This window comes from Triticum urartu, chromosome 6 (genome assembly GCF_003073215.2).
Source record: "Triticum urartu cultivar G1812 chromosome 6, Tu2.1, whole genome shotgun sequence".
NCBI lineage: Eukaryota > Viridiplantae > Streptophyta > Magnoliopsida > Poales > Poaceae > Triticum > Triticum urartu.
The window spans coordinates 152,225,205-152,297,293 of record NC_053027.1 but is presented as its reverse complement, the minus strand read 5'-3'; positions in this window follow the sequence as shown (position 1 = coordinate 152,297,293).

Genomic DNA, 72,089 nt, shown 5'->3' with positions numbered 1-72,089 from the left:
AGTAGTGTTGATTACTCCTTGTAGTTGATGCTAGTTGGTTTATTTGGTGGAAGGTCATATGTTCAGATCCTATATGCATATTAATACTCCTCTGATTAGGAACATGAATATGCCTTGTGAGTAGTTACGTTTGTTCCTGAGGACATGGGAGAAGTCTTGCTATTAATAGTCATGTGAATTTGGTATTCGCTTGATATTTTGATGAGATGTATGTTGTCTCTCCTCTAGAGGTGTTATGTGAACGTCGACTACATGACACTTCACCATTATTTGGGCCTAGAGCAAGGCATTGGGAAGTAATAAGTAGATGATGGGTTGCTAGAGTGACAGAAGCTTAAACCCAAGTTTATGCGTTGCTTCGTAAGGGGCTGATTTGGATCCATATGTTTCATGCTATGGTTAGGTTTACCTTAATACTTTTGTTGTAGTTGCGGATGCTTGCAATAGAGGTTAATCTTAAGTGGTATGCTTGTCCAAGTAAGGGCAGTACCCAAGCACCGGTCCACCCGCATACCAAATTATCAAAGTACCGAACGCGAATCATATGAACGTGATGAAAACTAGCTTGACGATAATTCCCATGTGTCCTCAGGAGCGCTTTTCTCTGTATAATAATTTGTCCAGGCTTGTCCTTTGCTAAGAAAGGGATTGGGCCACCTTGCTGCACTTTATTTACTTTATTTACTTGTTGCTCATTACCAATTATGTTATCACAAAAATATCTGTTACCTATAATTTCAGTGCTTGCAGAGAATACCTTGCTAAAAACCGCTTACCATTTCCTTCTGCTCCTCGGTGGGTTCGACACTCTTACTTATCAGAAGGACTATGATAGATCCCCTATACTTGTGGGTCATCAGTCATATACCAAATTAACGGGAATTTCTTTTCCATCTAACCCTAGAGGTCCGACCCGAGCCATATGATTCGGATCAAGCTTGGTATACCGTCGCTTGGATAGGCAGATAGTAGATCATAGATAGATATCCGAGACGACCTACATGGCCAGATCCACGGACCCTGGCCGCCCTAGAAATAGAGTAGTGTCGGAGTAGAGTGAGCCACGTAAAACGATCAGGTTGATCAGGTCGGGGTCGCTGTCGCTCCGAGTTTGTTCCACCAGCTGCATTGTTCCTCAAGAGTGGCGATCTGCTGGCTGGATCGATGCAATTGCGCGCGCGTGGCTGATAGTGAGGCGAAAGATACGGAGCACAGCAGTAGTAGAGATTTCGGGGCGATGGCGCATGCGGCGCGCCGCTAAATCGCCGGCGAGGGAAAGTGCCGCGTCACGTCGGCAGCGCGTCTCCCTCTGTTCGCACCAATGGACGGGCGGGCGGACGGACGGCTGGTGGTGCCCCGCGCGCGTTTGCGGCGCTGGCAGCGCCTCCGGGCGTACATGCCACATCCACGTGCGTGAAATGTGACGGGAAGAAGATCGACCGTGCCTACCTGCTCACTCACTCGCGGCTGTGGGAGAGCGACACGGCTGCCCCATTGCGGCGGGGATACGGCGTGGCGGCGACGATGCCCCCTGCCGACAGTTGGAGACTGCGTGTCTCGTCGTGTTGTGCCTGCCTGCCTACGTGGTGGCAGTACCCCCAATCATGCAACGGGACCTTCATTAACTGAAGAAATAGCAACACTGTGTTTGTGGAGGGGGCCCAGGCTTCTCGTGCACCTTCCCGGCAGGCCAATATCTTCCATAAGCGGAAACACCGTCACGCTCCCCTGAATAGCTGTATAAGCTCCTCCATTCTTCCTAGAGGAGAGGTGTATGGCCCTAAATCCTTGGCAACACTTCGCATCGCCTGCCGATCTTGCTCGTGCATTTGCGATAGCTCTTCTAGCAGATCACCCGAGAATCCGGACACGTCCTCTTTGGGACGGCCAATCAGCATACCTACAGAAATAACTCTGTCAGTCCCTTTCATCTTCGAATTACACGGAAGTAAGTTTGACCACATACTAAATATTCCGCCTCGAAGCCTCTTATTTTCCATCATGGAGTCAGCCAGCTGGGCCCGCACATCTTTCAGTTCTTCTCCCAGCTGGGTGTTGGAATCCTGGAGCTTTTTTTCTCCTCCCTGACTCATGTCAGCACACGTTCGCCCACGGCCAGTAGACTTTTGGCTTCTTGTTCTCCCACTTGAGTGGCTTTCTGTTGCTCCTTCAGTTGATCTGATGATCCTTCCATGAGATGAGCAATAGTGTTAGCATTGCTGGTATATAATTATGTTTTCTCGATGGAGGAGAACATTACCAGGGGACGCCTTCTTGGATTTCTCCAGTTCGGCAGTAGCAGCAGCTAGCTGGGTCCGATACATTTCTAGTTCTTGAGACAACAGGTTGTTCTTCTCCGTAAGCACCTGGTTATACGATGATCCTTAAATCAGTTGTATCAACTGCTTCAAGTCTCGGGGGCTACTGGTATATAATTATCAGATTGTTATAATATAAACTTACCCGCATATCTTTCAAATGCTGATCTGCGGATCTGGTAAGCCCGTCTCGAGCAGCGGGATGTATGCATCCGCCGAGCCAAAGGCATTGAATGCCTCTTTTGTAAAACCGGGGTCATGAAGAACGGCCCTCCGGCGCCGATGACCCATGGTGCTCTCCACTTATGAGTTTGTGACGGATACATCATCCGAATCCTCGGCCAAAGGACAATCCGGCGTCACTCTCGTATCTCCCCTTGTCTTCACGGCAGGGTCTGGAACCTGGCTGTTGGGAGTATGACCGGAGGCACCCCCGGACATAGTCCGGCGAACGCCTTTCCTGGCAAAACACAAACGGAAAATGGCACAGTTGGATGTGACTGCCAAGGGGCATACTTACGAAGCCATACCTCTTTGAGGAAGGCTCGGACGGGCCTTCAGTCGCCTTCCTCTTTAAAGGCTTGCCCAGCATGCGTGTCGCTCTCTTTGGAGTAGCCTCTGGTGTAACGTGGCGCGCCGAATGCCTCCCCTTTGGAGTACGAGACAGTGCGGTGGGTGAGGTAGAATGAGGAGGCTCTTTTGGAGGAGTTGTCTCCTAATTACTTACGTGTGAGGCAGGGAGAAGATCGGGATAGTCGGCGGTGATGGCCACTTCTGTGCCGTCATAGCTTGCCTAGTACCCATCCTCGAGCACCACGAATATGTCCGGATCTTCTTCGAATTCGGGATCAAGGTCCCGGTTGTGATCCTCTGGCTATGGGGCGGGGCAGTATAGCCCCTCGGTGATCTTTCACCACTTCTGTTACAAATGGACAGGTTAATGTTCATTAAAATTGACTCGGGGAGTAGAATGAGTAGAGCAGCGGGGTCAGAACTCACCCAGCTAGGGGGATTGTACATGGAAAATCCATCTCTGCGCTTGATACGAATGAACTCCTCTTCCTCCCCTTTGAAAAGCTCGGCCAATATTTTTGCCAAAGCGGCGGGGGTGTCCGGACCCTTCCGACCGCAACGAGAGGCGTCATCTTCCCCATTATAGTGCCACATGGGAAGCCCTCTATATTGGAGTGGCTACACCCCTCGCACTATGGAAATCGCCATCACCTCGACTATTGATAATCCGGACTGGGCAAGAGTCTTTATCTTGCTCATCAGTTGACGGACTTCCGCACTATCTTCCTCCTCGAAGCTCCAAGGACGCCAGCTGTGGCGTTTCTTCAACAGAACACTTGTAAATTCGGGAAGACCCATTTGAACTGGGTCAGGAAGGGCGACGTCCTCGATATAGAACCATTCGGAGGGCCACCCTTTGGATGCCTTGTTCGGTGTGCCGGACATGTATCCGGTCTCGGCGGTACGCCATATCTTGGCTCCGCACACTTCGAATATTGATCCATCTTGGTTGCGAGGGACAAGGCAGAATAGTTTCCTCCATAATTCAAAATGGGCCTTGCACCCCAGAAATAGCTCGCAAAGAGCGACGTAACCCGTGATGTGCAGGATGGAGGCAGGAGTGAAGCTGTGCAGTTGAAGGCCATAATACTCCAGAAGCCCTCGGAGGAACGGATCAATTGGAAATCCGACACCTCTTAGCAAGTAGAGGACAAGGCACATTCGCTCCCCTAGATGGATTGGGGAAATTCTCGGCCTAATCCCCACCGTTGAAGGAAGTGATCCTGCTCGAACGGGGAATAGATCCGCGGAGGGGAGAAATCCCTGTGTTTGCAGCTTCACCAGCTGACCGTGGGATACGGAACATCTCTCCCAATTGCCTTTTTCTGAGCCGTGGGGACGGGATGAAGAGCTGGGAGCGCTAGCCATGTTGGAGTGGATTTTCCTAGCAAGCTCTGAGGCTTTTTCGCGTGATGTGGAACGGATCTGAGATCCAATCCCTTTAAATAGACGCTTTCTTACATGGCCGAGGTGTTATATGCAAAAAACACCCTGACCTCTCGTATCCGCCCGACACGTGGAAGCTGAAGCTATGGATGCATAGAAGCCGATGGGAACGACATTAAATGGGAGGTCGAATACATCCCTTTGAAGTCATCGGAGGAGGAACCCGCCTTGCAATGCCCAAGACAATCTACGCGCCGGACACATCGTCATTGAAAGCCCAAATCGGGGGCTACTAAGGGAGTCCTGGATTAAGGGGTCCTCGGGTGTCCGGCCTGTTGGACGTGGGCCAGACTGATGGGCTGTGAAGATACAAGATCGAAGACTCTCTCCCGTGTCTGGACAGGACTCTCCTTGGCATGGAAAGCAAGCTTGGCGTCCTGATATGAAGATTCCTTTCTCTGTAACCGACTTTGTACAACCCTAGTCCCCTCCGGTGTCTATATAAACCGGAGGGCTTAGTCCATAGATACAAGAATCATAATCATAGTCATATAGGCTAGACTTCTATGGTTTTAGCCATTACGATCTCGAGGTAGATCAACTCTTGCAATACTCATATTCATCAAATCAATCAAGCAGGATGTAGGTTATTACCTTCATAGAGAGGGCTCAAACCTGGGTAAACATCGTGTCCCCTGTCTGTTGTCACCATCGACCTTAGACACACAGTTCGGGACCCCCTACCCAAGATCCACCGGTTTTTACACCGACACCTATCCTCTTAGATCTCGTCACCGGACACTCCTCACCGGAGAAAGCGCCGTCGCCGCGCCGCCCGCCTCTGCTTCTCTTCCCCTCCCCCTCCGACCTGACCGTCGGGGCCCGCTGTCAGCCACTCAGGCCGTGGCCGAAGCGGTATGAGTGGTGGCGCCTAGGCGGTTTATGCCCTCGATGTCACCCCCTCTGTTTTTTCTTTTAATTCAGATTTAGTTCAAATTTGACTAGAACTTTCATTAGCTGTAACTTTTATTCTACAAGTCCAAATGAGTTGATTCTTTTTGCATTCTGTTCTTACTGGAAAATCCTAGAAGCACGCCCAAGATGGGATTTTTCTTTTCTACCTAGAATTTCTGGTAATTTTCAGAAGTGTTCATGATATTTTCTTTTTGTCATTTGATTTATTTTCAGAAGGTGAAGCTTGTCTTGAAGGCATTCAGGAGGAGTGTGAAGCTCCTCTGCACTAAGGCAAGCCACACAACATTGTCATGGTGTCTTTGCAATATCAATGATTTTCTACTTGAATTTATATGATATTCCTTGCATGCTGTAACATCCCAAAATTCTAAATTTTGGAATGTTATAATAAATAGATAGATAGATTGTTTGTTTGATTGTTGTGTGATTGATTGAGTGAAATTCGAATCTTTCTGGAAGTTAAATGAGAGGGAATAAAAGGACTTTCCCAAACATTCATTTTTTGCATTTTTGATCTCCATGAATTCAAATTCTTTTCATCACAAAACCCTGGAGTGAAGATAAAATGACTTCTTCCATTTATTTAAATGAAACGGGGTGTTTGAAAATATTTGAATTTCATTTGGGAAAATATTTCCAATTCTGAAACTTTATGCAACTCAATGATTTTCATGAGCGAAGAAAAAATGACTTCTTCAAAACATATGAAATATGAGTAGGGAGTTTCAAAGAATTAAATTCAAAGCCCCTTTGAATTTATTTCCAATTTGGAGTTATTTGAGTTTTATTCAAATTATTTTTTCTCCAAAATAAAAATACATGGAAAATAGGGTAACATGATTTCCTACATCAGAAAATTGGAGATAGATAAATTTGAAATCATTTTGGTATTTTTAAAATGATTTTTATTAGATTTTATTAGAGCAGTAGCACTCTTTGCTCTATTTAGGTTTTTGTGAATTTTATTTGGCATTATAAAAATGTTCATGTCGTAGAAAATATTTTTCTTCAAATTTTGGTATATTATATGCCTATATAATATTTTTTATTTTGTTTATTTTAGTTTGTCTAGATAAATGTTTTTTTTCAAAACAACAAAAAGTTCCGACTGGGCCGGGCCAGCGCAGCCAACCGGGCCAGGCCGCGGCCCAGCAGCCAGCGCATCGTTCCCGAGCTCAGGGCGGTTTCCCGAGCGAGCACACAACACCGCCGCCGTGCCCAACCTCGCCACCTCACGCCTTGAGCCTCCCCCACGCAACCGCCTCCTCCTCCGCCTTTAAAAGGCGAGGGCGCAGCCCCTGGATCCCGTTCCCGCCACCAGCTCACCTCGCATCACCGCCGCCGACGCCCGCATCTCGCCACCGCCACGCCGCTGCTCACTGCCGCACGCCACCGCTCGCGCCTCTACTCGTCCACGCTCGCCCGCTAGCCACCGCCGTAGTCCGCCGTCCCGCCACAGTCCGCCGTCATCCCGCCTCGCCGTGCCATCGCTGGAGCCGCCGCTGTCATCAATCGTCGCCATCGGTTTTATGTTGCAAGAGTTATTTGCTTGGTTTTGATGTTTTCCAAACTATCTTCTTCATTCTTCCTGATCTTTTGAGTGATTGCTTATGTGTGGTTACTATTGCTTGCTTACGATAGATAGACCGGAGTGTGATGAGTAGAATTATCAAGAGTTTTGAGTGCGAATCATCTTCATCAACATTGCAAGCAAGTTAACACTTTGATCATATCCCTTATCACCCAGTTTTTATGCATTAGTACCATTCCTCAAACATTGCATGGTTAGGATGTCATTAACTTGTGGGTTGGGAAGTAGTTGATGTGGTAGAACCTATTGCCCTGTTATATTCAAACCTTGGGAGTTAGTTATACGAATTTCTTATATTGCTATGCTATGCTCGTAGACGTGGTTTGGGTGAGTGAAACCGATGACAGATGTGAGATTGTTAATTAATGGTTCAACTTAAGGTGACAAGTTGAATACACATCTGGGTGGACTGAGGCACCCGGAGTACCTAGTGTTGCATGTATTTTTGGAGATCCCGGGGTTCCGTGTGATTTTCCTATGGACCGCCACCCAGGCTCAAAGGGATCATAAGATTATTCATGCTAGAAACTTCTGTGTGCAGCCACAAGCTATTATGGGATCTAGCATAGTTGAGTAAGTTGCGTGAAGCTCTTGAAGAGGTGGATCAACATGTAGTGGGTTGTAGGTTTGGTATGGTCTTCCCGGAGTAGAGAGTTAATGTTTCTGAAAGACTGTGTCTCGGTCATCCGTTTCTCAAACATCATGTAGTGCAAGAAATTCAACGGAGGCGATCGAGTCTTGTGGGTAAAAGTGCGTAAACCTCTGCAGAGTGTACAAAATAATCATGATTAGCCATGTCCCCGATTATGGACAAATCTTGAGTATCTGGTACTTGGATTATCATATTAATCTCATCACGTTACTTAAATAATTTGTTGGGTTATTAATGTTAATTTGGGATTGAGTTGGAGGAACCTTCTCAATATTTTTCAACCAACTTTGTAGTTAAATAAAATATATTCCTTTGAAGTAGGGAAAAATTGGCTTTTTGCAAAAACATTATAAACATAGAGCTTTTCCACCATCCAAATATGCATGTAGTGATAGCCTTTATTCATCATTATCCTTTGGTGTGAATTTGCCAGTACATTCAATGTACTGACCCTTTGTGGCTGCAACGTCTCATGTTGTAGGATTCTTACGACGAGTAAGTGATACGTTAGGGTTACGATTTCTACACTCAACTTTGCCATTGGTGTTGATGGGAATCCACAACCTTTTTGTTACTTCCGCTATATGGATTGAGGTAATAGTATTTATGATACTTTATACATGTGATTTACCTCTGTTATAAATCCTCGAGTACTGTGTGTGTCAGCATACCGATCCAGGGATGACACTTAAGCACAGAGACTTGACCGTCTGAGGTCGGGTCGCTACACAAATAGTATTAAAATAAATAATGCTTGTGTTATTTAGTTTGTCATGATCAAAATGGTTAGTTAACAGAAATGAATGCTTGAACTAGTGAGATATAGCTTGAGTAGTTGAACTAAGTGAGTTTGTCATGACTATGGTAATATGAGCATCGGTATTATTTTCCTTATATGCATGATGAGTATCGTATGATAAATGCCAACTAAAAAGTGATTAATCTAGATGACCAGTAAGTAAGGACCAGAAATGTTGAAAGATGAGTTTGCGCAAGTAGAACTTTGAATGAGGTTGATCTATTATTCCTAAGTGATATGTGATGCATGATATATGGTTGCATAAGCATGGCATATAGTGACTCGAGCATTTTATTTCAAGTTAAACCTGATGATAATTGAACTTGAGCATAAAGTTGGTCAGGTGATGGTGCCACTGAATTGGGCTGACAAGTGCAACCACATTTGCCTTGGTATGAGAAGGCCGTTAGTCATCCTATTGTTTGATAACCCATAAGTATAGGGGATCGCAACAGCTTTCGAGGGTAGAGTATTCAACCCAAATTTATTGATTCGGCACAAGGGGAGCCAAAGAATATTCTCAAGTATTAGTAGCTGAGTTGTCAATTCAACCACACCTGGAAACTTAGTATCTATAGCAAAGTGTTTAGTAGAAAAGTAATATGATAGTGGTGGTAGCGGAAACAAAAGTAAAGACAGCAAAAGTAATGTTTTTGGTATTTTGTAGTGATTGTAATAGTAGCAGCGGAAAAGTAAATAAGCGTAAACCAGTATATGGAAAACTCGTAGGCACCGAATCAGTGATGGATAATTATGCCGGATGCGGTTCATCATGTAACAGTCATAACATAGGGTGACACAGAACTAGCTCCAATCCATCAATGTAATGTAGGCATGTATTCCGTATATAGTCATACGTGCTTATGGAAAAGAACTTGCATGACATCTTTTGTCCTATCCTCCCGTGACAGTGGGGTCCTATTGGTAACTTAGGGATATTAAGGCCTCCTTTTAATAGAGAACCAGAACAAAGCATTAGCACATAGTGAATACATGAACTCCTCAAACTATGGTCATCACCGGGAGTGGTCCCGATTATTGTCACTTCGGGGTTACCAGATTATAACACATAGTAGGTGACTATAGACTTGCAAGATAGGATCACGAACTCACATATATTCATGAATACATAATAGGTTCAGATCTGAAATCATGGCACTCGGGCCCTAGTGACAAGCATTAAGCATAGCAAAGTCATAGCAACATCAATCTCAGAACATAATGGATACTAGGGATCAAACCCTAACAAAACTAACTCGATTACATGATAAATATCATCCAACCCATCGCCCTCCAGCAAGCCTACGATGGAACTACTCACGCACGGCGTTGAGCATCATGAAATTGGTGATGGAGGATGGTTGATGATGATGACGGCGACGAATCCCCCTCTCCGGAGCCCCGAACGGACTCCAGATCAGCCCTCCCGAGAGGTTTTAGGGCTTGGCGGCTGCTCCGTATCGTAAAATGTGATGATTTCTTCCCTCTGATTTTTTTCTCTTCGAAAGCAAATATATAGAGTTGGAGTTGGCATCGGAGGGTTTCCAGGGGGCCCGTGAGGTAGGGGGCGCGCCCTAGGGGGGCGTCCCCCACCCTCGTGAGAAGGGTGTGGGCCCTCTGGTCTTCATATTTGGCGAGGATTTTTTATTATTTTTTCTAAGACCTCCTGTGGAGTTTCAGGTCATTCCGAGAATATTTGTTTTCTGCACATAAAACAACACCATGGTAATTCTGCTGAAAACAGCGTCAGTCCGGGTTAGTTCCATTCAAATCATACAAGATAGAGTCCACAACAAGGGCAAAAGTGTTTGGAAAAGTAGATATGACAGAGACGAATCTACTCCCCCAAGCTCAAACCCTTGCTTGTCCTCAAGCAATTCAGTTGACAAACTGAAAGAAAGAAAGAAAAACTTTTATAAACTCTGTTTGCTCTTGTTGGTGTAACTATGTCAAGCCAGCATTCAAGTTTTCAGCAAAGATCATAACTAACCACATTTGTAATAATTCTCAGGTCTCACAATTACTCATATAAATAGCATAATCAACTAGCAAGTCATAATAATAAATCTCGGATGTCAACACTTTCTCAAAACAATCATAATATGATATAACAAGATGGTATCTCGCTAGCCCTTTCTGAGACCGCAAAACATAAATGCAGAGCACCTTTAAAGATCAAGGACTGACTAGACATTGTAATTCATGGTAAAAGAGATCCAATCATAGTCACACCCAATATAAATTAATAGTGATGAATGCAAATGACGACTGTGCTCTCCAGCTATTGCTTTTTAAGAAGACGGTGATGACTCAACATAAAAGTGAATGGATAGGCCCTTCGTAGAGGGAAGCAGGGATTTGTAGAGGTGCCAGAGCTCAGTTTTAAAATAGAGATAAATTGTATTTTGAGCGGTATACATTCATTGTCAATGTGACAACTAAGTGATGGCGATATCTTCCATGCTAAACACATTATAGGCGGTTCCCAAACAGAATGGTAAAGTTTATACTCCCCCTCCACCAACAAACATCAATCCATGGCTTGCTCGAAATAACGAGTGCCTCCAACATACATCAGGTCCCAGGGGGAGTTTTGTTTGCAATTAATTTTGATTTAGTTTGCATAAAGCATGGGACTAGGCATCCCGGTGACCAGCCATTTTCTCGTGAGTGAGGGGCGGAGTCCACTCCTCTTGAGAATAACCCGCCTAACACGGAAGATAAGGACAGCCTTGGTTGATACATGAGCTATTCAAGCATACAAAACGGAATGTTTATTTGAAGGTTTAGAGTTGACACATACAAATTTACTTGGAACGGCAGGGAGATACCGCATATAGGAAGGGATAGTGGACTCATCTGGGATAACTTTGGGGTTTAGGGATTGGATGCACAAGCAGTATTCCCGCTTAGTACAAGTGAAGGCTAGCAAAAGACTGGGAAGCGAGCAACTAGAGAGCGACAACAGCCATGTACATGCATTAAAATTAATAAACATTGGATGCAAGCATGAGTAGGATATAATCCACCATGAACATAAATATCGTGAAGGCTATGTTGATTTTGTTTCAACTACATGCGTGAACATGTGCCAAGTCAAGTGACTTAAATCATTCAAAGGAGGATACCACCCCATCATACCACATCATAATCATCTCAATAGCATGTTGTCACACAAGGTAACCTATTATAACTCATAGCTAATCAAGCATGGCACAAGAAACTACGATCTCTAATTGTCATTGCAAACATGTTTATTCATAATAAGCTGAATCAAGAACGAGGGACTCATCATATTTACAAAAACAAAATAGGTCGATTTCATACTAGCTTTTCTCATCTCAGTCAGCCCATCATATATCATCATAATTGCCTTTCACTTGCATGACCGAACGGTGTGAATAATAATAAGAGTGTACGTGCATTCGACTAAGCTGGAATCTACGAGAATTTAATAAACAGGAGAAGACAAGGCAATATGGGCTCTAGGTTAAATCAACAATAATGCATATAAGAGCCACTTCAACAATTTAATTATGGTCTTCTCCTACTGACCCCCAAAAGAAAAGAAAAGAAATAAAACTATTTACACGGGAAAGCTCCCAACAAGCAAAAGAAGAACGAGAAATATTTTTGGGTTTTCTTTTTAATTATTACTACTAAAGCAGAAAAATAAACTACTACTAATTTTTTTGTTTTTTCTTAAGGTTTAACAAACACACAAGAAGAAAGCAGGAAAAAGAAAATAAACTAGCATGGATATTACAGTGAAAAAGTATGAGCACCGACATCTAGCAATGAGTGTGTGTGAGCATAAATGTAATGTCGGTGAGAAATATGTACTCCCCCAAGCTTAGGCTTTTGGCCTAAGTTGGTCTATGGCCACGGATGGCCTGGCGGATATCCATAATAATAGTTGTTGGGGTCGTACTGTGATGAGGAGGAATAATTGGGATCATACTGTGATGAAGAAGAAGACTCTGACTGCCACTGGCTGACAGTCATCTCTGGATCCCAAGAATAAACATATTGTCGTGGAGGCTCATCTTGTGGTTCCTATTCCGGGGCTGGTGCAGGATTCTAGTAAGCTTGGACGGCAGCCTACGTAATGAGGCAGGGTCCTACAAAATTAAACAAAGAAGGAGCAGGCATGATAATAGTCTTAGGGTGATGTTTGTTAAAGAACAATTGATACTTAAGCTCTCCTACCCTATTCTTAACAATAAAATCTTGTGCCACCATACTTTTATGATCTAGATAAACATGAGGCAGCACCTTTTCTTCCTTCTCAGCATGCCTAATAGGTATGTTAAAATGTGCAGCTAGGCGTGTGGCATAGACACCTCCAAAGATGGGACCCTTAGTATGGTTCATACTTAACCGTCTAGTAATAATACCGCCCATACTAAAAGTGTCATCACTGTATAAACCATGGTGCAGAATAATTATATCAGGGATGCTAAGGTTTCCACAGTTTCCGCGTCCAATTAAACAACGACTAGCAAATAATGCAAAGTAATGTAAAACAGGAAAATGTATGCTAGTGATTCGTGCATCGGAAACCTTCCTAGTTTCTCCTACAGTGATAGTATCAATAAACCTAGCCACATCATCATGATGTGGTTCTTCTGTCTTGCCCTCGAAAGGGACTAAACAAATCTAACAGAAATCATAAAGTGACATCTCCTTATGCTCATCATATAAATGAAACTCCACCGTAGGTGGTGAGTACCTAGAATGAAAATGAAAGTTTTGCACAAAAGTATTTGTGAGTAAGAGATACTAATCGCATTGGTCGTGGAGGAAAGCGGTGAGGCCTGCATTGTGAGCCAATTCATGAAAATCTTCATAGATACCGGCGGCTCTCAAGAAACTTCAGAAGGCCATTCACACACCCGAATCTTCGCGGTGCGTGGCAAATTATACTTAGGCTTCAGTGCCTTTTCCATCGAGCTTTGGCTCGATGAGCCCCTCAAAAATCTCCTCATTATTTTTTGAAATAATCTGAAATTCTTAGTAACTTCAAAATAAAAGTAATCAAACTCAATAAAACTGATAGCAACTACTCCTACAAGTGCCTAGAGCCTATATCAAGCATTAGAACTACTTGGAACCATATAAATTTGACATGCAAGCTCAAGAACATGGTCACCTATGCAACACAAATTTGCAAAGAATAAAGCACTAGAACAAAAACTAACTAGACCAATGGAGGAGTCACATACCAAGGAACAATCTCCCCAAGCAGTTTTGCGAGAGGTGCTTTGAGCAAGGAGATCGAAAATCACAGCAAAAGTGGTTGGAACTCGTGCTTGAGTTGGTTTTTCGGGTTTGTGTGAGACAGAGGAAGAAGATGGGTGCTGGGATAAGTGGAGGAGGGCCACCGTGGGCCCACGAGGCAGGGGGCGCGCCCTACAGGGGGGGTGCCTACCACCCTCGTGGCCAGGTGGCAGCTCCTCCCGCGGTAATTTTTGCACAGTAATTCCTCAAATATTCCTGAAAAAATCATATTAAATTGGCATGGAATTATGAGGACTTTTATTTTCGGTATATTTTTATATTGCACGGATAAGCCAGGAAACAGACTGAAAATAATATTTTTACTTTATTTAATATAAATAATAGAAAGTATAGAGAGGGTATAGAAGTTTGTGCTTCTAGTTTCATCCATCTCATGCTCATCAAAAAGAATCCACTAACAAGGTTGATCAAGTCTTGTTAACAAACTCATCCCGATAATCATGAAACCGGAGAAATTTCGAATAACACTAAGTTACCTCAACGGGGATATGCACATCCCCTATAATAAGTATATCATATTTCTTCTTGACAGTAGGAAGAGGAAATTCAAAACCTCCAAATATAATCGATGGAATTTTTCCAATAGACTTGATATTATGAACTTGAGGTTGTTTCCTCGGGAAGTGTACCGTATGCTCATTACAATTAACATAAAAAGTGGCATTGCCTTTATTGCAATCAATAACAGCCCATGCAGTATTAAGAAAAGGTGTTCCAAGAATAATAGACATACTATCATCCTCGGGAATGTCAAGTATGACAAAGTCCGTTAGAATAGTAACGTTCGCAACCACAACAAGCACATTCTCACAAATACCGACAGGTATAGCAGTTGATTTATCAGCCATTTGCAAAGATATTTTGGTAGGTGTCAACTTATTCAAGTCAAGTCTACGATATAAAGAAACAGGCATAACACTAACACCGGCTCCAAGATCACATAAAGCAGTTTTAATATAATTTGTTTTAATGGAACAAGGTATAGTAGGTACTCCGGGATCTCCAAGTTTCTTTCTTTTATTAGTAATGATATCCTTCATATACTTAGCATAAGGATTTGTTTTGAGCACATCAGTTAATCGCATACGCAAAAAGATAGGCCTAATCATTTCAGCAAAGCGCTCAAAATCCTCATCATCCTTTTTCTTGGATGGTTTTGGAGGAAAAGGCATGGGTTTCTGAACCCAAGGTTCCCTTTCTTTACCATGTTTCCTAGCAACAAAGTCTCTTTTATGATAACGTTGTTTCTTTGATTGTGGGTTATCAAGATCAACAGCAGGTTCATTTCAACATCATTGTCATTACTAGGTTGAGCATCATCATGAACATCATTATTAATATTTTCACTAGGTTCATGTTCATTACCAGATTGTGTTTCAGCATCAGACATAGAGATATCATTTGGATTATTAGGTGGTTCAGCAATAGGTTCACTAGAAGTTTGCACAGTTCTATCATTTTTCTTCTTCTTCTTTTTAGAAGAACTAGGAACATCAATATTATTTCTCTGAGAATCTTGCTCGATTCTCTTAGGGTGGCCTTCATGATACAAAGGTTCCTGAGTCATTCTACCAGTTCTAGTAGCCACTCTAACAGCATAATCATTTTTCTTACTATTCATTTCATCAAGCATTTCTTTTTAATCCTTAAGTACTTGTTCTACTTGAGTGGTAACCATAGAAGCATGTTTTCTAACAAGTTTAAGTTCACCTTTAATATCAGCCATATAATCACCCAAGCGTCTAATCATATAAGCATTTTCTTTTAATTGTCTACCAAAATAAGCATTGAAGTCGTCTTGCTTAAACATAAAGTTATCAAACTCATCCAAGCACTGACTAGCAATTTTAGTAGGAGGAACTTCAGCTTTATCATATCCATAGAGAGAATTTACCTTTACTACCTGTGTCGGGATATCGGGATCAGGAGGTTCTTCAATAAATAAAGAATTGAGATCATATGTTTCTTCAACAAGCGGTATATTAAGACCATGTATTTCTTCAATAGGAGGTAAATTCTTAACGTCTTCAACTTTAATACCTTTTTCTTTCATAGATTTCTTTGACTCTTGCATATCTTCGGGACTGAGAAATAGAACACCCCTCTTCTTCGGAGTTGGTTTAAGAATAGGCTCAGTAATTGGGGCAGGAGTTGGCTCAGGAGGTGCCCAATTATTTTCATTTGTCAACATATTATTCAATAAAATTTCAGCTTCATTCGGTGTTCTTTCCCTAAAAAGAGAACCATCACAACTATCCAGGTAATCTCTAGAAGCATCGGTTAGTCCATTATAAAAAATATCAAGTATTTTGGGTTTCTTCAGAGGATGATCAGGCAAAGCATTAAGTAACTTGAGAAGCCTCCCCCAAGCTTGTGGAGACTCTCTTCTTTAATTAGCACAAAGTTGTATATTTCCCTCAAAGCAGCTTGTCTCTTATGAGCAGGGAAATATTTAGCAGAGAAGTAATAAATCATATCCTAGGGACTACGCACACAACCAGGATCAAGAGAATTAAACCATATCTTAGCATCACCCTTTAATGAGAACGGAAATATTTTGAGTATATAGAAGTAACGCGATCTCTCATCATTAGTGAACAGGGCATCTATATCATTTAACTTAGTAAGATGTGCCACAACAGTTTCAGATTCATAGCCACAAAACGGATCAGATTCAACCAAAGTAATTATATCAGGATCAACAGAGAATTCATAATCCTTATCAGGAACACAAATAGGTGAAGTAGCAAAAGCAGGGTCGGGTTTCATTTTATCTCTAAGTGATTCTTTGTTCCATTTAATTAATAACTTCTTAACCTCATATCTATCTTTGCAAGCTAAAATAGCGGCAGAAGATTCCATATCAAAAAGATAGCCCTCAGGAATAACAGGCATATTTTCATCATCACTATCATCACCGTATTCAGATTCAATAATTTCTTTTTCTCCAGCCCTAGCAATTTGTTCATCAAGAAATTCACCAAGGGGCATAGTAGTATCAGGCATAGAAGCAGTTTCATCATAAGTATCATGCATAGAAGAAGTGGCATCATCAATAACATGCGACATATCGGAACGAATAGCGGAAGCAGGTGTAGGTGTCGCTAACTTACTCATAAAAGAAGGTGAATCAAGTGCAGAGCTAGATGGCAGTTCCTTGCCTCCCCTCATAGTTGAGGGATAGATCTTGGTTTTTGGATCTCTCAAGTTCTTCATAGTGTCCAGCAGATATAAATCCCAAGTGACTCAAAGAATAGAGTTATGTTCCCCGGCAACGGCGCTAGAAATTAGTCTTGATAACCCACAAGTATAGGGGATCGCAACAGCTTTCGAGGGTAGAGTATTCAACCCAAATTTATTGATTCGACACAAGGGGAGCCAAAGAATATTCTCAAGTATTAGCAACTGAGTTGTCAATTCAACCACACCTGGAAACTTTGTTTCTGCAACAAAGTGTTTAGTAGCAAAGTAATATGATAGTGGTGGTAGTGGCAACAAAAGTAAAGACAGCAAAAGTAATGTTTTTGGTATTTTGTAGTGATTGTAACAGTAGCAGCGGAAAAGTAAATAAGCGTAAACCAGTATATGGAAAACTCGTAGGCACCGGATCAGTGATGGATAATTATGCCGGATGCGGTTCATCATGTAACAGTCATAACATAGGGTGACACAGAACTAGCTCCAATTCATCAATGTAATGTAGGCATGTATTTCGTATATAGTCATACGTGCTTATGGAAAAGAACATGCATGACATCTTTTGTCCTACCCTCCCATGGCAGCGGGGTCCTATTGGAAACTTAGGGATATTAAGGCCTCCTTTTAATAGAGAACCGGAATAAAGCATTAGCACATAGTGAATACATGAACTCCTCAAACTATGGTCATCACCGGGAGTGGTCCCGATTATTATCACTTCGGGGTTGCCGGATCATAACACATAGTAGGTGACTATAGACTTGCAAGATAGGATCAAGAACTCACATATATTCATGAAAACATAATAGGTTCAGATCTGAAATCATGGCACTCGGGCCCTAGTGACAAGCATTAAGCATAGCAAAGTCATAGCAACATCAATCTCAGAACATAATGGATACTAGGGATCAAACCCTAACAAAACTAACTCGATTACATGATAAATCTCATCCAACCCATCACCGTCCAGCAAGCCTACGATGGAATTACTCACGCACGGCGGTGAGCATCATGAAATTGGTGATGGAGGATGGTTGATGATGATGACGGCGACGAATCCCCCTCTCCGGAGCCCGGAACGGACTCCAGATCAGCCCTCCCGAGAGGTTTTAGGGCTTGGCGGCGGCTCCGTATCGTAAAACATGATGATTTCTTCTCTCTGATTTTTTTCTCTCCGAAAGCAAATACATAGAGTTGGAGTTGGCGTCGGAGGGTTTCCAGGGGGCCCACGAGGTAGGGGGGCGCGCCCTAGGGGGGCACCCTCGTGAGAAGGGTGTGGGCCCCCTGGTCTTCATCTTTGGCGAGGATTTTTTATTGTTTTTTCTAAGATGTTTCGTGGAGTTTCAGGTCATTCCGAGAATATTTGTTTTCTGCACATAAAACAACACCATGGCAATTCTGCTGAAAACGGCGTCAGTCCGGGTTAGTTCCATTCAAATCATACAAGTTAGAGTCCAAAACATGGTCAAAAGTGTTTGGAAAAGTAGATACGACGGAGACGTATCATTGTCATGCCTTTTGTTAGTGCCTCCAACAAGAGAAGGTTATGGGCGTGCGTTACCATGGCCAAGTAAGCAGACATAACCTTGTTGACCTGTTGTTGTTACAGTACCTTGTCCCCATTTGGGACTGTCTATTTGCCACGATGGTGGTTGTTTTGCCTCTGGTAGGTTCGGTCACCCAGGACTAAGCCCAGTGAGGAGTTGGTAGGAGTGGTCGTAAGAGTGTCATGGCAATGGGAGAGTTCTGTCAGAATGCCATTGGTCCACCCAAATGGGAGTGCGAGACCATGGGTTCCATGGTGTGGGTAAAGTACGCTAGCTCTACAGAATGTAGTAATCAATCGATAGCCGCGCCAGCGGATAAGGGCCTAGTTCGTAAGTAAGTCACACCATGGATCAACTTTCATAAATAAATCCTGCACACTAAGTTATTTATGCACATGTTGGATCATGTTGATGTCAGTGAGACTGACTGTTGTGGTATCACTTGTGATCCGGGAGTGATCACTATTTGGTTACAAGGTAACCAGTTGAACCAAGTGTGGTTCTGTTCATGATTCATCGTGAGCACTGTTCGGTTGTGAGGCAACATGGTGGTAAGAGAGTCCGAGTGAGTCGATGCACAAGTTTGGTTTCACTGCATGAGTAGCAGCGTGTAGTTTGCATTTAACTTAATTAAATATCATGATATTGTTTGTCATTATGGTTCTATTTGCTGTGAGCTAGCAAGTACATTCAATGCACTGACCTGGCGTGTTATGCCATATTTCAGGAAAGTCTAACAGGATCGGAGTGCTGCCCTGTCTAGACCATTTCCACATCGGTGTCCCTATGCTATGGAGTACCGCTACGTCGTTATTCCGCTGTCGTGTAGATGTCGTGCTCGAGGCCCCTTTTATGCTCACTAAATAATGTACATATTGTTCAGCCGCACCGAGTGTGCTGCTTGGACTCACAACTTGATGTAATGTCTCACTATGCTTCCACTAGTTTCAATAAAGCGGTGATTTCTGTACCAAGATGTTGTGTGTTGCCAGAAGGCATGATCTCTGGGTTGGCAATGCAAGGTAAACCAGTCGCTCTGAGCTGGGGTGCCACAACGCTTGGTATCAGAGCCGCGCCAACTGTAGGACACGCTAGACCCCAACACGCGAAGTAAATGCTAGTTAGTTGCTAATTGAGTGTCGTTAGTATTTGCATCTGGATGCTGCATTGCATGCATTAGACTTATTGTTATTTCTAACCGGTTAATGGTTGTGAGTGTAGATGGCTCCGGTGCTGTATCCATGCCAGTTGCAGCTGATGCCCTACACTTCTCCGCATCTCCTTCGTAGCATGTGGCGTCAACTGTACCCTCACGGTGACGACCCAGCATATCGGGTGTATTAGGAGCATCTAGCCAGCTCCGTGTATGAGTATCACGCCCTGGTTACTCTGCGCACTAGTTCGTCAGCGGGTTCTTACACTCATTCCTCTCAGAGCGCTTATGCATCCACCGCCGCTCAGGCCGTCCAGTATGCTGCATTCGAGATTCTTATTGAGTTACGCTATGCTGAGGCTCGGATGCAGAACCACCCAGGTTTTCGCTTCTACCCATCTTTGCACGATGATGGTCGTGTTTGCTTTCATTCCATTGATCTGGCGTCTGGTAGTGACACTAGCCTCCTTTCTCGATATATCACTGCTAGTTATCTTCTGATTCATGAGTTGGCTCGAGAGTAGAATCATGCTCGTTTTACTTTAGCCGCCACTAGATCCTACCCTACTCCACCTCTGATGGGATTTACTCCTTATATTATGCCTAGTTCTAGCTCGCCTATTTCTCCGGTTACTCCCCCGAGTAGCTCGGGCACCTCGACAGTGAACCCACATAGTGCTCCTGCTGAGTGGGCGTCTCTTCTTGCTACCCCCGCAGCTCCCATGATCGCTTCTCATCCCGCACCTACCCCTGAGGGAGAGCCCTCGAGGCAGCATCGTCGTGTTACCTTTAACCCAGAGATCTCGGTTGGTGTCATCAGTTCAGGATCTGGGTCTGACTCAGGAGAGGATCCGGCAACACCGACGGAGTCCTAGAGCGTCTGAGTATCCGCAGTGGGCATGTGATGTACGGATGTAGTTGTATGAGCCATGGTGTATCGTTGCATGTATGCAAGTAGTCGCACCAGTCATGATGTCTATCTTTCATGTATGAGTCTATGTATAATTATGTTGGAAATTATTATTCCATCCTTGTGTTTCTTGGTACGTTCGTTTCGCTCTTTCGTGTTTGTCACTGTCTTTTCTTCCCATGTTTGGATGTTGCTCGTCGCGGTTTCTCTTATTGGGAAAAATAAATAGTAGGATGAGGCAGGGAGGCAGTACCATGTAGCTAGCTTGTGAGGATGTCCCTGTTCGTTGCTCAGCAAGACAGGCAGGATACTCCCCCGAGCCGTATCCACAGCCACCACCTCCACCGCCAAACCCACCCTCCACTGAAAAGTGGTTGACCCTATGCAAGCAGACGATTGGTTACGAACCATTGAGAAGAAACTTGAAATTTCTCGCACTGAAGAAGCTGACAAGGTTCCGTTCGCTACCCACCGTCTTGAAGGAGCCTCTGCTATATGGTGGGATAATGCTAAAGCTCTGTGGCCTACGGGAGAAGAAATTACGTGGACTAATTTCAAGGACCAATTTCTCATGTATCATATTCCAGCTGGTATCACGAAGGTCAAGCAATGCGAATTTCTTGGTCTCACTCAAGGAAGTCTGTCAGTAAGTGAATATTTGCACAAGTTTAACCATCTGGCCCGTTATTCCCTTTATGATGTGGCCACGGAAGAAAGGAAGATTGACAGGTTCCTTGGAGGATTAAATCAACACCTTAAGAGTGCTCCCTGCATGCTCGGTTTTCCAGATTTTTAGTCTCTGCTAAACAAGGCCCTCATCGTAGAAAGAGAGTACAAGCCTGTGCAAGACAACCGACCCGCAAACAATGACCAAAAGCGTAAATTTGAGCTGAAGAAGGACGGACAACCCATACAGAAGGCCGTACCTGGCAACAGACTCAAGTGGAGTACAAACCCAATTGGCAGCAGAATGTGAACAAGACCACTAAATGTCATGACCAGTCCAGTACACGAGGAGCGTCAGCGCAATAATGCCTGCTTTAATTGTGGATAGACCGGACATTATGCCAGGCAGTGTCCCAAGAATTCAAATACACCATTTCGACCACAAGTCAATCACATGGGGTCATATCATACCCAGAAGATCGTCCAAGGGCAAGTTCATCACGTCTCCACAGACGAGGCTCAGGAAAACCCTGAAGTCATCATTGGTATGTTTTCTGTTAATAGCATACCCGCAATAATTTTATTCGACTCTGGGGCTTCCCACTCTTTTGTTTCTCAGACTTTTGTTGCCCGAAACAAATTTCCTTGCTCGCTTTTGGGAAAAAATATGCTGGTTCAGTTCCCAGGATCTATGCTCAGAAGCAAGTTGGTCTGCCGGAATTTGGAAATTGATATTAAGGGGGTCCGCTTTCCAACCGCTTTGATAGTCATCGAGTCAGCCAAGTTGGATGTTATTTTGGGAATGAAATGGTTGACGCAATATCAAGTATGCATGAAATGTGCGACCCGAGAAGTCACCCTGACAAATCAGGAAGGGCGAGCCATAAAATTTTATGCCCGCAAAGGTATACCCAAAAGGGAGATGGTCTTCGTTGCAGTAGCCGAAGAATTGGATCCGATTCATGTGGTCAGTGAATTTCCCGATGTATTCCCTGAGGAATTACCCAGAATGCCCCCAGACAGAGAGCTTGAGTTTGCAATTGCTCTTGTACCTGGGTCTGCACCATTGTACAAAAAGTATTATCGGATGCCTTCCTCCAAACTCGTGGAATTAAAGAAGCAGTTGGATGAGATGCTGAAGAAAGGATATATGGATATATCCGCCCAAGCTCGTCTCCATGGGGAGAACCTACAATATTTGTAGACAAGAAAGACGGTAGTCTCAGAATGTGCGTTGACTACCATCAGTTGAACGATGTCACAATCAAGAACAAATACCCGCCACCAAGGATTGATGACTTGTTCGATCAGCTTAGTGGTGCAAAAGTATTTTCCAAGATTGATTTAAGGACCGGATATCATCAACTGGATATCAAGAAGGAAGATATTCCTAAGACCGCATTCACTACCCGTTACCATCTCTATGAATATATGGTGATGTCCTTCAGGCTCACAAATGCCACCGCCTTTTTCATACATATGATAAATAAGGTGTTCATGGAATTCTTGGATAAGTTTGGGGTGGTTTTCATCGATGATATTCTCATATACTCTACAAGTGACGAAGAACACATGGAACACCTCCGAGCAATCTTACAGAGACTCCGTGACCATCAGCTGTATGCAAAATTCAGCAAGTGTGAGTTTTTGGCTCAAACAAGTTGGATTTCTGGGGCATGTTCTTTCAGCAGAAGGTATCGCAGTGGATCCTAGCAAAGTGAAAGATGTGCTTGATTGGGCAGCACCCACGACGGTATCCGTAGTCCGGAGTTTTCTTGGATTAGCCAGGTATTACCATTGGTTCATCGATGGATTCTCCAAAATTTCCAAGCTAATGACAGAACACCTCAAGAAAGACAAGAAGTTTGAATGGACTTAGGATTGCGAGTAGAGCTTTAATGAGCTAAAAACCAGATTGACATCAGCAGCAATACTGACTCTCCCAGACATTTACCGTAGCTTTGATGTGTATTGCGACACATCCAAAAAGGGCATTGGGTGCGTACTTATGCAAGACGGCAAGGTGGTAGCTTACGCATCTCGCCAGCTACAACCTCATGAAGGAAATTATCCTACACATGATTTGCAACTGGCCACTGTTGTGCACTCTCTAAAGATTTGGAGACATTACCTCATTGGAAAGAGATGCCAAATATTTACTAGCCACAAGAGTCTCAAATATATATTCACCTAGCCAGACTTAAACCTTCGACAACGAAGATGGCTCGAGTTGGTCAAAGACTATGATATGGGAAAACATTACCATCCGGAAAAAGCCAACATGGTTGTTGATGCCCTTAGTCGCAAGCCTGCCAACTTAAATGCCATAATGGAGTCTTTGCCTCCAGAACTCCAGCAAGAGATTGCTCAGCTCAACTTGGTAATTATAAATGCTGGTCTTGCGAATATTTTGGAAGTAACTCCTACTCTAGAAGAGGAGATTCACATAGCGCGGGCTGATGACAAGATTCTGAAAGTATATCTCAAACGTCTGCACGAGGCAAGACTCAGGATTTCTCAAGGGACGCACTAGGTACACTCAGGTTCCGAGGAAGGATATGCGTACCTGAGCAAGTAGATTTGAGGAAGGAAATTTTGGCAGAAACACATGAATCCTCATATTCAATACACCCAGGCGGCACTAAAATGTACAAAGACCTTCGACAGATATTTTGGTGGGATGGAATGAAAAGGGACATTGCATATTTTGTCGCTTGTTCTGACATCTGCAACAAAGTAAAGGCGGAACACCAAAAACCCATCAGACTTCTCCATCCTCTACCCGTCTCGCAATGGAAATGGGACGATGTCTGCATGGACTTTATCACCGGTCTACCCAGGACTCACCGAGGCAATGATGCTATATGGGTCATAGTAATGGACATGCTGACTAAAGTGGCTCACTTTATTTCCATCTGCACCACCTTTCGCGCTGATCAACTTGCTCAATTATATGTATCCCGGATTGTCAGTTTCCATGGAGTGCCAAAAACAATCACTTCGGACCGAGGTTCATTGTTTACATCCGCATTCTGGTCCCAACTCCATAAAGCTTTGGGGACCCCTCTCAAATATAGCACCGCATATCATCCACTGGTAGATGGTCAGACTGAGTAGGTAAATCAAATCCTTGAAGATATGCTTTGAGCCTGTGCCTTAGCCCATGGACCCAAATGGGAAGATTGTCTGCCATATGCGGAATTCTCATCCAACAACAGTTTTCAAACCAGTCTAAAAATGTCACCCTTTGAAGCTTTATACGGCCGTAAGTGCTGCACTCCATTAAATTGGTCCCAAACTGGAGACAGCCATATCTTCGATACAGATCTGATATTAGAGGCAAAGAAACAAGTCAAGGAAATTCGAGATAGACTACAACTAGCTAAGTCACGACAGAAGAGTTATTGTGATGCCAAACATCGGCAAGTCAGTTTTGAACCTGGTGAACACGTGTATCTCCGAGTCACACCCATGAAGGGAGTCAAGAGATTTCAGACCCGAGGAAAATTGGCACCAAGATATATTGGTCCGTTCCTGGTCATGACACGAGTTGTCATAGTTGCTTATCAGTTGGAATTTCCACCAGAATTGTCGAAAGTACACAATGTGTTCCATGTATCACAACTGAGAAGGTGTATTTCACCACCCGAGAAGAGGACTGGTATGTCAGAAATTGAGCTTGCCAAATATTTAACTTATGAGAAGAGACCATTCAGAATCTTGGATGAGGTAGAAAGGGTCACACACAGCAAAGCGACCAAATTTTACAAGGTCTAGTGGGAGCATCACACCGAAGAAGAAGCAACCTAGGAAAGAGAGGAATTTTTAAGGACAACCTACCCAAAATTGTTTTCCCAAGCAACCGAATCTCGAGGACGAGATTCATCTTATGTGGGGGAAGGTTTGTGACAGCCTGGATTTGCTTTATCACTTTCTCCGGACTTTCATCTGCATTTGCTTTGGATTTGGAGTTTTGAATCAATTCAAATGGACATGAACACTTGGGCCTACCCTTGATTTTCACCCAAGTGACCCATCCACCTCCAACTCACCGTTCCTTCTCAGAAAAACTCCAACAAAAGCCCAAGGAATATTTTTCATAAAAGAAAAATATTCATTTTCTTCCCTGAAAATCACTTCAGAGAAGTATGCTCCAAAGCGACCCCTAGATTTCGTGCTCCAAAAATCCTGAATAAATTCACAAATATTCTTTGAACCGTAGGGCACCTTCTAGAGCAAAAATATTGCATAACTTTTTGTAATATTTTTGCTATGGAAAATCATTTCTGTTCTGGACAGAATGATCACTTTGCACAGCAAGTATATTTTTGCTTGATCTTTTGGGGCTGATCTTTTCTGAGCTTGATTACCCTCCTATGAGATTGCTAAACCCCAAAAGATAGCCTTTAGTTCTCACTAAATTTTTCTCAGTGAAGCTCACAAGTTTCTGTCCAGAAACTTGCCAGGAAGAAAGCCATTGCCGGGGAAAGCACCGTTGCCTCACCGCCCGCCTCTGCTTCTCTTCCCCTCCCCCTCCAACCTTACCGCTGGGGCCCGCTGTCAGCCACTCAAGCCGCGATCGAAGCGGTATTAGTGGTGGCATCCAGGCGGTTTACGCCTTCGATGTCACCCCCTCTGGTTTTCTTTTAATTCAAATTTAGTTCAAATTTGACCAGAACTTTGACTAGCTGTAACTTTTATTCTACAAGTCCAAATGAGTTGATTCTTTTTGCATTCTGTTCTTACTGGAAAATCCTAGCAGCACACCCAAGATGGGATTTTTCTTTGCTGCCTAGAATTTCCGGTAATTTTCAGAAGTGTTCTTGATATTTCCCTTTTGTCATTTGATTTATTTTCAGAAGGTGAAGCTTGTCTTAAAGGCATTCAGGAGGAGTGTGAAGCTCCTCAGCACTAAGGCAAGCCACACAACATTCTCATGGTGTCTTTTCAATATCCATGATTTTATACTTGAATTTATATGATATTCCTTGCATATAGTATTAAAATAAATAATGCTTGTGTTATTTAGTTTGTCATGATCAAAATGCTTAGATAACAGAAATGAATGCTTGAACTAGTGAGATATAGCTTGAGTAGTTGAACTAAGTGAGTTTTTCATGACTATGGTAATATGAGCATCAGTATTATTTTCCTTATATGCATGATGAGTTTCGTATGATAAATGCCAACTAAAAAGTGATTAATCTAGATGACCAGTAAGTAAGGACTAGAAATGTTGAAAGATGAGTTTGTGCAAGTAGAACTTTGAATGAGGTTGATCTGTTGTTCCTAAGTGATATGTGATGCATTATATATGGTTGCATAAGCATGACATATAGTGACTTGAGCATTTTATTTCAAGTTAAACCTGATGATAATTGAACTTGAACATAAAGTTGGTCGGGTCATGGTGCCACTGAATCGGGCTGACAACTGCAACCACATTTGCCTTGGTATGGGAAGGCTGTTATTCATCCTGTTGTCATGCCTTTTGTCGGTGCCTCCAACGAGGGAAGGTTATGGGCGTGCGTTACCGTGGCCCGGTAAGTAGACATAACCTTGTGGACCGGTTGTTGTTATGGTACCTTGTCCCCGTTTGGGATTGTCTATTTTCTACTACGGTGGTTCTTTTGCCTTTGGTAGGCTCGGTCACCCAGGACTAAGCCCAGTGGGGAGTTGGTTGGAGTGGCCGTAAGAGTGTCATGGCAATGGGAGAGTTCTGTCGGAATGCCATTGGTCCACCCGAATGGGAGTGCGAGACCATGGGTTCTGTGGTGTGGGTAAAGTGTGCTACCTCTACAGAGTGTAATAATATATCGATAGCCGCACCCACAGATAAGGACCCAGTTCGTAAGTAAGTCACACCATGGATCAACTTTCATAAATAAATCTTGCACACTAAGTTATTTGCATTGCACTGGTTGGATGATGATGATGTCAGTGAGACTGACTGTTGTGGTATCACTTGTGATCCGAGAGTGATCACTGTTTGGTTACAAGGTAACCAGTTGAACCAAGTATGGTTCTGTTTGTGATTCGTCGTGAGCACTATTTGGTTGCGAGGCAACCTGTTGGTAAGAGAGTCTGAGTGACTCGATGCACAGGTTTGGTTTCACTACATGAGTAGCATGTTGTTGTTTGCATTTGACTTGATTAAATGTCATGATATTGTTTGTCATTATGGTTCTGTTTGCTGTGAGCTTGCAAGTACATTCAATGTATTGACCTGACGTGTTATGCTAGATTTCAGGAAAGTCTAACTGGATCGGAGTGCTGCCGTGTCTAGATCGTGTCCACATCGGTGTCCGTGTGCTATGGAGTCCCGCTACGTCGTTGTTTCGCTGCCGTGTAGATGTCGTGCTCGAGGCCCCTTTTATGTTCACTAAATAATGTACAGATTGTTCAGTCGCACCGAGTGTGCCGCTTGGCCTCGCAACTTGATGTAATGTTACACTATGCTTCCACTAGTTTCAATAAAGTGGTGATTTCTGTACCAAGATGTTGTGTGTTGCCAGAAGACATGATCTCTGGGTTGGCAATGCAAGGTAAATCGGCCGCTCTGAGCCGGGGTGCCACAACTATGTTCTGAGATTGATGTTGCTATGACTTTGCCATGCTTAATACTTGTCACTTTGGGCCCAGGTGCCATGATTTCAGATCTGAACCGTTTATGTTATCATCATTATATCTATATTCTACGTCCGATCTTAGAAGTTATAGTCACCTACTACACGTTATGATCCGGTAACCCTGGAGTAACAATAGTCGGGACCACTCCTGGTGATGACCGTAGTTTGAGGAGTTCATGTATTTATCGTTTGTTAATGCTTTGTTCCGGTTCTCTGTTAAAAGGAGGCCTTAATATACCTTAGTTTCCAATTGGACCCTGCTGCCACGGGAGGGCAGGACAAAAGATGTCATGCAAGTTATTTCCATAAGCACGTATGACAATTTATGGAATACATGCCTACATTATATTTATGAACTGGAGCTAGTGCCGTATCGCCCTAGGTTATGATGGTAACATGATGAATATCATCCAAAAAATTACCGATACAATGCCTACAAATTTCTCTTATATTGTTCTTGCTAAGTTACTACTGCTATCATTACTGTTGCACTTGCTACAAAACTACTGCTATCACTATTACGGTTACTATTGTTGTCGCTACTATTATCAAAACTATCATATTACTTTCGTACTGATCACGTTGCTGCAGATAATTAATCTCCAGGTGTGGTGAATTGAGAACTCAGCTGCTAATACTTGCAAGTATTCTTTGTCTCCCCTTGTGTCGAGTCTATAAATTTGGGTTGAATACTCTACCCTCGAAATTTTTTGCGATCCCATATACTTGTGGGTTAATCATCAAGACCTTTTTCTGGCGCCATTGCCGGGGAGCATAGCTATATTTGTTGAATCACTTTGGATTATTATCAATTTATCACTATGAACAATCTGAAGGATGCTAAGACTAAGATTTATCCCTCTAAGACGAGGGGAGGTAAGGAACTGCCATCTAGCTCTGTTTTAGATTCACCTTTTGTTATAAGTAAACTTGCAACACCACCACATGCTATCCATCCTGATATGTCGCAAGTTATTGATGATGCTACTTTTGCTATGAATGATACTTATGATGATGCCAGTACCTTTCTTGATGATGATGATGATGATGTGCCACTAGGTGAATTTCTTGATGAACAAATTGTTAGAGTAAGACAACATGATGTTGTTGAAACTGATGATGAACATGAAACTAAAAATCTTGAAACACCTACTAGAAGTAGCCCTCCTAGATATGAATTGCCAAAAGTATCGGAAGGTTATGTTTTGAATGAGGAGACAACTAGAGATATTCTTGCTCTTAAGGATAGAGATGATCTTGAGAAATTATTACGCAAGTATAAAGAAAAATCTTTGAATGCTAGAATGTAATATGATCCTAAATTTGCTACCTCACCTATCTTTATTGATGATAAGGATTTGAATTCTCTGTTGACTAGGAAACTTAACCATCTTTGATTAACGAGCTAGTCAAGTAGAGGCATGCTAGTGACACTCTATTTGTCTATGTATTCACACATGTACTAAGTTTTCGGTTAATACAATTCTAGCATGAATAATAAACATTTATCATGATATAAGGAAATTTAAATGACAACTTTATAATTGTCTCTAGGGCATATTTCCTTCAGTCTCCCACTTGCACTAGTCAATAATCTAGATTACATTGTGATGATTCTAACACCCATGGAGTCTTGGTGCTGACCATGTTTTGCTCATGAGAGAGGCTTAGTCAACGAGTCTGCAACATTCAGATCTGTATGTATCTTCCAAATCTCTATGGCTCCCTCCTTGACTTGATCACGGATTGAATTGAAGCGTCTCTTGATGTGCTTGGTTCTCTTGTGAAATCTGGATTTGTTTGCCAAGGCAATTGCACCAGTATTTTCACAAAAGATTTTCATTGGACCCGATGCACTAGGTATGACACCTAGATGGGATATGAACACTCCTTCATTTGCAGCTTCCGAAGCAGCTATGTACTCCACTTCACACGTAGATCCCGCCACGATGCTCTGCTTGGAACTGCACCAACTGACAGCTCCACCATTTAATAAAAATATGTATCCAGTTTGTGACTTAGAGTCATCCGGATCAGTGTCAAAGCTTGCATCAACGTAACCATTTACGACGAGCTCTTTGTCAACTCCATAAACGAGAAAACATATCCTTAGTCCTTTTCAAGTATTTCAAGATGTTCTTGACCACTGTCCAGTGATCCACTCCTGGATTACTTTGGTACCTCCCTGCTAAACTAATAGCAAGGCACACATCAGGTCTGGTACACAGCATTAGATACATGATAGAACCAATGGCTGAAGCATAGGGAATGACTCAACTTCAGTGGTCGGGCATTGAGTATGACTCAACTTCACACCTTGTAATACAGGCAAGAACCCTTTCTTTGCTTGATCCATTTTGAACTTCTTCCAAACTTTATCAAGGTATGTGCTTTGTGAAAGTACAATTAAGCGTCTTGATCTATCTCTATAGATCTTGTTGCCTAATATATAAGAAGCTTCACCGAGGTCTTTCATTGAAAAATTCTTATTCAAGTATCGTTTTATGCTATTCAGAAATTCAGTATCATTTCCGATCAACAATATGTCATCTACATGTAATATCAGAAATGCTACAGAGCTCCCACTCACTTTCTTGTAAATACAGGCTTCTCCTAAAGTCTGTATAAAACCATATGCTTTGATCACACTATCAAAGCATATATTGCAACTCTGAAATGCTTGCACCAGTCCATAAATGGATCGCTGGAGCTTGCACACTTTGGTAGCACCTTTTGGATCAACAAAACCTTCTCGTTGCATCATATACAACTCTACTTTAAGATATCCATTAAGGAATGCAGTTTTGACATCCATTTGCCAAATTTCATAATCATAAAATGCGGCAATTGCTAACATGATTCGGATGGACTTAAGCATCGCTACGGGTGAGAAGGTCTCATCGTAGTCAACTCCTTGAACTTGTCGAAAACCTTTCGCAACAAGTCGAGCTTTGTAGACAGTAACGTTACCATCAGCGTCAGTCTTTGTAACTCTATTGCTTGCCGATCATCGGGCAAGTCAACCAAAGTCCACACTTTGTTCTCATACATGGATCCCATCTCAGATTTCATGGCCTCAAGCCATTTTGCGGAATCTGGGCTCATCATCGCTTCCTCATAGTTCGTAGGTTCATCATGGTCAAGTAACATGACCTCCAGAATAGGATTACCATACTACTCTAGTCCGGATCTTACTCTAGTTGACCTACGAGGTTCGGTAGTAACTTGATCAGAAGTTTCATGATCATCAGCATTAGCTTCCTCACTTACTGGTGTAGGAATCACTAGAACTCATTTCTGCGATGAACTACTTTCCAATAAGGGAGTAGGTACAATTACCTCGTCAAGTTCTACTTTCCTCCCACTCACTTCTTTCGAGAGAAACTCCTTCTCTAGAAAGGATCCATTCTTAGCAACGAATATCTTGCCTTCGGATCTGTGATAGAAGGTGTACCCAACAGCCTCCTTTGGGTAACCTATGAAGACACATTTCTCCGATTTGGGTTCGAGCTTATCAGGTTGAAGCTTTTTCACATAAGCATCGCAGCCCCAAACTTTAAGAAATGACAACTTGGGTTTCTTACCAAACCACAGTCCATAAGGAGTCGTCACAATGGATTTTGATGGTGCCCTATTTAACGTGAATGCAGCCGCCTCTAAAGCATAACCCCAAAATGATAGCGGTAAATCAGTGAGAGACATCATAGATCGTGCCATATCTAATAAAGTGCGGTTATGACGTTCGGACACACCATTACGCTGTGGTTTTCCAGTTGGCGTGAGTTGCGAAACTATTCTGCATTGTTTCAAATGAAGACCAAACTCGTAACTCAAATATTCACCTCCATGATCCGATCATAGAAACTAAATTTTCTTGTTACGATGATTTTCCACTTCACTATGAAATTCTTTGAACTTTTCAAATGTTTCAGACATATGCTTCATCAAGTAGATATACCCATATCTGCTCAAATCATCTGTCAAGGTAAGAAAATAACAATGTCTGCCGCGAGCCTCAATGTTCATTGGACCACATACATCAGTATGTATGATTTCCAATAAATCTGTTGCTCGCTCCATTGTTCCGGAGAATGGAGTTTTAGTCATCTTGCCCATAAGGCATGGTTTGCAAGTACCAAGTGATTCATAATCAAGTGATTCCAAAAGTCCATCAGAATGGAGTTTCGTCATGCGCTTTACACCAATATGACCTAAACGGCAGTGCCACAAATAATTTGCACTATCATTATTAAACTTATATCTTTTGGCTTCAATACTATGAACATGTGTATCACTACTATCAAGATTTAGTAAAAACAGACCACTCATCAAGGGTGCATGACCATACAAGATATTATTTATATAAATAGAACAACCATTATTCTCTGATTTAAACGAATAATCGTCTCGCATCAAACAAGATCTAGATATAATGTCCATGCTCAACGCTGGCACCAAATAACAATCTACTTTGGAACCATTTCCCACACGCATCGTCACCTCATCCTTAGCCAATCTTTGCTTAATTCGTAGCCCCTGTTTCCAGTTGCAAATATTAGCAACAGAACCAGTATCAAATACCCAGACGCTACTGCGAGCATTAGTAAGGTACACATTAATAACATGTATATCAAATATACCTTTCACTTTGCCATCCTTCTTCTCCGCCAAATACTTGGGGCAGTTCCGCTTCCATTGACCAGTCCCTTTGTAGTAGAAGCACTCAGTCTGAGGCTTAGGTCCATACTTGGGCTTCTTTACTTGAGCAGCAACTTACTTGCCATTCTTTTTGAAGTTCCCCTTCTTCCCTTTACCCCTTTTCTTGAATCTGGTGGTCTTGTTGCTCCTTTACTTGAGCAGCAACACTTGATGCTCCTTCTTGGTTTCTACCTCTGCAGCCTTTAGCATTACGAAGAGCTTGGGAATCGTCTTATCCATACCTTGCATATTATAGTTCATCACGAACCTCTTGTAGCTTGGTGGCAGTGATTGAAGAACTCTGTCAATGACTCTATCATTAGGAAGATTAACTCCCAGCTCAGTCAAGTGGTTGTGGTACCCAGACATTCTGAGTATATTTTCACTGACAGAACTATTCTCCTACATTTTGCAGCTCTAGAACTTATTGGAGACTTCATATCTCTCAATCCGGGCATTTGCTTGAAATATTAACTTCAACTCCTGGAACATATCATATGCTCCATGATGTTCAAAACATAATTGAAGTTCCGGTTGTAAGCCGTAAAGCATGGCACACTGAACTATCGAGTAGTCATCAGCTTTGATCTGCCAGGTGTTCACAACATCTGGCGTTGCTCTTGCAGCGGGTTTGTCACCTAGCGGTGCTTCCATGACGTAATTCTTCAGTGCAGCAAGGAGGATAATCCTCAAGTTATGGACCCAGTCCGTGTAATTGCTACCATCATCTTTCAACTTAGCTTTCTCTAGGAACACATTAAAATTCAACGGAACAACAGCACGGGCCATCTATCTACAACAACATAGACATGCAAAATACTATCAGGTACTAAGTTCATGATAAATTTAAGTTCAATTAATCAAATTACTTAAGAACTCCCACTTAGATAGACATCCCTCTAATCATCTAAGTTATCACGTGATCCATATGAACTAAACCATGTCCGATCATCACGTGCGATGGAGTAGTTTTCGATGGTGAACATCACTATGTTGATCATATCTACTATACGATTCACGCTCGACCTTTCGGTCTTAGTGTTCCGAGGCCATATCTGCATATGCTAGGCTCGTGAAGTTAACCCGAGTATTCTGCATGTGCAAAACTGTCTTATACCTGTTGTATGTGAACGTAGAGCTTATCACACCCGATCATCACGTGGTGTCTCGGCATGACGAACTATAGCAATGGTGCATACTCAGGGAGACCACTTATACCTTGAAATTTATCTAAGGGATCATCTTATAATGCTACCGCCGAACTAAGCAAAATAAGATGCATAAAGGATAAACATCACATGCAATCAAATATGAGTGATATGATATGGCCATCATCATCTTGTGCCTTTAATCTCCATCTCCAAAGCACCGTCACGATCACCATCGTCGTCGGCTTGACACCTTGATCTCCATTGAAGCATCATTGTCATCTCGCCAACTATTGCTGCTACGACTATCGCTACCGTTTAGTGATAAAGTAAAGCAACAACCATATGGCTCCTACCTGTTGCCGATAACTGTGTTACAAAACATGATCATCTCATACAATAAAATTTAGCATCATGTCTTGACCATATGACATCACAACATGCCCTACAAAAACAAGTTAGACATCCTCTACTTTGTTGTTGCAAGTTTTACATGGCTGCTATGGGCTGAGCAAGAACCGTTCTTACCTACGCATCAAAAACCACAACGCGGTATAGTGATTGCTTTTTGATCTTCAGAAAGAACCATGTTCATTGAATCCAATTCAACTAAAGTTGGAGAAACTGACACCCACCAGCCACCTGTGTGCGAAGCACGTCGGTAGAACTAGTCTCGCATAAGCGTACGTGTAATGTCGGTCTGAGCCGCTTCATCCAACAATACCGCTGAATCAAGAATCAACTAGTGACGATAAGCAATATGTATATACCCGCGCCCACAACTCCTTTTTGTTCTACTCATGCATATAACATCTACGCATAGACCTGGCTCTGATACCACTGTTGGGGAATGCAGTAATTTCAAAAAAATCCAACGCACATGCAAAATCCATCTAGGTGATGCAAAGCAACGAGAGGGGAAGAGTGTTGTCCACGTACCCTCATAGACCGTAAGCAGAAGCGTTATGACAACGCAGTTGATGTAGTCGTACGTCTTCACGATCCGACCGATCCTAGTATCGAAGGTATGGCACCTCCATGATTTGCACACGTTCAGCTCGGTGACGTCCCGCGAACTCCAGATCCAGCTGAGTGTCGAGGGATATTTTTGTCAGCACGACGGCGTGATGACAGTGATGATGAAGCTACTAGCGCAGGGCTTCGCCTAAGCATTGCAACGATATGACGGAGGTGGAAATCTGTGGAGGGGGGCACCACACAAGGCTAAAAGATCAACTTGTGTGTCTATGGGGTGCCCCCTCCCCCATATATAAAGGAGTGGAGGAGGGGGAGGGCCGGACCCTCTATGGAGTACCCAATGGGAGTCCTACTCCTACCGAGAATAGGATTCCCCCTTCCCTAGTTGGATTAGGAGAGGAAGGAAGGGGGAGAGAGGGGGAAGAAAAGGGGGGCCGACCCCCACCCAATTCAGATTGGGATTGGGGGGGGAGCCCCCTCCTAGGCTCCCTTCTCCTGTCTCCCACTATGGCCCAATAAGGCCCATATACTTCCTGGGGGGTTCTAGTAACCTCCCGGTACTCCGGTATCTGCCCGAACTCACCCGGAACCATTCCGATGTCAAACATAGGCTTCCAATATATCGATCTTTATGTCTCGACCATTCCGAGACTCCTCGTCATGTCTGTGATCTTATCCGAGACTCCGAACAACCTTCGGTACATCAAAACACATAAACTCATAATACCGATCGTCATCAAACATTAAGCGTGCGGACCCTATGGGTTCGAGAACTATGTAGACATGACCGAGACTCATCTTTGGTCAATAACCAATAGAGGAACCTGGATGCTCATATTGGTTCATACATATTCTATGAAGATCTTTATCGGTCAAACCGCATAACAACATACGTTGTTCCCTTTGTCATCGGTATGTTACTTGCCCGAGATTCGATCGTCGGTATCTCAATACCTTGTTCAATCTTGTTACCGGCAAGTCTCTTTACTCATTCAATAATGCTACATCTCGTAACTAACTAATTAGTTACATTGCTTGGAAGGCTTATAGTGATGTGCACTACCGAGAGGGCCTAGAGATACCTCTCCGATACACGGAGTGAAAAATCCTAATCTCGATCTATGCCAACTCAACAAACACCATCGGAGACACCTGTAGAGTATCTTTATAGTCACCCTGTTACATTGTGACGTTTGATAGCACACTAAGTGTTCCTCTGATATTCGGGAGTTGCATAATCTCACTGTCATAGGAACATGTATAACTTATGGAGCAATAGCAGTAAACTAAACGATCATCGTGTTAAGCTAACGGATGGGTCAAGTCAATCACATCATTCTCTAATGATGTGATCCTGTTCATCAAATGACAAATCTTTGTCCATGGCTAGGAAACTTAACCAGCTTTCATTAACGAGCTAGCCAAGTAGAGGCATACTAGTGACACTCTGTTTGTCTATGTATTCACACATGTACTAAGTTTCTGGTTAATACAATTCTAGCATGAATAATAAACATTTATCATGATATAAGTAAATATAAATAACAACTTTATTATTGCCTCTAGGACATATTTCCTTCATGTAGTCCCCAGGATATGATTTATTACTTCTCTGAAAAATATTTCCCTGCTCATAAGAAACAAGCTGCTTTACAGGAAATATTTAACTTTGTGCAAATTGAAGAAGAGAGTCTCCCACAAGCTTGGGAGAGGCTTTTCCAATTGCTTAGTGCTTTTCCTGATCATCCTCTTAAGAAAAATGAAATACTTGATATCTTCTATAATGGACTAACCGATGCTTCTAGGTATTTCCTAGATAGTTGTGCTGGTTATGTTTTCAGGGAACGAACTATTGGGCAAACTGAAGAATTATTGAATAACATATTGAATATGATGATTGGACTCTTAGGGAACTACCGCTTAAACCCACTCCCAATAAGAAGGGTATATTATATCTCAGTCCTGAAGATATGCAAGAGGCAAAGAAATCTATGAAGGAAAAAGGTATTAAAGATGAGGATGTCAAATATTTACCTCCTATTGAAGAAATACATGGGCTTGATACACACCATCACCACCTAAGGTGGTAGAGGTAAATTCTCTAATGGAATTCAATGATAGTGACAATCCTCACAATATGCACCTTAGACAATGCCTTGATGAGTTTGAAAATTACATTAGAAAACAAGATCACTTCAATGCAAATGTTACGAAACAATTGAAATACAATTCTGATATGATTTCTCGCTTGAGTGACTTGTTATTTAGAATCAAAAATGATGTTAGAGGTGTGGGGAAGCATGCTTCTATATATGGTTCAAACTTAGTTAGAACAAGTTGCTAAATCTCAAAGAGAGTTTCTTGACGAAATGAATAATAATATAAGTGACTTTGCTGTTAGAGTAGCAACTAGAGGAGGTAAAATGACTCAGGAACCACTTTCTCCTGAGGGACACCCAAAAAGAATTGAATAAGACTCTCAAAGAGTTAACACTGATGCATGTAGTCCTTCTAAAAAGAAAAGGAAGAAGATAAATGATAGGACTTTGCATGCCTCTAGTGAACCTGAAGTAGGAAAACCTCCTGATAATGATAATAAAATTTCTATCTCTGATACTGAAACTCACTCTGGTAATGAAAACTCACCTTCTGGTAATGAAAAAGATAATGATGAGGTTCATGAAAATACTCAAACAAATAGTAAAGAACCAGACAATGATGTTGAGTTAGAACCAGTAGTTGATCTTGATAACCTACAACCCAAGAATATACGATATGATAAAAGAAACTTTATTGCTAGAAAACACGGTAAAAAAGAGAACTATGGGTTCAAAAACCTATGCCCTTTCCACCTAAGTCAACTAAAAATAAAGATGATGAAGAATCTGAATGCTTTGCTGAAATGCCGAGGCCAGTCTTTTTGTGTACTCGCTTGACTGATATCTTAAAAATGCCTCCTTATGCAAAGTACATGAAAGACATTATCACCAATAAGAGAAAAATTCAGGAAGCTGAAATCTCCACTATGCTTGATAATTATACTTTTAAAGATGGAGTACCTAAAAAACTTGGAGATCCGGGGAGACCTACACCTTGCTCTATCAAAAGAAATTATGTGAAAACTGCTTTATGTGATTTAGGAGCTGGTGTTAGTGTCATGCCTTTCTCTTTATATAAAAGACTTGATTTGAATAAACTAACACCTACTAGAATATCTTTGCAAATGGATGACAAATAAACTGCCATACCTATTGGTATTTTTGAGGATGTGCCCATTGTTGTTGCTAATGTTACGATTTTGACTGACTTTGTTATACTTGAGATGCCCGAGGACGACAACATGTCGATTATCCTTGGTAGACCCTTCTTGAATACTGCAGGGGCTGCTATTGATTGCAATAAAAGCAAGGTCACTTTTCATATCAATGGTAATGAGCATACGGTGCACTTTCCAAAGAAACAATTCCAAGTGAATGGTATTAATGTTATTGAAAAATCTCTGACAATCACTATTGGAAGTTTTCAACTACCACTACCTACTGTTAAAAATAAATATGAAATGCTTATTGTTGGCGACATTCATATCCCCGTTGTGGTAACTTAGTGATTTACGAAAGTTCTTCAGTTTCATGCTAATCAAAAGTGGTTGTTAATAAGACTTGATCGACCTTATTAATGGATCATTTTTGAGAGGTATGAAGTTGATGAATTTAGTAAGCACTAGCTTGTGTCCCTACCTTTTGTTTTCTGTTTTTATTAGTCAAATAAAATAAAATGCCATGTTTTGTCTGTTTTCTAAATTTCCCATGCAATAAAAAAATGACCCAAAAATGTAAGTTCTCAGAATGCTCTTAAAATTTAATATGAATGTTTTCTGAATATTTAAGAATTTTAGGTGCAAGTAACATCAGAGGGAGGTGCGCCAGGTGGGCACAACCCACCTGGGCACGCCAGGAACCCCATGCGCGCCCTGGTGGGTTGTGGTCCCCACGTGGGCCCCCTCACTTATCTCTTCATACCACTTCATCACCTACCTCCAGAAAATGTCACCATTGCTCTCTCTCTCTCTCCATATCGTGTTCTTGCTCTCAAACCCACGGATTTTGATCTCTTGGCTCGAAGCTCCGTTTCCAAAACTGTTTCGGGGAATTGTTGCTTGGTATGTGACTCCTCCGTTTATCTAATTAGTTTTTGCTTTAGTGGTTTATATTTTGAATAATTAGCTACTCTTGGTGCCACTATAGATGAGCTTGCATATTGAATTCTTAGAGTTCTAAGTAGTTTGAATGCTTGCTATGGCCTCTTGGCATCCCTATGAGTACTTGCTACCAACCGTGTAAAGTTTTGTTGAAAAAAATTTGTGGAATAATTTTTTTAGAATTTTGTTCATAGGAAAAGGATGAGTATCTTTAGGAAGTTTGCTTCCAAGAAGAACTCCAAGGAGTTATTGGGGAGTCGTCTCACATTGATCTCCATACCCGGAGATTGGTGGAAGTATGGCCGTGCGAATGGCCGCATACCCCATTCATGGAAGGGTCGGAATCCTTCAAGAGTTTGCACAATATGATGCTAATGATGGCCTCACTGACTTCATCGCAGCTGAATGTGAACAATATCATCTCCTCACAAACTCTTTGGTGCAAAGTTTTAATTTCCTTCCTAGGAATAATCCTCCCGAGGTGTAGTTTAATTTATACACTGAGCACCATCAGATTCTGCTTACTAAGTTCTATGAAATATGCTTGCTTCCTTTTGATGGTGGTTTGGTAGAGCCTAGGCCTAAGGAGTTTGAAGGCTTTTATCATACTCTAACAGTGGGTGATGAGAGAGGGGTGTCGAGTATCACATCCACTGGCTTGCCTTTTCCTGTTGTTCGTTATTTTACTCTTTTTATTGCAAAATGCTTGCTTGCTAGAGAGAAGGTGGGTGCACTCAGTGTCCCAAACCTTGTTGTTTTACGTTGTGCACTTGAGGGCGACAACACTTATAGCTTGGGAGCTATTGTGGCACGTCGCCTTCATATTAATAAATCCAAGGGTAAAATACATGGTGGTATTTACGCTACTCGTTTTTCGGCTCACTTTAACATTGAGATACGCCTGCATGATTATCCTTTTCCCAAGGTTTACCTAGATCGCGTGGCCATGGAACACCAACAGTTTATTGCGGCCGATTACCCTCACATCCCTATTTGGTATAACCTGGTTTTCAATGTGAGAACTCATGATATTATTCCATTGCCTGCACCTACTTTGTTTGATCCTATTGCCAAGGGTGGATATAGGATTATGCATGCGGATATCATCACCTACTGGAACAACCAGGCTGCAGCAGAGGAGGAGCTTCAGCAGTGGGATCCATAGGTGCCGGGTCCTCAGCAGTTTGACATGGGACCCCATGGTTTCTTCGACTACTGACTGATTACCAAGTTAGGCCAAAAGCCTAAGCTTGGGAGAGTATGTAGTCCCACAGACATTACATTCATGTTTACACATTTCCTTCCAGTTGTCAGTGTCCACACTTTTTCATTGTATTATCCATGTTAAATTTATTTTCTCACTTTCTTCTTGTGTGTTTGAAAAACTTGAGAAAATACAAAAATATTTCCTGCTTCTTTTTGATTTTTCTTTCTAGAGTAGTTAGCTATAGCACTAAAAAGAAAACCCAAAAAGATTTCCTTGTTCTTCTTTTGCTTGTTGGGAGCTTTCCCGTGTAAATAGTTTTTATCGTTTTTGCTTTTCCCTTTTATTTGCTTGTTCAAGAAAACCAAAAAATCCAAAAATATTTTAGTGTGTTTCTCTGAATTTATTTTCTCTTTATTTGAGTCTTACCGAGGAGAAGACCACAATGAAAATGTTGAGTGGCTCTCATATGCATAATTATTGATCTAACAAAGAGCCCATATTACCTTGTCTTCTCCTGTTTAATAAAATGTTTGCAGATTCCAGCTTAGTCCACGGCACTCTTGCACTATTATTATTTTCACATCGTTCGGTCATGCAAGTGAAAGGCAATAATGACGATATTTGATGAGCTGGCCGTGGCAGAGAGAAACAGGTATGAACTCGACTTGTTTTGTTTTTGTAAATATGCTTAACCTAGTATCCATGATTCAGCCCATTATGATTAAACATGTTTGCAATGACAATTAGAGATTATAGTTTCTCATTGTGATGTAGCTAGGAGTGGATACTGATTTATCTTGGATATCAACATTGCATTAAAATGATTGTGATGTAGTATGATGATATGGTATCCTCCTCTAAATGTTTGAGTGGCTTGACTTGGCACATGCTCATGCATGTAGTTGAATCAAAACCAACATAGCCTCTATGATATTTATGTTCATGGTGCTCATATCCTACTCTTTCTAGTGTCCAATGTTACTTATGCATAATGCATGTTCGTGACCGTTGTTGCTCTCTAGCTGGCCGCTTCTCAACCTAATTGCTAGCCTTTGCCTGTACTAAGTGGTATTTCTGCTTGTACATCAAAAACGTTGAACCCAAGTTATTCTAGATGAGTCCACCATACCTACCTATATGCAGTATTACCCTGCCGTCCTAAGTAAATTTGCATGTGCCATCTCTAAAAACTTCAAATGAATATCCTTTTTGTGTGCTTGGATCGTTCATGGAAAGACAGGAGGTAGTCGGTATCTTCCATGCTAAGCGGGTTATTCTTAGGATGAGTGTTTATTCACTCACCATCGCACGAGAAAAGGGCGGTAATAGGGATTCCCAGTCCCGAACTCAAATTGCAAATAATTAAACAAAACTCCCCCGGGACTATTGTTGGTATGGACAACACCTGTTGTTTGGGACAAGCCGTGGAGTGTGATTTTTGGTGGAGGGGGAGTAAACCTTTAATTTTATCGCTTGGGAATCGCCACTAGCGTGCTTAGCATGGAAGATATTGATAACCGATGGTCGTGAAGTAAACAAGAAGGGTGCATGTCTCAAAATACCATTTACCTCTATTTTAAGAACTTGAGCTCTGGCACCGCTGTAAATCACTGCTTCCCTCTGCGAATGGACTTTCTATTTACTTTTATGTTGTGTCATCACCCTCTAAAATAAGCGCCAGAACCTGAGAGCACTACTATCATGCTGATACATTGTGTGTAGCTAATGTTGGGTGCATCATGACTGGATCTTTTCTACCATGAATTACAATGTTTAGTCGCTACTTCGACTTTGGAGGTTCTCTACTTTTATATTTTGTGGTCTTAGAAAGGGCTAGCGAGATACCACTATTGTCATGTTATGTAATGGTTGTTTTGACAACATGTTGCTGTTTGAGATGTCTTATTATTGCTCGCTAGTTGATTCTGCCATTGATATGAGTTAATATAATTTTTAAGAGTTATTGTCGGCATGGTTTGTTATGATCTTGGCTAAAAACCTAGGTGATGTTATAGCTTATTTATGCAAACGAGAGCAAAAGAGTTCGTAAAAGTTTTTCTTTTTCACTTTCAGTTTATCAACTGAATTGCTTGAGGACAAGCAAATGTTTAAGGTTGGGGGAGTTTGATTGTGGTGTGGTTGATTGTGTGAAATTGATTGAAATTTGAAACTTTTTGACAGTTAAAAGAGAGGGAATAAAAGGACTTTCCCAAACTTTCATTTTTGCATTTTATGATCTCCATGAATTCAATTTCAAATACAAAAAGAACCCTAGAGTGAAGATGATATGACTTCTTCCATTTAAAAAGGGTTTTTTGAAAATATTTGAATTTCGTTTGGAAATATGTCAAATTTAGAAACTTTATGCAACTTAATGCTTTTCATGAGAGAAGGTAAAATGACTTCTTCAAAACATATGAAATATGGGTTGGAAGTTTAAAAGAATCAAATTTAAAGTCCCTTCGAAATTAGTTTTCAATTCAGAGTTATTTGGTTTTTTTTTCAAATTATTTTTCTCCAAAAATAAAATATATGGAAATTAGGGTAAAATGATTCCCTACATTGGAAAATTGGAGAGAAATAAATTTGAAAACAATTTTGGTATTTTTAAAATGATTTTTATTGGGTTTTAATTAAATCATTAGCACTCTTTGCTTTATTTAAATTTTTGTGGATTTTATTTGACGCTAGAAAAATGTTCATGTTGTAGAAAATATTTTTCTGAAAATTTTATTGATATATAATATGCCTATATTATATTTTATTTTTATTTTGTTTTCTTTTCTTTTATGGTCTGTAAAAAATATTTTTTTTAAAAAACAGGACCCCGCCGAACTTGGCCGGCCCAGCTAGCTGCCAGGCCACGACCCAGCCCAGCGCCACGTCGTCACTGACCTCCCGCAGGAGACCAACTCCTGTACGTCGCCACCACCGTCGGGACTCCGCCTCGTGCCTGCCTCCCGAGCCGCCTGCTCCGCCCCCTTTATAAGCACTACCCCGACCCCGTTTCCCCTCCTCACCGCCGCTGCCAACTGCCGCCGCCATTGCTCGTGCCGCCGCCACCGCACTTCGCCGTGTCGCGCCGCTGCTGCACCGCCACCGCGCCTGGATCCGCCGCTCCATGTAGCCGGTGTAAGCCGCGCCACCACCGTCGAAGCCCGCCGCCGCGGAAAGCCGCCGGAAACCGCCGCCGCCAACGAAACCGCCATGGACCGGTAAAACCGTTGCGTCGGTTCAATCTGTTTAATTTTCGGTTTTTCTCAGTTTTTTGTAAAAACCCGGTTTTCTAATTTAGGTAGATTATTCAGTGGACGTTCGCTAGTTTAGGTTCTGTAGCGAACGCCTTCATTAGATTAGATCTGTTTAGCGAACGTTCGTCCGGTAGGTTTTTCTTTTTCCATCTAATTTCAGCCAGGGACCTAATTGTAGCTGTTTTTATTTATAGTTTAACCCCTGATCTTCAAACCCTCACAACTTTTTGCTCGCTTATCCAAAACAAACGAAACCAACACCCACTTCTTCGTTGCGATCCTCTCTATTCAGATAACCAACTTAAACATGTTTTTGAAAGTTTAAAATTTGATTTCAAACAGATTTGAATTTGAATTTCTTTGGTTGATAACTCGAGTTTCATAACTCCGATTTAATTCTTTTTGCTAAAAGAAGCTCTTGACCTAAACTTTCTGATAACACCAAATCCACCCAGTTTTGGTATTTTTAGAAATTGTTTTATGTTGCAAGAGTTAATTGCTTGTTTTCGAAGTTTTCTGAAATCTTTTCTTTGATTCTATTGCATGAGTGCTTATGTATGCAATTTCTTGTTCACGATAGATTGATCGGAGTGTGATGAGTAGAACTATCAGGAGTTATGAGTGCGAATCATCTTCATCAACAGTACAAGGCAAGTCCATAGTTTGATCATATCCCTTTATTACCCAGTTTTTATGCATTAGTTTCAACCCTCAAACATTTCATGAGTAGGATTGTTAACATGTGGGTATTTGGGAAGTAGTTGATGAGGTACGAACCTATTGCCCTTTTATTTCAAAACCTTGGGTGTTACTACATTATGCTTATACTGCTATGCTATGCTCGTAGACGTGGATTGGTTTTGAGAGAATTCATGAAAGTTGTGAGTGTTATTTTTAACTAAGGTTTAAGTTAAGGTGGCTACTTCAATACACATCTGGGTGGATTGGTTGGGGCACGTTGGGGATACTAGTGGTTTGCCCGGGCACCTGGGAAATCCAGTGTTGTCCAAGGAGATCCCGGGGTATCCGTGTGATCATCCTATGGTTCACCACCCAGGCTCAAAGGGGTCATAAGATTATTCATGCTAGAAACTTGCGTGTGTAGCCACAAGCCATTATGGGCTCTGACATAGTTGAGTATGTTGTGTGACCTCTTAAAGTGGTAGACTAGTAGATGTAGGGGATGTAGGTGGTACTGTCTACCCATCGTAAAAAGTTAATGCTTCTAAAAGACTGTGTCTTGGTCATCCGTTTATCAAACATCATGTAGTGCAAGAAATTCAATGGAGGAGATCAAGTCTTGTGGGGAAAAGTGCGCAAACCTATGTAGAGTGTACAAACTAATCATGATTAGCCGTGTCCCCGGCTATGGACATCTTGAGTATCTGGTGCTTCAATTATTATGTTGATCTCATCACTCTATTTAAATAATAATTTGTTGGGTTAATTTTAATTTGGGATTGAGTTGGGGTTACCTTCTCAATTGTTTTCAACAAACTTTGTAGTTAAATAAAATACATCCCTTTGTTGTAGGAAAAAATAGCTTTATGCAAAATTAAACATAGAGCCTCCACTAGCCAAATATGCATGTAGTGATAGCCATTATTCAGCATTGCTCTACAGTGTGAAATTGCCAGTACATTCAATGTATTGACCTATATGGCTGCAACGTCTCGTGTTGCAGGAATCTTACGACGAGTAAGTGATACATTAGGGTTATGATTTCTACACTCAACTTTGCCGTTGGTGTTGATGGGAATCCACAACCTTGTTGTTACTTCCACTATTTGGATTGAGGTAATAGTATTTGCGTTACTTTATACATGTGATTTACCTTTGTTATAAATCCTCGAGTATTGTGTGTGTCAGCATACCGATCCAGGGATGACACTTAAACACAGAGACTTGACCGTCTGAGGTCGGGTCGCTACAAGATGGTATCAGAGCACATGTTGACAGTAGGATGTGACCCGTAGAAACTGGCAAGCCCATAGGAAAGATTTTCTCTACAACTTCATTTTCAAAAAGATCTTTTACCTCTCTTCTTTTCTGAGCTTTATCAAATATTTCCTTTTAGTTAGACTATACCCCTTTCCCCTTTTGACCACACGAAGATTCGACTGATGAGACCACTCCAAGAAGTGCAATATATTGAACAACTAAGACCACTTCGGAATGAGGAGGATTTTACCATGCATCATAATAATGGAAACTACGATGATTGAAGACTCCGAAGACTAGGAAAATGTGAAGACTCTGAAGAATTTCTAGATTACTATGACCTAGAAGGCTACCCTAATAGAACTTGTCAAACTATTGAACCTGTCAATACCTGAGATCAAGGCGTGTCGGACAAAGACCGGAATGTGGAGCGTTAAAACTCAATGTTTTTGTCAAGAAAACCCTATGGCAGGAGATATCAACTATGGAATGATAGCCCATGGCAATGACATGGGCATAGACACGGCTATCCATGATGTTATTGCCCGCTTATGCTATTGTCACCGTGCTGAGTTAGGCATGCATTTCTTCGGAAGGATTGGATGACAAAAGGGCTAATGGAGCACCTATCAGCAAAATATGAAGTTTTAACCCTAGCTAGTGTATCGCCAGGATCTGGACGAGGTTTAAGATGGACCTGCATGAAGCCGTATTTGACAAGGAAGCATTTCGTGAGGAACTCAGGACCCAGAAGCTGAAAGTAGCCAAGCTGGAGGAGCAAAACCTCTAGACACTGAAGATTCGTCAGGAACTGAAGGACAGTAGGACCATGGTTCATGCCAGGGATGTTGAAAACCAGAAGTTTGGAACGCAACTCCAGAAATATTAAAGGATGTCACGAGAGACTTCGCGTTGCAAAAGAACTTAATAAGACAAGCACGATTGGAAGGAGCCATTGGAGACATGAACAAGATTTGACGAGTTTGGCGACTTTGAAGATTTATTGACCCTTAGAAAACCAAACCCCTATTATATACCTATGTTAGATGCGACGATTGTGAGCTGTCATTTGTTTGATGTTTTCCCGATAGCCACAAAATAAAATCTGTATCTTCAAAACTATTGTTTGTATTGTGTGTATCCCTCTCTATCTCTCTTATCTCACCCCAATACCCTTGGACCCAATAGAGGAATAATGGGGATGAACTCATATTTTAGGGACCGATAAGTCAATTGGAGACAGACCGATGGATTCAGAACATGAAAGGTCACATGAAGAATAACACTATAGCCGGAAAGGATATGGCCCAACATGCTCTTCAGTGCTTTGAAAGAGGTGCTGCTACTTGGTGGAGGATGTACCAAACCATCAATGGATGGCAAGGAGTAACCACCTAGGAAGAATTTAAGTTGGCATTGCTAAAGTCTCGGCCTATGTCCCAGAAGTTGAAGCCTTATGGAAATGATAAGAAGAAACCTTGTGCATGCAAGCTCTATGGAGAAATAGGACACAACCATAAAGAACACAAGGATGAATGCCCTAATTGTGAAGAAAGTCACCCAGCTGAAAAATGCCCAACTAGGAAGATTACTTGTTTCTTGTGTGAAGGAACTACCCACTACCCTGCCCAGTGTCACATTTACCCCATGGTACAAAGAACCGTACAACATAAGAAAGAAGCAATGAAAGGAGCCCTCGTGGAACTTTTAGAAGAACCTGTGAAGAAGAAAGATGTCGAGGACACACACAAAGGAAACACAATTAAACCCTGCACCAAGTCATGCTATTCATGTGGAGAAGAAGGACACATCTCCCAGAATTGTTTGAATGGGGATCTAGTAGAATTCCCGACAGAGGAAGTAGAGTATGACCCACAGGAAATAGAAGCCCTAATTGGCATGGAAAAGTCCAGGAAGAGAAATAGATTGGATTCCAGGAAGGACCTGAGTCATATCACCTGTTTTAGGTGCAAGGACTCAAGGCACTACTTCAGCGTATGCCCAAAAAGGAATCCAAGGACCCAAGGAGGATTTGAAATCACAAGGGAACCTCGAGACTTGTCAGAAGTAATATGTTTCCGTTGTAATTAAGTAGGGAACTTTGCCAGAGATTGTTCCAATGAGGATATCCGTGTTAAATAGTTGAGTCTGTAAGAAATATAGTAGTAGTAGTGGGAACAATTCTTTTATATTGAGGTGTTGAGTTGATGCATGTAATGGAAGTGCAGGAGATGGTAATAATTTGAGAATCAATAAAGTTAGCATCGTTGGAACTGATTTGGATTTTATGAGTAGTTACTCTATGAAGAAAGATTTTGACCATTTTCGAGGATTTGAGAAATGTGGTCTATGGAAGATTTGCGCATTTTAAGGGTGGTAGCACCCTGTGAGGACACTTGACCTCTGGAAAGGATTATGATATTTCCACGGAGTGGACTTTGGGCAAAATAAGTACGAGTTTCATCTCGATATGTGTCGTGGTTTTGTCACGGCAGATGTCCTTGTGAAAGGACTTAGTCATGGAGCCATCGCTACGGGTTAGCTTAAAGGGGTTAAAGAGGACAAGGGACGCAAGAGTTTATACTGGTTCGGCCCCTTACGGTAAAGGTAAAAGCCTAATCTAGTTGTGATGGAATTGCTAGGGTTTTGATGACCAGGGAGCGAATCCGCTTTGCCTGGCTCTCGAGTTGTTGTTTGTTGTCCCTAAACTGCCGTCGGGTCGTCCCTTTATATACATAGGTCGACACCCGCCAGTTTACAGAGTCCCGAGGCCGGATCATAAATGTCTCCGGCTCGGTCTCTACTCCTATATTATCATACAAGTATACATCAATATCAGTTTATGTCTACAAGGCTTAACCCGCCTTTGGGCCTTGGGCCTTCATGAAGCGCCATCATTCATGTCTTAATGGGCTTCAGATAATATAATCATCATGGGGATAACCCAGCCCCTCCTGGCCGGTTTATGTCTAGTAGTAATATCCCCAACATTAGGCCCCAGATTGATTTGAACTTGTTCATGTCAATCTTCAATACTTAGAAAAATTCCTTCCTTTGCACCTTCGCGTAGATCTTGTAAACCGCCGTAACGTCATCCTCCTGATTTTTAGTAAACCGCTGTGACGTCACCTATTCATTTAAAGTCGAAGGTACCCTTTCATTAATGAGCATCCAACAATTGAAATGACAACCTCGTTATATATCCATTTTTTGAGCTCCTCGATTCTCGCGCATGTCGCTTATCTCTTTGCCTTATAAATAGGGTTGAGGATCCCTTTCCTTTTCCTCCCGTTGCCTCTTCGTCTCTTCTTCCTCCTCGCGACGCCTCTGCACCCGAGCGCCGCCGCCATCGTCAAGCTTTGCCTCTGCCTCATCGTTGGCCACTGCATCAACCTGACCGAATCAGAAAACTGCGGCGCACCTCCTCTGCTTCAACAACTTCGGTAAATCTTCCCCTTTTTCTCTGTAGATCCACTTAGGGTTTCAGTGTTCATCAGAGCTCATCGAAGCTCCGGCGCTGTTCTTCCCTATTCTTTTTAGTAGCATCAAAGGCTAGTTTGGATTTGTTAGTTCTTGCGTGACCGTAGCCATAATGCCCCCTTTTCCTCATTAGACCATTCCCTTTATATAGAAAACAACTCATATGAATCTGACGAACTGTTTAAACACCTGAAGTTTAGGCCTGAATATATTCCAGGTTTCTGTCACACCTCTGATCTGAAATTATCATATAAATCTGTGAAACTTGTTTTCCCTCACTTAGGTATTTTTAGATCTGTACTCTTCATACCAATATAGGAGGTTTTAAATTTTTGAAATATGATAATCCGGCAGGTACCATTAGTCCCCTCTTAAACCGCCGATTCATTTATCTTTTCACTTCCTCCATTGTCAGACTCCGGTTTAATAATATGCATATACCTCTGCTTCTTCTTATCACTTTACCATTCATAACTACATCAGCCTGCGGTTTAACAATTTTACATGCTTAAATTCCTTTCTCTTTTACCTGTTGCACTTTATGCCTTGTCAATCATGAATCGTAAATTGGCAGTAATCTTTTCCAGCTCTTCACTTGCAATGGCCAAACAAATTTATGCCTGTAACTGGGTCCCTTCTCGGGTTACTGAGGAGCAATTGGATGGATGCGTCAAAATTGGCACCTTACCGAAGCAGAGTGAAATCCAGTGGCGTGTCCCCGGTCCAGAAAACCCTCCTACCCCCAGAGATGGTGAACTAGTAGTGTTTGTTGATCACGTGAGTCGTGGTTTTAAACCGCCTGGATCCAAATTCTTCCGTGATGTGCTTGCCAATTTCCAGATCCATCCTCAAGACATTGGTCCAAACTCTGTGTCCAACGTCTGCGACTTTCAAGTATTTTGTGAAGCATACCTGCAAGAGGAGCCAACTGTTGAGCTGTTCCAGCACTTTTTCTATTTGAACCGCCGTACTGAGTTTGTAGATGGGCCCAATACCGAACTAGGTGGTGTTTCAATTCAGAAGAGGAAAGACGTCAGTTTCCCTCATGCCAAACTCCATAGTCATCCGAAATACTCGAACCAGACTTGGTTTTATTGTAAAGATACCTCCCCTGATGATGAGAATCGTCTGCTGGGTTACCGTCCTCACCGGCTTGCGAACACACATCCATTCCCGCAGCGGTTGACTACCCAAGAGCGAGCTACATATGCTCCACGGCTCTCTAAGATCAGGGCCTTTATGGCTAACAGTCTAACAGGAGTTGATTTTGTTCGCTGCTGGATCTCATGGAGTATATTTCCTTTAAGCCGTTGCTCCGGTTTAATGTGCGAGTATACTGTTGATGAAAAAGATTCTCAACGTCACATTAATATTCAGCTGACAAAAGCTGAAGCTACCAAAGTTGTGAAGAAGATACTAAATAAATCGGAGGCTGTCTGTAGGCGGACCGGGTTAAGTCCCTTCTACACCCTGAATAAACCGCCAGCTGTAAGCACTGCCTCACTCCTGCTTGTACTTAATTTGTGTAATCTCTTATAACTTTTGTCCATTCTTTTAACAGGGCGATGACCCATTTTGGAAAAATAAGGCTCAAGAAAAACCAGCAAAGACCCCTCAGCCTAAGACGAAGGTGGTCAAGAGGCCTGCCAAGAAGGAGGTGGTTGAATCCATCGGGCTGAACCTCGACGAAGACCTTGATAATCCGAACTCAGAGGTAGAACTTGACTCTCTTGGTTCGCTTTTCATGCACCTCATTGACAATGATTATTATCAGGATGATGCTGAAGGCAGCTAGGCTGACGACGCAGAGGTAATTACTCCTTCCTCCGGTTCAAGCACTCTGTCAACACAGAAAATCCGTCAAACAATTCGGAAAATAAATTTTTCTCACCCTCTTGCTAATTTGGACCCAAAATTTCTTTTGAAGAAGCAGCAGCACGAAGCTCGCCGTACAACCCAGCATAGCGGCCAAGTAGTCACCTCGGCCGGTTTACCAAACACTCCGGTTCGGAAACGTCGACCTGATGTCTCACCCACTTCTAATACCTCTTATCCCAAGGCAGGTTATTTCTGACAAACCTCTTAATCCGTACGATTCAAATTATCAGGGAACGCCTCATTCATCATCTGGCGAGTCAACGGCCACACAACTCCCTCCCCTTAAGACCGTTGCTGGGTAGGTATTATCTGAATCTTTTGATGCTTTATATTTGCATGCTGTATTAATCCTTGCATCTTTTTCCTTTCAGAGCCAAGGCTAGACCCAACAAGAAGGCTCGCGCGAATCAACCATCTGATGACCACGTGGTTGTTGAATAGGAGCAAACTACAGAACCGGAAGGCCCAAATGCGGATGCCATATTTGATGAACCGCCCCCTCAAGATCATGATTTTAATGAACAAGCAGAAGATGAAGTAACAGACCTTGCTAATAAACCGACAAGCCCGGTCCGTACTGATGATGGACTGTCTAGTCCGGTTAAGGCTACTGATATTCCGTCGACTCCAGCGAAGGCTCCCAGTGACAAAGAAGATGATGTTATCATCACTGGCGTTGGCCGCACCTCTCCTGGCAACCCTGTTGTGTTATCCAAACATAGCGCCAAGGAGGAACATGCTGCAATGGAAAAGCGCAAATGGAGCACCGATTTATCAAGCTATGCCCACCTCAATGCTCAGGAACTCCATTCTGGCTTTCTAAAATGTCTGTACACAAACCGTTACTATGAAGCCGGTTTAGTGAATCTGATGAAGGAGCGCTATGAAGTAATTACATAACTTTTCCTCTCTTAAGTCCAACTGTAAGTACTGACTCTAGTAGCCCCTAAGGGCCGGTATATGATGGCAATCACAAATCGGGACTTTGCAATATCTTAACTCTTGCATGCTTATCTTCCAAGGGTCAGGTCATCCTTTGGAAATAAACCGGTACTGTAGCATTGCATTCCTGTAATTTTCGCCTGTGTAGTCCCCAAGGGCCGATTTATCTTGCCAAGGTGAACCTGGGACTTTAACCACTGTTACTTTGAACAGATGTACATTAGCCCCCAAGTGCCAAGGATAATGCTTCATTACACTTGGGACTTGTAAAAAATTTCTAATAATGAAAGCAAATAAGAATTAGCCCCCAAGTGCAAAGTGCATAACTTGTTATGTGCTTGGTACTTCAAATATATACATCTTATTGATGATATGTCTTTCCTTTATAGGCCGAGCTGATCAAAAAGGACACCCAAACCGCTGATCTTCAAGAGAACATTAAAACTCAGCAAGCGGAGTCGTCTAAATCCGAGGAAGAATTGGCCAATGCCTTAGCAGCCATGGAGAAGCTGGAGGAGACCCTGAAGAAGGAATAGGCGGATTGGGGCACAGAAAAACCCGCTTTACAGAAGAGAGCCGAAGACGCAGAAGCCGCTCTTAAACCAGTGGTTGAAGAATTGACCGGTTTAAAGCGGCAAATAAACGCTATGACCTCTGCTGTATTTGGTAAGTATCCTCATCTGATGTTTTTCAATTTATCTCCTCAGTTACCGATTTACTGATGCTTGCAATGTCACAGGGACCCGCATTACCCATCTGGGCTCTGACATGCGGATGAAGCTGAAGGCTGCCTAGACTTTGATAGAACAGCTATATTCTGGATCCCAACGGGCTATTTGCACTGCTGCTTATAACAGGCCTCCTCCAACGTTGATAAAAGAAACCATCGAAAAGTTATCAATGTTGCCTGCCCGGATGGATGAACTTAAAAAATCAGCGGCAAGGTCAGGCGCGCTTACTGCGCTAATCTGGGCCAAGCCATGGATTCGAGATCTTGAACCGAAAAACATTCGCCAAGGCTATCCTAACATGAAGGAAGACGGGTCAGAATTTAATAATGATGATCTCCGAAGGCTGACAAGGGAACTGTGACCCATAGAGAGCAAATTGGCGGATGAAACGAATCCGTCTCATTACCAGCCGGTTTATGATGCTGATCAGAAAAGATATCCTGCACCAACACATGATGTAGAAGATCTTGTTCCGCCAATTCGTAAGCACACTTATGCCCCTGACATTGATCCTTCCACCCTTATAAGTGAAGAAGTCGTGTTCCAAGCTTTAACTAGAATCGATTAGACAACGATTGATTTCCATCCACTGGGTAGAGAGGAGGAGGATGCACCGACTCAAGATGACCCTCAATCTTCTAGTCGTCCAGGTGATGAATCCTGAACCGGAGGCCGGTTTAGTCTATCGCACCCTACCATTCTAACTGAAACAATTATCCTGTGTGGCCATTAAAACCCCTTGTAATAGGCTAGTTAAAACACTTGTATGTTATGCCATCGAGCATACTTATTTTTCTTGATATTGATAACTCGCCATGATTTTGGGATCTTTATTATGTGCATAATCTGCAGTGGCTGTATTTTAACTTGTTCCTGCATACAAGAGATTGAAAGGGTCCTGGCGGTTTACCGCTAGACGGGTCATGATGCCCAAATATATAGCCTAGGCGTAGAGCCAAGGCTGTTTAAAAACAATCAGATATAAAATAGAGAATACCTGTTACCTTCGTTGTTTGACCCATGATTGTTATAAAAGGGTGACAACACCAAGCTGGAGTATAGATGACTCCTTCCAGGTTTGCCGGTTTACGATAAAACCGTACCGGGTTATGATAAACACCGGTTTTATCCATATAATACTGATGACTTATAGTCAAAACTAGACCGGAACAGGAAAGGCCCGATTATAGCTGATCATGTACTAACAATTTAGCATTGTAAGCCACGCCAGGTTGTAATAAACACTGGTTTATCAGAAAACACTTATGAATTTTATCAAAAGAGAAGAAAAACTTGGCAAAAAATATAAGAAAAACACGTGAGGCTTTTCATGGGCTCCCAGCCCCTAAATCGAGGCTTTTCATGGGCTTCCAGGCCGCTGAGTTAAACCATTTTTCAAAGCCTTTTAAGATGGACCTCAATCTTTAACCAATCATCATTTTAACTTTAACAAGTTCAGGGTCTATGAGATTGACTTGTCAAACGTTCGATGGGTCATACCAGGTTTACCTTGACGGAGTGGCTTACTTAAAGAGGCAGGATAACCCGGGGTTTTAGGTGAATAAACCTGGATTCCAAGCCTGGCTTGATAGCCTATTGCAAGCGTGCAAACTCTTTGTTCTTTGAGAAGCAAGTAGCCCCCAAGAAATATTTGAGTTGTACTCAATGGGTGCCTATGTTTAAGTTGTGCTTTTGCAATAGACTCTCTTTGGTCCCACATAATTTCCTTTTGGCCTTAAACCTATCAACAGGTGAAGCTATGGTGTTAATACAACGAAGCCCCCTAGTGATTTCCCTTTTAGCTTTAAGCCGATCAAGAGTTGTAGCTATGGTGTGAATACAACCAAGCCCCCTAGTGATTTCCTTTTATACGTGTGGCTTCATAAGCAGGGTTAGTAAAACTCCGCTTTATAAGTAGAAGCCCCCATGTAACCACACATGATGTAAGAACAAAGGAGACCCCGCTTTAGCTGAGGCTCCGGTTTATTATATTGATCATAATATACACATTGTCATAAGTATGTACATAAGAAGAGCCTGTGGCTCAAGTGTAGTAAGGCCGAAGGAGAGCTATATTCCACGGCCGCTGGGTCTCCTCCTCCGATTTACGCGAGTCTTTGTGCTCTCGAACATCGATAAGGTAGTATGATCCGTTGTGCAGATTTTTGCTGACCACAAAAGGTCCTTCCCAAGGTGGGGATAACTTGTGCATACCAGTCTGATCCTGGATGAGCCAGAGCACCAGATCACCTTCTTGGAAGGTTCTGGTTTTAACCCGCGACTGTGATAGCGTCACAGATCTTGTTGATAAATTGCCGAACGCGCCGCCACAAGATCATGCTCCTCATCTAACAGGTCCAGTGAGTCCTGATATGCTTTTTCATTATCAGCTTGAACATAAGCCGCCACACGAGGCGAGTCATGACATATGTCACTAGGGAGAACAACCTCTGCTCCGTAAACCATGAAGAAAGGCGTGTAACCCGTAGATCTGTTTGGTGTGGTGTTGATACTCCATAACACGAAAGGTAACTCCTCCACCCAACAACCCGGCGTCCGCTTTAAAGGAACCATAAGCCGGGGTTTGATGCCTCTCAGAATTTATTGATTGGCCATTTCTTCTTGACCATTAGATTGGGGTGAGCTACTGATGACACATCAAGCCAGATGTGCTCACATTGAAAAAATTCTTCCATAGCACGCTTGGATAGATTAGTACCATTATCAGTGATAATGTTGTGTGGAAAACCAAACTGGAATATCACCTTTTTGATGAATTGAACCGTTGTGGCCGCATCAGACTTATTGACTGGCTCTGCCTCTACCCACTTGGTAAACTTATCAACCGCCACCAGCAGGTGGGTCTTCTTATCCTTGGATCTCTTAAAAGGTCCAACCATATCGAGCCGCCAGCCACTGCATCCACCTCTCGTCTATATGCCGCCATGAGTGGGTCCTTAGAATCCCAAGTGCCAAATACCTATTGAGCCACCAGGTCCGAGTCACCAAAGCACTTAACCCGGCTTAGATTCATTTCCTTAACCATCCGAAGACCATGGAGCAAGGCCTCATACTCAGCTAAATTGTTAGTACAAGGGAACATTAAACAGAGAACATAACAAAACTTATCACCTCGTGGGGAAGTTAATATGACTCCAGCCCCCGAGCCCTCCATTTGTCTGGACCAATCAAAATGAATAGTCCAATACATGTTATCTGGCTTTTCCTCCGGTGCCTACAACTCTGTCCAATCATTGATGAAGTCCACAAGCGCTTGGGATTTGATTGCTATGTGAGGCGTATATTTTATTCCATGAGGTCCAATCTCAATAGCCCATTTGGCAATCCAGCCAGTTGCTTCTCTGTTTTGGATGATATCTCCCAATGGAGCTGAACTAACCACTTTGATAGGATGACCATGAAAATAATGATTGAGCTTCCGGCTTGCCATAAAAACCCCATACACCAGCTTCTGCCAATGTGGGTACCTCTGTTTTGATTCAATAAGTACCTCACTGATGTAATAAACCGGTCGTTGAACCGGATACTCCTTTCTGGCCTCCTTGCGCTCCACAACAATAGTCACGCGAATAGCCCGGGCATTAGCAGCCACATATAGCAATAAGGGCTCTTTATAGACCGGAGCCGCAAGGACAGGTGGTTTGGCTAACTGTTTCTTTAAGTCTTCAAACGCTTTATCAGCCGCATCACTCGAGACGAAATCATCCGTTTTCTTTAGCATCTGATACAAATGGATAGCCTTCTCCCCAAGGCGACTGATAAACCGGCTTAAGGCTGCAATCCGGCCCGTGCTACATCTTGAGCACTGTGTTGGTTTCCCCGAAGAGGAAGGGATGATGCAGCAAAGTAGCGTAAGTATTTCCCTCAGTTTTTGAGAACCAAGGTATCAATCCAGTAGGAGGCTACGCGCTAGTCCCTCACACTTGCACAAAAGAAATAAATCCTCGCAACCAACGCGGTAAGGGGTTGTCAATCCCTACACGGCCACTTACGAGAGTGAGATCTGATAGATATGATAAGATAATATTTTTGGCATTTATATGATAAAGATGCAAAGTAAAATAAAAGCAAAGGAAATAACTAAGTATTGGTAGATTAATATGATGAAGATAGACCCAGGGGCCATAGTTTTCACTAGTAGCTTCTCTCTAGAGCATAAGTATTCTACGGTGGGTGAACGAATTACTGTTGATCAATTGACAGAATTGAGCATAATTATGAGAATATCTAGGTATGATCATGTATATAGGCATCACGTCCGATACAAGTAGACCGACTCCTGCATGCATCTACTACTATTACTCCACTCATCGACCGCTATCCAACATGCATCTAGAGTATTAAGTTCATGGAAATAGAGTAACGCTTTAAGCAAGATGACACGATGTAGAGGGATAAACTCATGCAATATGATGAAAACCGCATCTTGTTATCCTCGATGGCAACAATACAATACGTGCCTTGCTGCCCCTACTGTCACTGGGAAAGGACACCGCAAGACTGAACCCAAAGCTAAGCACTTCTCCCATTGCAAGAAAGATCAATCTAGTAGGCCAAACCAAACTGATAATTCGAAGAGACTTGCAAAGATAACCAATCATACATAAAAGAATTCAGAGAAGATTCAAATATTGTTCATAGATAGACTTGATCATAAACCCACAATTCATCGGTTTCAACAAACACACGGCAAAAAGAAGATTACATAGAATAGATCTCCACAAGAGAGGGGGAGAACATTGTATTGAGATCCAAAAAGAGAGAAGAAGCCATCTAGCTAATAACTATGGACCCGTAGGTCTGAGGTGAACTACTCACACTTCATCGGAGGGGCTATGGTGTTGATGTAGAAGCCCTCCGTGATCGATGCCCCCTCCGGCGGAGCTCCGGAATAGGCCCCAAGATGGGATCTCGTGGATACAGAAATTTGCGGCGGTGGAATTAGGGTTTTGGCTCTGTATCTGGTCGTTTGGGGGTACATAGGTATATATAGGAGGAAGGAGTACGTCGGTGGAGCAACAGGGGGCCCACAAGGGTGGAGGGTGCGCCTGGGGGGTAGGCGCCCCCCTACCTCGTGGCCTCCTCTTTTGTGTCTTGACGTAGGGTCCAAGTCTCCTAGGTCTGGTTTGTTGAGAAAATCACGTTCCCAAAGGTTTCATTCCGTTTGGACTCCATTTGATATTCCCTTTCTTCGAAACCCTAAAATAGGCAAAAAAAAATAGCAATTCTGGGCTGGGCCTCCGGTTAGTAGGTTAGTCCCAAAAATAATATAAAAGTGGAGAATAAATCCCAATAATGTCCAAAACAGTAGATAATATAGCATGGAGCAATCAAAAATTATAGATACGTTCGAGGCGTATCAAGCATCCCTAAGCTTAATTCCTGCTCGTCCTCGAGTAGGTAAATGATAAAAATAGAATTTTTGATGCGGAGTGCTACTCGGCATAATTTTAATGTAATTCTTCTTAATTGTGGTATGAATATTCAGATCCGAAAGATTCAAGACAAAAGTTCAGATTGACATAAAAATAATAATACTTCAAGCATACTAACTAAGCAATTTTTTCTTCTCAAAATAACATGGCCAAAGAAAGTTCGTCCCTACAAAATCATATAGTTTAGTCATGCTCCATTTTTGTCACACAAGAATGCTCTCATCATGCACAACCCCGATGACAAGCCAAGCAATTGTTTCATACTTTAGTAATCTCAAACCTATAAACTTTCACGCAATATATGAGCGCGAGCCATGGACATAGCACTATGGGTGGAATAGAATATAATGAGGGGGTTATGTGGAGAAGACAAAAAGGAAGAAAGTCTCACATCAACGAGGCTATTCAATGGGCTATGGAGATGCCCACCGATTGATGTTAATGCAAGGAGTAGGGATTGCCATGCAACGGATGCACTAGAGCTATAAATGTATGAAAGCTCCACAAAAGAAACTAAGTGGGTGTGCATCCAACTTGCTTTCTCACGAAGACCTAGGGCACTTGAGGAGGCCCATTGTTGGAATATACAAGCCCAGTTCTTATAATGAAAATTCCCACTAGTATATGGAAGTGATGAAACAAGAGACTCTCTATCATGAAGATTACGGTGCTACTTTGAAGCACAAGTGTGGAAAAGGATAGTAACATTGTCCCTTCTCTATTTTTCTCTCATTTTTTATTTGGCCTTTCTCCTTTTATGGCCTTTCTTTCTTTTATAATTCCTCACTTGGGATAATGCTATAGAAAATGATGATCGTCACACTTCTATTTATTTACAACTCAATGATTACAACTCGGTACTAGAACAAAGTATGACTCTATATGAATGCCTCCGGCGGTGTACCGGGATATGTGAAGAACCAAGAGTGACATGTATGAAATAATTATGATCGATGGCTTTGCCACAAATACTATGTCAACTACATGATCATGCTAAGCAATATGACAATGATGAATGTGTCATGATGAACGGAATGGTGGAAAGTTGCATGGCAATATATCTCGGAATGGCTATGGAAATTCCATAATAGGTAGGTATGGTGGCTGTTTTGAGGAAGATATAAAGAGGTTTATGTGTGAAAGAGCGTATCATATCACAGGGTTTGGATGCACCGGCGAAGTTTGCACCAACTCTCAATGTGAGAAAGGGCAATGCACGGTACCAAAGAGGCTAGAAAGGATGTAAGGGTGAGAGTGCGTATAATCCATGGACTCAACATTAGTCATAAAGAACTGACATACTTATTGCAAAAATCTACAAGTCATCAAAAACCTCGGCACTACGCGCATGCTCCTAGGGGGATAGATTGGTAGGAAAAGACCATCGCTCGTCCCCGACCGCCACTCATAAGGAGGACAATCAAATAACACCTCATGTTTCAAATTTGTTACATAACGTTTACCATATGTGCATGCTACGGGGCTTGCAAACGTAAACACAAGTATTTCTCAATTTCACAACTACTCAACTAGCATGACTTTGATATTATTACATCCATATCTCAAAACAATCATCAAGCATCAAACTTCTCTTAGTATTCAAAACACTCATAAGAAATTTTTACTAATCTTGAATACCTAGCATATTAGGATTTTAAGCAAATTACCATGCTATTTAAGACTCTCAAAATAATCTAAGTGAAGCATGAGAGATCAATAATTTCTATAAAATAAATCCACCACCGTGCTCTAAAAGATATAAGTGAAGTAGTAGAGCAAAACTATATAACTCAAAAGATATAAGCGAAGCACATAGAGTATTCTAACAAATTCCAAATCAAGTATGGCTCTCTCAAAAGGTGTGTACAGACAGTATGATTGGGGTAAACTAAAAAGCAAAGAATTAAATCATACAATACGCTCCAAGCAAAACACATATCATGTGGTGAATAAAAATATAGCTCCAAGTAAAGTCACCGATAGAAGTAGACGATAGAGGGGATGCCTTCCGGGGCATCCCTAAGCTTTGGATTTTAGGTGTCCTTAGATTATCTTGGGGGTGCCATGGGCATCCCCAAGCTTAGGCTCTTTCCACTCCTTGTTCCATAATCCATCAAATCTTTACCCAAAACTTGAAAACTTCACAACACAAAACTCAAAGTACAAAATCTCGTGAGCTCCGTTAGCGAAAGAAAACAAAAGACCACTTCAAGGTACTGTAATGAACTCATTCTTTATTTATATTGGTGTTAAACCTACTGTATTCCAACTTATATATGGTTTATAAACTATTTTACTAGACATAGATTCATCAAAATAAGTAAACAACACACGAGAAACAGAATCTGTCAAAAACAGAACAGTCTGTAGTACTCTGTAGCTAGCGCAAGATCTGGGACCCCAAAAATTATAAAATAAATATCTTGACGTGAGGAATTTCTCTATTAATCATCTGAAACAAGAATTAACTAAATAGAACTTTCCAAATAAAAATGGCAGCAGTTCTCGTGAGCGCTAAAGTTTCTGTTTTTACATCAAGTTTAACAAGACTTTCCCCAAGTCTTCCCAACGGTTCTACTTGGCACAAACACTAATTAAACACAAAATACACAACCTAAAAAGAGGCTAGATAAATTATTTATTACTAAACAGGAGCAAAAATCAAGGAATAAAAATAAAATTGGGTTGCCTCCCAACAAGCGCTATCGTTTAACGCCCCTAGCTAGGCATAACAAGCAAGGATAGATCTAGGTATTGCCATCTTTGGTAGGCAATCCATAAGTGTCTCTCATAGTAGATTAATAAGGTAATTTAATTTTATTTCTAGGAAAGTGTTCCATGCCTTTCCTTAATGGAAATTGGAATCGAATATTTCCTTCCTTCATATCAATAATTGCACCAATCGGTCTAAGGAAAGGTCTACCAAGAATAATAGGACATGAAGGATTGCAATCTATGTCAAGAACAATAAAACCTATGGGCACATAATTCCTATTTTCAACAATAAGAACATCATTAATTCTTCCCATAGGTTTCTTAATAGTGGAATCCGCAAGGTGCAAGTTTAGAGAGCAATCATCAAAATCACGGAAACCTAACAAATCACACAAAGTCTTTGGAATTGTGGAAACACTAGCACCCAAATCACATAAATCATAGCATTCATGATCTTTAATTTTAATTTTAATAGTTGGTTCCCACTCATCATAAATTTTCTAGGGATAGAAACTTCCAATTCAAGTTTTTCTTCATAAGATTGCATCAAGGCATCAACGATGTGTTTAGTGAACGCTTTATTTTGACTCTAAGCGTGAGGAGAATTTAGCATGGATTGCAACAAGGAAATACAATCAATCAAAGAGAAATTTTCATAATTAAATTCCTTGAAATCCAAAATAGTGGGTTTAGCAACATCTAGGGTTTTAATTTCTTCAATCCCACTTTTATCAATTTTAGCATCAAGATCTAAAAACTCCAAATTCTTAGAACGCCTTCTAGGTAAAGGTGGATCATATTCAGTCCCATCATTATCAAGATTCATATTACAAAACAAAGATTTAATAGGGGACACATCAATAACTTTTATATCTTCATCTTTATTTTCATAGGAACTAGAAGAACACGCTCTTATAAAGGCATCTTCATTAGCACGCATCCTAGCAGTTCTTTCTTTGCACTCATCAATGGAAATTCTCATGGCTTTGAGAGACTCATTGATATCATGCTAAGGTGGAATAGATCTAAGTTTCAAAGAATCAACATCAAGAGAAATTCTATCAACGTTCCTAGCCAAATCATCAATCTTAAGCAATTTTTCATCAATCATGGCATTGAAACTCTTTTGCGAAGTAATAAATTCTTTAATATTAGATTCAAAATCAGAGGGAATCTTATTATAATTTCCATAAGAATTGTTGTAGGAATTACCATAATTATTAGAGGGATTACTAGGATAAGGCCTAGGATTGAAATTTCCTCTATACGCGTTGTTACCAAAATTGTTCCTACCAACAAAATTCACATCCATAGATTCATTATTATTCTCAATCAAAGTAGACAAGGGCATATCATTAGGATCAGAAGAAACACTCTTACTAGCAAATAATTTCATAAGTTCATCCATCTTTCCACTCAAAACATTAATTTCTTCTATCGCATGCACCTTTTTATTAGTAGATCTTTCAGTATGCCATTGAGAATAATTAACCATAATATTATATAGGAGTTTAGTAGCTTCTCCTAAAGTGATTTCCATAAAAGTGTCTCCCGTGCCCGAATCTAAAAGATTTCTAGAAGCAAAATTCAATCCGGCATTAAATTTTTGTATAATCATCCACAAATTCAAACCATGAGTAGGGCAATTATGTATCATTAATTTCATCCTCTCCCAAGCTTGTGCAACATGTTCATGATCTAGTTGCTTAAAATTCATAATATCGTTTCTAAGAGAGATGGTCTTAGCGAGAGGAAAATACTTAGAGATAAAAGCATCTTTGCACTTATTCCATGAATCAATACTATTTTTAGGCAAAGACGAAAACCAAGCTTTAGCACAATCTCTAAGCGAAAAAGGAAATAGCTTCAATTTAAAAATATCGTTATCCACATCTTTCTTCTTTTGCATATCACACAAATCAACGAAGCTATTTAGATGGGTAGCGGCGTCTTCACTAGGAAGGCCGGAAAACAGATCTTTCATGACAAGATTCAGCAAAGCAGTATTAATTTCACAAGATTCAGCATCGGTAAGAGGAGCAATTGGAGTGCTAATAAAATCATTGTTGTTGGTATTGGTGAAGTCACACAATTTAGTGTTATCTTGAGCCATCAAGACAAGCAAGCAAACTAACACACAAGCAAACAAAAAGCAAGCGGGCAAAAAAGAGGCAAACGGGAAAGAGAGGGAGGATAGAGAGAGAGGGCGAATAAAACGGCAAGGGTGAAGTGGGGGAGAGGAAAATGAGATGAAAATGGCAAATAATGTAATGCGGGAGATAAGGGTATGTGATGGGTACTTGGTATATTGACTTTTGCGTAGACCTCCCCGGCAATGGCGCCAGAAATCCTTCTTGCTACCTCTTGAGCACTGCGTTGGTTTTCCCCGAAGAAGAAGGGATGATGCAGCAAAGTAGCGTAAGTATTTCCCTTAGTTTTTGAGAACCAAGGTATCAATCTAGTAGGAGGCTACGCACGAGTCCCTCGCACTTGCACAAAACAAATAAATCCTTTGCAACCAACGCGATAAGGGGTTGTCAATCCCTACACGGCCACTTACGAGAGTGAGATCTGATAGATATGATAAGATAATATTTTTGGTACTTTTATGATAAAGATGCAAAGTAAAATAAAAGCAAAGTAAAAAAGAAAAGAAAAGGAAATAACTAAGTATTGGTAGATTAATATGATGAAGATAGACCCGGGGGGCATAGGTTTCACTAGTGGCTTCCCTCGAGAGCATAAGTATTCTATGGTGGGTGAACGAATTACTGTTGAGCAATTGACACAATTGAGCATAGTTATGAGAATATCTAGGTATGATCATGTATATAGGCATCACGTCCGAGACAAGTAGACCGACTCCTGCCTGCATCTACTACTATTACTCCACTCATCGATCGCTATCCAGCATGCATCTAGAGTATTAAGTTCATGGAAACAGAGTAATGCTTTAAGCAAGATGACATGATGTAGAGAGATAATCTCATGCAATATGATGAAAACCCCATCTTGTTATCCTCGATGGCAACAATACAATACGTGCCTTGCTGCCCCTATTGTCACTAGGAAAGGACACCGCAAGATTGAACCCAAAGTTAAGCACTTCTCCCATTCCAAGAAAGATCAATCTAGTAGGCCAAACCAAACTGATAATTCGTAGAGACTTGCAAAGATAACCAATCATACATAAAAGAATTCAGAGAAGATTCAAATATTGTTCATAGATAGACTTGATCATAAACCCACAATTCATCGGTCTCAACAAACACACCGCCAAAAGAAGATTACATCGAATAGATCTCCTCAAGAGAGGGGGAGAACATTGTATTGAGATCCAAAAAGAGAGAAGAAGCCATCTAGCTAATAACTATGGACCCGTAGGTCTGAGGTGAACTACTCATACTTCATCGGAGGGGCTATGGTGTTGATGTAGAAGCCCTCCGTGATCGATGCCCCCTCCAGCGGAGCTCCGGAATAGGCCCCAAGATGGGATCTCGTGGATACAGAAATTTGCGGCGGTGGAATTAGGGTTTTGGCTCTGTATCTGGTCGTTTGGGGGTACATAGGTATATATAGGAGGAAGGAGTACGTCGGTGGAGCAATAGGGGGCCCACGAGGGTGGAGGGCGCGCCTGGAGGGGTAAGCGCGCCCCCTACCTCGTGGCCTCCTCTTTTGTGTCTTGGCGTAGGGTCCAAGTCTCCTGGGTCTTGTTTGTTGAGAAAATCACGTTCCCAAAGGTTTCATTCCGTTTGGACTTCGTTTGATATTCCTTTTCTTCAAAACCCTAAAATAGGCAAAAAAACAGCAATTCTGGGCTGGGCCTCCGGTTAGTAGGTTAGTCCCAAAAATAATATTAAAGTGGATAATGAAGCCCAATAATGTCCAAAACAGTAGATAATATAGCATGGAGCAATCAAAAATTATAGATACGTTGGAGACGTATCAGCCCGCCAAACGCTGAACATCATTGATAAATGCCGGTTTAGCCAGAGACGTGATAGCTGTGATCTTCTCCGTATTAGCTTCAATGCCCCTGTTGGACACCAGAAAACCCAAGAGTTTGCCTGCCAGTACACCAAAAACACATTTGGCTGGATTAAGCATCATCTTATAAACCCGGAGGTTATCAAAAGTCTCCTTCAAATCATCTATCAATGTTTCCTCCTTCCTAGACTTCACCACAATATCATCCACGTAAGCATGAACATTGCGTCCAATCTGTTTATGAAGACAATTCTGAACACAACGCTGATAAGTCGCCTGGGCACTCTTGAGCCCAAAAGGCATAGATACATAGCAGAAGGCCCCAAATGGAGTTATAAAAGTTATCTTCTCCTGGTCTTTAACTGCCATTTTGATCTGATGATAACCAGAATAAGCATCCAGAAAACACAAACAGTCACAACCCGCCATAGCATCGATAATCTGCTCAATACGAGGGAGAGCAAAGGGATCGGCTGGACAGGCCTTGTTCAACTCTGTGTAGTCAACACACATACACCAAGTGCCGTTTTTATTAATTACTAGCACCGGATTAGCTAGCCACTCAGGGTGAAAGACCTCCACAATAAACCCTGCTGCCAAAAGACGGGCTACCTCCTTACCAATAGCTTTACACCTTTCTTCGTTGAAGCGGCGAAGAAACTTCCTGACTGGTTTAAACTTAGGATCTATATTAAGGGTGTGCTCAGCGAGTTCCCTCGGTACCCCTGGCATGTTAGAAGGCTTCCATGCAAAGATGTCCCGGTTCTCACGGATGAATTCGATGAGCGCGCTTTCATATGTCGGATCCAGATTAGCGCTGATGCTGAACTGCTTGGATGAATCGCCAGGAACAAGGTCAACCAGCTTAGTCTCCTCAGCCAATTTAAATTTCAGCGTCGGATCATGCTCGGTAGTTGGTTTTTTTAGAGAAGTCATATCTGCCGGGTCAACATTGTCCTTATAAAATTTCAGCTCCTCTGTGGCACAAACCGACTCAGCATAAGCCGCATCACCTTCTTCACATTCCAAAGCGATCTTCCGGCTCCCATGCACTGTGATTGTCCCCTTATGACCCGGCATCTTAAGCTGCAGATAAACATAACAGGGCCTTCCGATGAACTTAGCATAAGCCGGCTGTCAATACCTCTTGTAACATCCCAAATTTTCAATTTGGAATGTTATACAATGTATCATGATTGCATATCATGTTTTATTGCATTTTGGTTGATCCTAGAAATTTCCACGCAACTCAAGGACCCTCGGAGAGAGTAGGGGATTTCGTTATTTTCATATTTGAGTTTTCTCAAATTTTGAAAATAGGATCATTTGATTTTAATTATTTTATCTTCAATTATTTCTATTATAACAATATGAGAGAGGGAATAAAATGACTTTCCGAAAATAAAGAAATTTTGAGGATTTAATAATAAAATCAAATAAGATTTTATTTTGGTTTTATTTGCTATTTTATTTGAATTTAGGAAAAATGCGCGTTTTAAAAAAATAGCATTTAGGCCCCAAATAAATGTTCATCCTGTGCGGCTTGATTTTAAAAGCCGGGGAAAATTTATTTCGGGATTTTTGGAGTCCGTTTAGTATTTCTTTTGTTTGTTTTTCTACGCGTAATGATTTAAAAAAAGTCTGAACCAATCTCCGGGCCGTGTTTGGCCTGGACTCCTCGGGGGGGCTTTATATAGTGCGCCACCCGGGCCGGATCCGCCCAAAGCCGCCGCCCCTAGCGCCACCGCCGCCGCCACCTGCTGCCGACGCCACCCCGCTGCCGCCGGAGCCCACCGCCGACGAGGTCGATCCGCCGCCGCCCGCCGGTTTTTTTAAGAAAATCGTTGGTTTTCACCGTTTTTTTCAGTTTTTTAGATAGACCGTTTTTTTACTCGGTTTAGTTATTTAGCGAGCATTCGCTCGTCTGTTCGTTTTAACGAATGCGTTCATCATTTAGATCCAGATAACGAATGTTCGTTCATTAATCTGCTCGTCGTTTTCTTTTTTCTCAGATTTATTCCGCGATTTCTCTGATCGCGATTTCTGATCCGATTTTCGTTTTAGTATAACTTTTCGCTCGTTTATCGGAATCAGGCGATTCAAGCGCCTGGAGTTTCGTCTCGAAACCCTCTTTCTGTTTAACCAACTCAAACAAGTTTTTGCCTCTGTAAAATTTGACCTAGATCCAGATTAGTAAACAAATTTTGTTTCTTTTGCCGTTTGTCTTTCGTTGCTTCGTTCGTTTTGATTCTTTTTGCCAACCGGAGTTCTTAAGTTGAACTTTCTGGTTAGAGTTTTACCTATGCATTAGTTGAGTACTTATTTTATGCTTGTTTGTTTGTGATAGAATACCCAGAGTGCGCCGCTCGCTACTTTGAATCGCTAGGTTTTGCGGATCATCATCAAGGCAAGTAACACTTTGATCATACTTCCTATTACCCAGTTTTTATTGCATTAGATCAATCCTCACACATTGCATGATTAGGATCTAATTAAATTGTGGGTTTGGGAAGTAGATGAGGTAGTACCTATTACCTGTTCTTATCATACCTTTGGGGGTTACTCTACGTTTGCTTATTATGCTATGCTATGCTAGTAGACGTGGATTGGGTGAGTGAATCCATGACAGATGTGAGATTGTTAACTTAATGGTTTATCTAAGGTGGCAACTTAAACACACATCTGGGTGGATTGAGGCACTTGGGTATTCTAGCGATTGCCTGTTTTCTTTTGGACCGCCACCTAGGCTCAAAGGGATCATGAGACTATTCATACTAGAAACTTCCGTGTGCAGCCACAAGCTACAATGGGCTCTAGAATAGTTAATTAAGTCGTGTGAACTCTTATAGTGGTAGACTAGCAGATGTAGGGGAAAGTAGGTGTAACGGTCTACCGTTCGTAAGGTGTAAGCGCTTTTGAAAGACTATGTCTCGGTCATCCATTTCTAAAACACCATGTAGTGCGAGAATCCCAATGGAGGAGATCGAGTCTTGTGGGGAAAAGTGCGCAAACCACTGCAGAGTGTATAAAATAATCATGAGTAGCCGTGTCCCCGGTTATGGACATCTTGAGTATCTAGTACTTGGATTATCATGTGAATCTCATCATGTTACTCTAGTCAATTTTGTTGGGTTTTTAATGATGATGCTTAATTGGGATTGAGAGGGTGTCTACACTCTCAATGATTCACAACTACCATGATAGTTAAATAAAATGTATTCCTTTGCAGTAGGGAAAAATTGGCTTTACACAAAATTGTAATCATAGAGCTTTCCACTAGCCAAATATGCATGTAGTATAGTATTATTCTTTCATTGCTCTTTATGTGTTACCTTGCCAGCATATTCCATGTGCTGACCCGTTTCGGACTGCAACGTTCATGTTGCAGACTTTTCAGACGATGAGTAAGGTGCCTTTAGGTCATGGTTCAATACTCAGTGATGCCGTTGGAGTTGATGGACTCACTTATCTTCCAAGCCTTCCGCTGTTATCGTTATTAGGTGGCCTTAAGCCATATTTATTGTAATAAGTTCTCTTTTGAGACTCCGGATGTAATAAGTGTGTGATTGCTACTCTGTTATAAATCCTTCAAGTACTGTGTGGTGTCAGCATTACTGATCCAGGGATGACACCTGAGTACAGAGATTCGACCGTATGAGGTCTGGTCGCTACAAGATGGTATCAGAGCACACGCTAACTGTAGGACACGACCACTAAGCTAAATCCCTAGATCACTACTCTCTCTTCTCAATCTGACTCCTCATCTTTTCTACTCTTTTAGGATGGCAGATGCAAGGAACAAGTTCACACAACCGGATGAAGATACACCCTTTGGACATCACTTGAAGGAAGTCACTAGATACCTGAACATCGGAGTACCAAGATTCACCGGAACCTACAACGCCACCTTACCCGAAGAGGAGCGCTGGATGATTCAAGTTCAAGTTCCAGGAAGGACGTTCATGCCAGTCACTGAGCCCATAGAGTTTTCCTCTGATGCACCAACCTGGAGTCTAGGAAAGAGCATGGCAGCTCACATCGCCATGGGACGTATTGGAGAGGTTTACCGCAATGATCTCAAGGATACAATCTGCCAGATTTGTGGGCGCCAAGATGAGCACTAGGAGATGATCAGCACCAAGAAGGATAGATCAATCGCAGATTTTATCCAGGAGTTAAACCAGCACATTCGACGTCAGGAGAACCAGATGTGCGCCGACATGATAGATCTGAAGAAGGCGTGGACAAGAATCAAGGAATTGGAGGAAGAACTCAAGGCTACACGTGAAGGTTATGAAGAGGAAATCAAAGTATTAGTGGAGAAGAATGACGATCTGATCAAGAAGATCGGAATATTTATGGGAGGCCCTACACCAGTACAAGAAGACAAAGAACCCAAGGAGATTCGCCTGGAAGACTACATCATCATCAACGACACCGACTCGGATCCAGATGATAGTGATGATGACTATGTTGATGAAGCTGGAGCAGATATCATGGAGTCTGCAACCGAAGAATATTTCTAGTAGACCACCCCACCAGTAGTAGTATTCCACCATGTAAATATAGTAGTCCAAGCACTTTTGCGATAGTTAGACCGATTGTATGCCTTGTTGATTGAATGAAGTGAATTGTTTGATTTTGCCTCATGTGCATATGGGTAGTGTTTTCTCTTTAGACCCCCTCTCTATTCTTAAATCTCATCTTTTCTAAACCCATCAGATGCCTTCGAGACATGACCCTGGATTTACCTTCCCACCGGAGCTCACTTAGTTGATCCAGCAGCAGAACACTTTGATGCAGTTGCTAGTCCAAAACCAGAATTAGGGGAACAACAAGAACAACCCACCACCACCACCTATTGATCACTTAGCCCATTTTCTTAGGCAATCCGCCGGTGTTCTCTAGTAGCACCGAGCCTATAGTAGCAGATGATTGGCTCCGTAAGACAGGAAGGGAGTTGACCACGGCAGGATGCACAGATGCGGAAAAGGTGAAGTTTGCCGCACATCAGCTTGAAGGACCCGCAACATCATGGTGGGAGAATTTCACAGCCACTTTCCCTATCGACACTATCACATGGGACCAGTTTCAGCAGGCTTTCTGTACTGCCCATGTTTTAGCAGGAGCTATAGCCATGAAGAAGCGTGAGTTTCGCAACTTGCGCCAAGGAGGACGGACAGTTGGCCAGTATGTGGATGACTTTAGTAAGCTAGCACGTTATGCCGCAGATGACTTTGCTACGGATGCAGCTAAACAGGAGAAGTTTCTAGAAGGACTGAATGATGAGTTGAGCATGCAGTTGATGGTAGCAACCTTCAACAACTACCAGGAGTTGGTAGATCGTGCTGTTATGATTGAAGGGAAGCAGCAACAGATTGAGAACCGCAAGAGGAAGTATGGACAAGGGAAGTACAATTCTGGAGCCCAGCAGAAGCCACGTTTTACCCCTAGACCGGGAGGACATTTTCAGCATACCCATGGAGGAGGTAGCTCGCACAATCATAATGGCACCAAGAATGGTAATGGGAATTGAGGAAGCAACGGCCAGAACTGTACCAACCCATCAACCCCATCCAAGAGAGACCTGAGCCAAGTCACTTGCGTTAAGTGCCAGAAGACCGGACATTATGCCAATGAATGTCCTGAAGCCCAGAATGGAAATGGCAATGGAAGCTCTGGGAAGAAGCCGAACCCTTTCAATAGGGGACAGGTGAACCATGTTAACGTGGAGGAGGTTGAAGAGCACCCGGATGCAGTAATCGGTAAGTTTTTGGTTAAGTCTTTTACTGCAATCGTTCTTTTTGATACGGCTGCATCGCATTCATACATATCAAGGGGATTCGTGGATAATTATAACCTGCCCACCAAAGTTCTTAGAACACCTATGTTAGTAAGCCCACCAGGAGCGGAGTATATGGCCAGCCAAGGATGTTTTCAAGTGCCATAGAGTATAGGTAGGCATGTGTTTCCCTCAGATTTAATCATTTTGGAATCACAAGGTTTGGATGTAATTCTGGGTATGGATTGGCTGTCGATGTATGGAGGAAACATCGATTGCGCCAGTAAGTCAATTTTGCTTACCACCCCAGAAGGAAGAAGGATCAAGTATGTATCCCGGCATGTGCCGAAGAGGACTCAAGTAAATTCGTTAACAGTAGTTGTACAGGAGGAAGTACCAGTGTTAAAGGATTTCCCTGATGTATTTCCAGAGGAGTTGCCAGGCATGCCACCGGATAGAGATATTGAGTTTTTGATTGAGCTTTTGCCAGGCATAAGGCCAATATCTAAGAGACCATATATGATGCCCTCAAAGGATTTGGAGGAGATTAAGAAACAGATTAAAGAGTTACTGGATAAAGGATATATTCGCCCAAGTTCTTCTCCTTGGGGATTGCCAGTACTTCTAGTGGAGAAAAAGGATGGATCGTTAAGGATGGTTGTTGATTATCGAGGATTGAATGAAGTAACCATCAAGAACAAGTACCCACTACCGATGATCAATGATCTGTTCGATCGATTGTAAGGAGCTAAGGTATTTTCCAAGATCGATCTGCGATCAGGATACCATCAGTTGAAGATTCGAGGACATGATATACCTAAGATGGCTTTTACCACCAGGTATGGGCTGTACGAATATACGGTCATGTCGTTTGGACTGACTAACGCACCTGCATATTTTATGAACATGATGAACAAAGTATTTATGGAGTTTTTGGATAAGTTCGTCGTAGTGTTCATTGAAGATATTCTGGTTTACTCGAAGAACGAAGATGAGCATAAGGAGCATTTGCGTTTGGTACTTGGTAAGCTTAGGGAACATCAGTTATATGCCAAGTTTAGCAAATGTGAATTTTGGTTGAAGGAAGTTGGATTCCTAGGACACGTTATATCCGGAGAAGGTATAGCAGTAGATCCCACCAAGGTTGACACCGTGACAAATTGGGAAGCCCCAACAACAGTTGGAGAGATCCGGAGTTTTCTTGGACTTGCAGGATACTACCGGAGATTTATTGAAAATTTCTCGAAGATTGCGAAGCCTATGATGGAGTTGTTGAAGAAGGATACCAAGTTCAAATGGACTGAGGAATGTGAGGCCAGTTTCTAGGAGTTGAAGAAATGTTTGGTCACATCATCTGTGTTGATTTTTCCGGATCAGACCAAGGATTATGAGGTGTATTGCGACGCTTCACGTCGAAGACTTGCAGTAGTGCTTATGCAGGAAGGAAGAGTTGTTTCATATGCTTCACGAGAACTTAAGCCTCATGAGATGAATTATGCCACGCATGATTTGGAGTTAGCAGCCGTAGTGCATGCATTGAAAACTTGGAGACACCTTCTCATTGGAAACCATTGCGAAGTGTACACGGATCACAAGAGTTTGAAGTACATTTTCACGCAGAAGGAGTTGAATCTCAGGCAAAGGAGATGGTTGGAGCTCATCAAGGATTATGATATGAGATTGCATTATCACCCCGGAAAGGCTAACGTAGTAGCTGACGCATTGAGTCGTAAAAGCCATGTCAATACCCTAATGACGGGAGATTTACCAAGGGAGTTAGCCGAGAATCTTCATGAGCTATGTTTGGAGATAGTTCTAGAGGCTATGTAGCAGCATTAGAGATTCAGTCTACTTTGATGGATAAGATCAGAGGAGCCCAGAAGACTGACAAGGAGATTGCATCTATTAAGGAGAAAATGAGCAAAGGAAAAGCTAAAGGATTTCGTGAGGATGAGCACGATACCCTATGGTTTGAAGACCTGTTTATGTGCCCAATGAC